General features: G+C 44.1%; 1 protein-coding gene across 1 annotated transcript; it reads left to right on the top strand.

Annotated features, from left to right (window-relative positions):
- Nucleotides 1-24790: 24790 nt before the first annotated feature.
- On the top strand, nucleotides 24791-57508 carry LOC122926459 (hepatitis A virus cellular receptor 1 homolog). The gene is made up of 5 exons (XM_044277840.1): nucleotides 24791-24902; nucleotides 26549-26887; nucleotides 35577-35726; nucleotides 36820-36909; nucleotides 56002-57508. Exons 1-5 carry the CDS (start codon nucleotides 24848-24850, stop codon nucleotides 56013-56015), a joined length of 648 nt encoding a protein of 215 aa, XP_044133775.1. The 5' UTR covers nucleotides 24791-24847; the 3' UTR covers nucleotides 56016-57508.
- The last annotated feature ends 270 nt before the right edge of the window (nucleotides 57509-57778 follow it).

Here is a 57778-nt window from a genome sequence, read left to right as displayed (position 1 = left end):
CACAGAAGTGCAAATAATAATCTGCAGGTGCTGATCAGGAAGGTATGCACCGAACAGCACTTGGCAGTCACAGCTCGCACACAGAAAAAGTGGTGCAGAGCTGAAAATTGTAAAAAAAAATTAAAAAGCTCACGGACCAAATGGCGTCCGTAAAAAAAGGATGGGGAAGGGACAGGGACGGAGGGTAGTTTAGCGATCTGGAACAGCTGCAAATGAAAAAAATATATAATCAGTGTAGCAATTCCAGATGTTCTTCTTTCAGGCAAGGGTTAAAATTGCAATGGAGGTGCACCATAAGTCCCAGCAAGCCAATAGCAGCACAGCAAGGCACATAACCTCTCTGCATGCAGTTACCAGTTAAAATGGCTGCATGCAGGGAAGTTCAGCCCTTTCCTGTGCAGCTGTAGCGCTGCTATTGGCTGGAGCGTTGTTCCAGCCAATCGCAGCACTGGCAGGGGACCCCAAACACCTCACCTCACCTCGGAGGAGACCGGTGTTGACCAGTTCAGCACTGGTCACCTCCCCCTGATGCCCACCCTCCCCTCCCCGCAGCTGGATTCAGCTTCCAGCGTCTTCATTGACCGGCTAATCGCAGCGCTTAGAGCTGCAGGGTGCAGCACCATGGTGCCCTTACCCAGCATGGCTGCCTGCCGGTAAGAGCAGCCATGGTGCCCCGATTTTACCTCGATTGTTCCCCAGAGCCCTGCGGTCCTTAAGTCACATCCGGCCTGGTCCTTATGGGATAAATGGCTGTGAGTTATTTTGAGGGCACACTAAATTTACAGTTATATAAGCTGTACACTGACTACTTTACATTGTATCAAAGTGTCAGATCTTCATTGTTGTGCTATGAAAAGATAAAATATTTTTACAAAAATGTGAGGGGTGTACTCATTTTTGTGACATACTGTATCTATACACACCTAATCCCACCCAGTCCACTTTGTGCCCCCACATAGTAGATGTGGCCCTTAGTACCCCATACACAGTAGTTATTCTGCCCTTCAGAGTAGAATGTTCTCTTTGTGCCCCCAAACAGTAGTCATGCCTCCTTAGGGCCCCCTCATAGTACTTATGTCCCCTTAGTTCGCCCTTTACTAAGATCCCTTAGAGCCCCCTCACAGTAAGAATGCCCTGTAAGTGCCCCACAGTTACGCTCCTTCAGTGTTCCCATACAGTAGAATGCCCCCCTTTTTTTTAATCCATTTTTTTATTATTGACAAAAATATCTTACACGTATACAATATGTATAATAAAACATATCACAGAAAAATAAAGCTTTTGATACCGTCTGTTTTGTATTGTCAAAATATTTTTATACGCTTGGATATATGTAAATTTATTTATCCCCAATAATCACCCCCTCCCAAATATAATCTACCCCTACTCCCTACTCAACCCGGCATGTTTCTCCACTCCTACCCTTTTAATGTGATGCAACTAGTAGACAACCAATCACTCAACAATTTATTAAACTTTTGTGGGCATCCTCTTTTAAGGAACATAGCTTTTTCACAAACCAGCATATTGTTAACTGTAACCCTGAATTCCTCCACTGTTGGAGGGCTTTCCAGTATCCAGTGTAGGGCTATCATTTTTCTGGCTACATACAAGAGCCTTCCCACCGCAACCTTTCTGTATTCATCTGTCCCAACCTTAGAGACATATCCTAATATACATATTTTGGGGTCTCCAGTAAACCTTTCCATTACCCGTCTAGACTCTGACACTGCCACATCATGTGAAACAAATCAGCTGGTTCGAAAGACCATCTTGGGCATTTTACGTCAGTTCTAATGCCTATGTGTTTCAAAAATATTGGTGTTCTGTATACTCTATGGATAATAAAAAGTTGAGACAATTTCCCCTGTTCACTCAATGAGGCCAGCGGGATCGCCTCTAAAATGTCTTACCATTGGTCTTGTCAGGGGCAGACAGCAGAGGGCCCCTGTGCAAATAATGTGCCTGGGCCCCCTCTCCTCCAAGCCAAGTTCTCAACGTAACCAATTCCGTCCTAACATTACTTATAGCAATACAAAACATACAGGTTAGGGTGGGTACACAAGCGTTATGGAGTCAGTTACGGCTTTCCGTTACAACAGGGTTATAACAGACCATAACGGAATCCATAAGACGGAAGGACAAATCTGTTTTGCTGCCCATAGACTTGCATTAAGACGGAATGCAAAACGGACGCCTTTAAAAGGCTCTCCGTCCTAATAGAAGTCTATAAGAATCAAAACGTATCCGTCTGGTTCCCGTTATGCAAGACTGAAAACAAAGTCCTATGGACAGGACTTTGTTTTCCGTCTTGCATAACGGGACCCAGACTGATCCGTTATGTTTTCCCATAGACTTCTATTAGGAATGAGCAAAACGAAATGCCTCTTAAAGGCTTCCGTTTTGTATTCCATCCTATGGATTCCGTTATGTTCTGTTATAACCCTGTTATAACGGAAATCCATAACGGACTCCATAACGCTAGTGTGAACCCACCCTTAAAGGGAACCTGTCACCTGGAAAACACATATTAAACCAACCACAGTAATGGCAATGTCAGTATACCCCAGTGTGTTGCTAATCATGATTTTCTTTCCTCATTCTTTCTCCTCATATTTGTTAAAATCGCAGTTTTAATGTCTGTTGGCGCCGTCTCCAAGTCAGGCTTGAAGTCAAGGGGGCAGCGGGCCACGAGCGCGATGGAACTGAACGGCTCATGCGCAGTCTGCAAAAAGAATGCAAGGAATTGCAGCAGTTTGTGTCCCGCTGATTCTCTGCATTTTTGCCAGATTCCGTCCAGATCTCTGCCAGACCCCATTATAGTTAATGGGGCCGGCGGACATTCTGTCTGCATTCAGCAGTGCTGGAGCATTCCGGCAGGCTGTACTGTGCTGGAAGAGCCTGCCAGAATCACTAACTCAGATGTGAAGGTAGCCTAATACAGGTCCACATACCTCTTACACCCAGTGACATCTTCTTTGATGTAGATGTTCTCTGTCCTCATCTTCTCCTTTCAGACCACACCACCATGATGATTTTTTTCAGCCATCTCTTCTCTCTGCAGGGTTTGACAGACAGACATCTTAGTTTCCTAGTTTTCCATCATCCTCCCACCTAATCAACACCCCTCTAATATTGTGCCTGCTGTGCTCCGTATACTAGTTACACACAGATAGTTCCCCTTCAATAATTATTGGCACACAGTGTGCTAAAAAATAACTGCTGCCAGAAAACAGTGTCCCTGACACTAATAGTGTAAACAATGTTCCTCAAAAATAATTGTGCTAAGCTGATACTGTGCCAGGGTGCCCCCACAGTAACAGTGCTCCCCAAAATCACACCAATATAAATAATTATCTAGTAATGGAAACCGGCGGCTCAACCTATAGACCGGATGGAAGTGGGTGCTCACCTCTCGGTCCACCCAGACCGCACGGTAGACAAAAATTGATAATAAAGAAATGAGGGGCACTCCTTATAAGGGAACAAAAAGCGGTAGTAGAGATAAAAATATTAATCCAAATTAAAATTTAATGTGGATAACACGCATCACATATAATTGTCATATAAAAACATGCATCAATAACACTAAAAATGAAATACCAAAGGTGGGGTCCTGAATAGACCTGTTAATTGAAAGTTTAGGGGTTCATGGGACACTGCCCACAGTAAGAATCAGTCCCAACAGGTCTAATGCACCTGGATACAGTTCTAAGGGCGTGTGGTTAGATTGTATCAAATAAAGGTATAGTTGCCACACAATGTCCAGCTTCAAACCTCCAGAGCAGGAGGATAGATGGTTAGATCAAGTCCTGGAGATGATCGCTTTTCAGATGTAATAGCGAAGTAATAGCAGTAAATGCTTCTTACCATAAGCCTTCAGTGAGCTCGCTGTAGTGGAGTGAAGTATCAGCCTAGCACAGCTGAACGCGGCGTCCCACGTGGTATGGAGTCAGAACGTGACGTCTCACGTGACTCATCAGCTGGAGCTGTGGTAGCGTAACTTGTTGCACTTGTAAACACCACCTCAATGCGAGACTGGCTCTGCAGATCACCCCGACCGACATAGTCACTGCTCGGTCCCTTGTGGTAATTGGGGGAAAAAAAGACTCACTGTCCCGACTTGCCCAAACGCGTTTCAGGGTATACACCCCTTCCTCAGTGGTGGAGACAGTGAGCTCTGGACAGCTTTTTATATCCTCCCAGGAGGCCAGCCACAGGTGAGACTGCCCTAATTGGGACCTCAGGAAAACCCGATGTGGGAATCAGTTATAGTTCATATAGACATCAGATCCTACAACATTCACAACATCAGTATAATTAACATCTTAAAATACAGTTATAAAATCATATGGGTAATATATCCGCATGAGGAGTCGCATATATCAGCCCCTGCGTCTTTCAGTACACCTTCATGTGTCCAATCACATACGCGACCATCTATATAGGGATCCAGTCATATGGAAAATACCCCACATTTAGTAACTATAAAAATATTTAATTATACATAAAATATCTTGTACATAGATAAAACTTAAAAATGACAATGCCAATGCGATCACAATACCAATTAAAATGAAAACGCATAAAAAACGCACATGCGGTCAAGTGCGTTTTCGGTTCGTTTCTGATGCGTTTTTTCCCAAAATAATAAAAACAATAAAATCTTCCTATAAATGGTTAAAATAGCATACTAGATAGTGAATAGCATTAAATGAAACTCTGAAAGGAGTATATATTCAAAGGGAAACAAATATATCCATCGAAGTCTTGTGAAGATCTATATGTGTCGGAAAGGGGAGGGGAGCAGGGCAGGGAGGATGGAACAGAGTGCTGGAAAACAGCCAAACTCTGAATCAACATCACCACCCGGCTCACCACCCATTCCTCAGAGGAATCCAAACAGTTCCCATTCGGCATTCAAACCCCTGGGGATCAGGGATTCAAATTCGAAAATCCGACGGGATTCTTGCCTGGACATAGCAGCCACATGGTTACCACCTCTCCGTGGTTTCTTGACTCTCTCTAATGCAAAGAATTGTAAGGACGAAGGGTCACAGTTGTGTATATCTTTAAAATGTTTAGAGAGGGAGTGTAATAAATACCCCTTTTTTATATTGGCCAGATGTTCTGCCACTCTCTTCTTTAGTGTCCTTTTTGTCCTTCCTATATATTGTTTGTGGCAACTGCACTGTAGCAGGTAGATGACATCCATCGAATCACAGGTTAGACATTCATCAATGTCAAATCTGAAGGAATTCTGAGTAGAGGTGACACTTGTAGTTTTCCTCGCAAAGTTTGTCACCTTACAGTTCCCACACCGCCCACATCTATGAAAGCCACCAGTTTTAAGCCAATTCCGGCCCTCATTTAGACCTATCTTACAATTTTTCAGTGTGGGTGCTACCTTTGCTGCCAGTGTAAGGGCTCTTGTATATGTTATTCTTGGATCCTTAGTAAGAGATGAGCCTATAGTCTTATCATCCAGGAGAAGGTGCCAATGTCTCCTGATGATTTTTTCCACATGTCGATGCTGTGAATGATAAGGTAAGATCATCCTCAGTATCTCATCTGTTGTGGATGTACATTTCGGGACAAAGAAATCCTGTCTATTCATGCTCCTGACTTTGTCTAGGGCTTTATTAACTGTCTGGTCTGGGTATTCTCTCTTCAGAAACTGTTGACCAAGAGCAGCAGCTTCTTCTTCAAATTGCCTCTGGTCTGTACAATTCCGCTTCAGTCGCCGAAATTGGCTGACTGGTATATTTAACAACCACTTGGGTAGGTGGCAGCTGGAAAAGCGAATAAAGCTATTCCTAGCTACTTCCTTGACAAAGGTGCTACACTTAATCAACGTTCCCTCAATTGCTACTTTAATATCTAAAAATTCAATTTCTTTATAGCTAATCTTTGGAGTAAAAATCTAATTTCTTTCATTCATATTGATTTCTACAAGAAAATCATCAAGGGTCTCCCTAGTACCTTCCCAAATGAACAGAATGTCGTCAATATACTTTCGCCAGAGCACCAGATTCCCCCCCAGCCTCTGCCCAATGGTCTCATGTTCCCACTGAGCCAGGAAGAGATTGGCATAGCTGGGGGCGAATCTGGTGCCCATGGCGGTACCCGTCAGCTGCAGATAGAAATCCTGCTCAAAAGCAAAATAATTATGCGACAGGATATATTCCACTCCTTCCAATATGAACATCATCTGTTCATTTTTCAAAGTATTGTCCCTTTGGAACTGTCTCATCAAAGCATCAATCCCCATTCTATGTTCAATTACAGTATAAAGGGAACTGACATCAAGTGTACCTAGCATCCACCCTTCTTTGCATTCAAGAGATTCAAGCAGTTTGACAATATCAGTCGTATCTCTAATATACAAGGCGGTAGTTTTGACCAATGGTTGAAGCCAACGGTCAATATATCGCGATAAATTGGATGAGATGGAATCGATTCCCGATACTATTGGTCTTCCTGGGGGACATTTCAGATCTTTATGGATCTTTGGAAGACAATAGAAGACGGGAATCCTTTTTTGTGTATCCATAATATATCTAGCCTCATGATCCTGCAAGAATCCCGCCGTTACTCCCTTATCACAAAAACTCTTCAGCTCCCTAAAAAATTCCTCTGTAGAATTTCCTTTCAATTTCTGATATGTGGTCCTATCTTCCAACTGTCTTAAACATTCACCTCTGTATGCTTCTGTATCTAAAATAACTACCGCTCCGCCCTTATCGGCAGGTCTAATAGTGATCTCTTTGGTATCCTGTAGTTCTTGAATCGCATCTCGTTCCATTCTTGTTAAGTTAGGATTCCGGGTGCGACCCTTCAATGCTCTTAGTTCTTTTTCTATGTTTGTCTTAAACGTAATCATTTCCCCACTCATTTCCTGCCTGGGGTATTTTTTGGATCTAACTTTTAGATCAGTATGGGAATATCTCCCGACACACGGAACATCCGGGGTCATACCAGTTGCTGGATTTTTAAGAAAGTACTTCTTCAAGCAGAGCCTACGTATAAACTTTTCAATACCAACATATGTGGAAAATTTATCGAGGGCCCTGGTCGGAGAGAACTTCAAACCTTTAATAATTATCTACCAGACAACACGTAATAGTAATAGTGCTCCTACAGTAATAATGCTTCTATAGTGCTCATACTAGTATTCAAGTTCCTCATATTCCCTCAACTGTACTAAAGCCCACCATAATGCCCCCGGTAGTAATAATTCTATTTATAACTCTTTGTGTAACAGTAGAAAAATGCCCCCCCTATAATGTGCGCCAGTACATAAAAGTGCCCTGTTGTGTGGCAGTATAAAAAATACCTCCTCTTAGTGCCCCCTGTTGAGACAATATCCTCATAGTACCCTCATAATGTGTGCCCTACTGCGTGCCTAAAAAACTCTTAGTGCCCCTAGTTGAGCCAAAGTCCCCATAGTGCCCTATAATTTGTGCCAGTATAAAATACTTGTATATCGTGCACCAAAAGTGCACCTCCCCTTGTCCCTATGGTGACTGACAATGTGCCAGTATAAAATGCCCCCATAATGTGTGCCAGTATAATGCCCCTATATAGTGCTCCTTTCCCCCATTCTCCATAGTGGCCCCATGTGTGCCAGTATATGAGATATGGTCCCCATAGTGCTCCTCCCCCTCCATAGTGCCCCCCATGTGTGCCAGTATATAAGATAGGGCTCTCCATAGTGCTCCTTCTCCTCCATAGTTCCCAGTAACTAAGATAGGGCCCCCCATAGTGCTCCTCCCCCTCCATAGTGCCCCCCACGTGTGCCAGTATATAAAATAGGGCCCTAATGGTACTCCCCCCTCCATGGTGCCCCCTATGTGTGTCAGTATTTAAGATAGGGCCCCCATAGTGCTCCTCCTCCATAGTGCCCCCCATGTGTGCCAGTACATAATATAGAGCCCCAGTAGATGCCCCCATGCCAGATAGGGCCCCTAGCAAAGTGTAAATAAAAAATTAATAAACATATATACTTTTTACTTACCTCCTTGCTGCTTTCAGCAATGCGATGCAGCCCTCTTCCGGCCTGTGTCCCGCGCTGTACGGTCCAAACAGCGCGATGATGTAATTGCGCCGCCTGCACCAGTCTCTGATAGACTATAGGCACTAGGCCTGCAACTTATGAGAGGACTGGGGAAGGTAAGAAGGGGCCCCCTCCTGCTCTGGGCCCCTGTGCAACCGAACCGGCTGCACATGTGGTATGTCCGCCCCTGGGTCTTGTGATATCTCCCCCAGATCTCTCTCACATTTTTTCATTCTAGTCAACGGATGAGAGTCCAGGAACTTATCCAGTAATAAAGTGTACAGCATAGATATCAGACCTCTCTTTTCACCCCCTGTAAGAATACATTTTTGGGCTGTTTCTAGTTTAACAATGTTAGTACCTTTTTTTTTATTTTTTTATGTGGTGCGGTATCATGCGCGTGGCGCAATTGGAGATATTGATAAAAACTTCTGCGAGGAATCCGGAATCTCTCCTGTATGTTCGTGAAGGTCCTAAACATTCCATTGTCTAAAAGATCTCCTATTCTAAGGACCCCTTTATTCTTCCATTCCTGACGACCTAACAGGGAAAGGAACTCAGGGAGTAGGGGAATGTTCAATATGGGGGATATTTCACTAATACCTTTAACCCCTCTCAGCCGCTTGACCTTATCCCACACTTTCTTCATAAGTTCTATTAAAGACAACTTTTCCTCCAAAATATACATTTCCGCACCCTCCAAAATCCATATTAAATCACTTCTACCTATTTTTTGCCGTAAGATCTGATTAGTCGTATTTTTTAGCGTATAATCCATCCACCCCTTAAGATGCTGACACTGCACTTCTAGGTAATAACCCAAGGGTTTGGTACCGCCAATCCCCCCGCCATTTTAGCATATTGCAATGTCTCTAATTTAATCCTAGGTTGACCTCCTCGCCATATTAGATCTCTAAATATCGCATTGATTTTATTAAATCTATCTAAAGGTAACCAGACCAGGGCATTGTGGAGTATATATAACAATTGCGGTATCATTATCATCTTGAGGAGGTTGACTATGCCCACCACTGAGAGACACAATTTGCACCATGCTTTAACCTTCTTTCTAGATCTCACCAACAGCTGAGGCAGGTTTAGCTCTTCAAAGTCCATATTCCTGGGTGAGATGTGGATTTCTAAATATTTTATATTTCCCACGCATTCAATATTATTAGCAATGGCCGTGGCAGACACTTCCTGACCATCAATAGGCATCAGCGCAGATTTTTTCCAATTAATAGTAAGTCCTGACAATCTACCAAACCGCATGGTGGTCGATAGGGAGGTTGACGTATCCCCCAAGAATAAGAGAGTATCATCAGCGTATAACGCAATTTTATTATGTAACTGTCCATACTGAATCCCCTTAATTTCTGTAGACTTTCTCACTTCTGCAGCCAACGGCTCAATAACTATACCCAAAAAGTAGGGGCGATAACGGGCAGCCTTGTCTAGTTCCCCTAGCCAGCTGAATGTAATTAGACACTCCTGCATTAGCCCTAATCGGAGCCTTTGGATTAGAGCAGGCATGTCTAAAGTGCGGCCCTCCAGCTGTTGAAAAACTACAACTTACAGCTATTAGGGCATGCTGGGAGATGTAGTTTTTCAACAGCTGGAGGGCTGCAGTTTGGACATTCCTGGATTAGAGTATAGTACCTGTACCCATTTAATAAGCCGCTGTCCAAATCCCATACATCTCAACGTACCCCAAAGATACCCGCACTCCACACTGTCAAAAGCCTTAGCAGCGTCAAGAGACAGAACAGCCCTATCTCCTCAGTTGTCCGCCGAGACCTGTATACTGGTATGTACTCTACGGATATTAATAGCCGTAGATTTCTGGGGCATAAAGCCTGTCTGATCTGGATGAATTATATTAAGAATCACCTTGGACAGATGTTTTGCCAAGACCTTTGCCAGTATTTTGACATCTGCCGTTAGAAGGGATATCTCGGATCCTTTCCTTGCTTTGGAATCACTACTATAACCCACCTCTAATGAGTAGTTGAAAACCTTTAACAATTCTGGCAACAGAACTTCCTGAAAATTCTTATATACTTCCACTGGGATCCGATCCCGGGGCTTTGTCATTAGACATATCTTTTAGGGCCTTCTCCAATTCCTCCAGATTAATTGGCTCTTCTAATTGTTCCCTCTCCTCTACTGACAGTGTAGGTAAGTCTGCCTCCCCAAGAAACTTTAAAAACTCCTCTTCCGAGTTAGAGGCTCTAGAGGTATAAAGAAAGAAATAAAATCTCTCAAGCACCCCTAGAATATCCCATGTATCTGTACATGATCTCACCTGGGTGTCCATCAATTCAGTTATACATGATGACCCTTGCTGGGCCCTAGAAATAACAGATGACATATATCCTACTTTTTCACCTTCAGCAAACAATCGTTGCTTATAAAATATACGTTTCCTGTCTGCGACCTGTAATAGATGACACCACAGTTGTTTCTGTGCCTCTCTCATTACCCTGCTATTGGACTGGAAGGGTGTAACCCCATAGGCCTCCTCCGCCTCCACTACCGCTTTGTGAGCCCTGACGTCCGCTTTCTTGGACCTGGTTTTATGTGCGCTGATAGACTTCATCAATAACCCCCTCAGATATGCTTTCATAGCATCCCAGATAGCATGTGGGGATGCCGTACCTGTATTAAATAAAATGAAAGTATTCTTTAATGGATTCAGTCATGTTTGAGAGATCAACCAGAATTTGTAGCCAAAGTGCGTTACACTTCCATAATTTCATCCCCGATCTGGTCCCCCCAATCTTTAGCTCCACCTTTATTATGGAATGATCCGACAACGCTCTAGACTGGTAGTCAGAGGAATGGATAAACTGAAACATAGCATCATTCACCAATGCTAGTTCTATACGGGATAAGGTACTGTATGTGGAAGAAGTACAGGAGTATCTGCGCTCTGCTGGGTGTCTCATCCTCCATATATCAATCAGACCTACCTCTTTCATAATATTACATAGCGCAGAACTACCTGGAGATCTCCCAAGCCCCTCCATCCTACATCTATCCAACTGGTCATCTTGTGTACAGTTAAAATCTCCAATAAGCATCCACGGAGTTCCCGGATATTGTGCCACAAAGTCAAGTATGAATCTCAAAGGGGTCAATGCAAACAGCAGGGAAATATATACTGTCACCAATATCATTTGAATACCCTCGATGTTGCATAGCACACATATAAATCTCCCCTCCTCGTCTACTCTTTAATACATTTAAATATAATATTCTTATGTACTAATATATTTACTCCCCTGGTATTGTGAGGAGAGAACCGCATGAGATGCATATCCCACCCATGACTTCTTTAGCCATTGTAGTGTATTGTTAGTTAGATGCATCTGTAAGCAACAGATAGTTGGCTGAAAGCGTAATAGATAGATGAAAATACTATGTCGCTTCTTGGTATCAGCCATTCCCCTCACATTCCAGCTGAGTATCCTAGTCATATGTGTCATATTCCCCATACAAAACATAGACATGACCCCCCCCCCCTTTAAGGACAGCCGATTCACTAGCACTAAGTGAAATTTTTTCCCCATTACCATCCCGGAGTGAGTACCTGGTGGGGTCTTCTGCTGTTGTAGCCCATCCGCCTCAAGGTTGTGCGTGTTGTGGCTTCACAAATGCTTTGCTGCATACCTCTGTTGTAACGAGTGGTTATTTCAGTCAACGTTGCTCTTCTATCAGCTTGAATCAGTCGGCCCATTCTCCTCTGACCTCTAGCATCAACAAGGCACAGGACTGCTGCATACTGGATGTTTTTCCCTTTTCACAACATTCTTTGTAAACCCTAGAAATGGTTGTGCGTGAAAATCCCAGTTACTGAGCAGATTGTGAAATACTCAGACCGGCCCGTCTGGCACCAACAACCATGCCACGCTCTAAATTGCTTAAATCACCTTTGTTTCCCATTCTGACATTAAGTTTGGAGTTCAGGAGATTGTCTTGACCAGGACCACAACCCTACATGCATTGAAGCAAATGCCATGTGATTGGTTGACTAGATAATCGCATTAATGAGAAATAGAACAGGTGTTCCTAATAATCCTTTAGGCGAGTGTATATTTAAAGACATATCTCCTGATCATTGTATATCTTAGGCACTTCCAAACAAACTTGCCCACCTTGTTATATAGCATACTTAACTCTGCAGTTCTCAACCGCATACTAAACAAAAGTAGAGAACTAAAACTTGTGAACCGCACTTCCTGTGCGCAACTCACGCTCCTTCATCAGAAGAACTGGGAATATATAGACCGTGTAGTCCTCTGGTGGTGAGACATCCTCCTGCACTTTATAAAATAGAAACAAGGAGGAAGAGAGTGATAAAGAAGGGGGAAAAATAAAGAAACATGCGTGCTCTTCAGGACTTCACGCAGAACAGCAAAGATGCTTCCTCCCGAATATCGTCTTCTCAGGTGAACTTGTTCTCTTCTTTCAGCTGATTTTCGTGACAGTCAAGCCATTGTGTCGCCTCTTCTGGATCCTCAAAGAACTTGGTAGAGCCCATAGCCACCACTCTTAGTTTAGCTGGAAACAACATGGAGTATTGGATCTGTAGGTTTCTAAGTCTCCTCTTGACATCCAGAAACCGTGTCCGTCTCTTCTGGACCTCTGTGGAGTAATCCGGGAAGATGGAAATTCTTGCTCCATTTTCTGACCAGATCTACATTATCACGTACCTGCCTCAATATGGTTTCTGTCTTTTAAAGTGCAGTATTTTAGCAAGGATAGGTCTCGGTGGTCTACCCGGTGGCAATAGTCTTATGGGCACCGAATGAGCTCTTTCTACAGCATATAGTGAGGACAGTCCTTTAGCCTGAAATTTCTGATGTAACCACTTTTATATATATTCTGTAGTGTTTACCCCTTCAGTTTTTTCGGGAACCTCCCCCTATTTTGATTATTACGGTGTGAGCTATTTTCTAAATCATCAGCCTTAGCAAATAAGGCTGCCATATCTCTTGTCGTTGACTTAGCTGCCATCTTGAGAGGCCTAACCTCATCCTCCAACTCTGACATCCTTTTTTCCAGTTCAGAAGCTTTTTCCGAAATTTTTTACATATAATGCCTTATCAGAGATACATCTTCCTGCAGGCTGCCTACTTGAAGATTGAGGGATTTTAGGGTTTTGTTAAAGCTAACCACTGCCCCCATAATCTCTATAAGGGTGGGTTCTTGCACATTTGGGTTCTGAGGGTTTTCTGCCCCATGTGTATTTCCCTTTAACACTGGGACCTGGCGTCCATTATTCCCATCTCCCTCTTCATCTGAGGAGCGATTCTCTTGATCTGAGGAGGACATGTTCTCTCTTTACATTGAGACCAGTCCCTGACCCCTCCGATACTATAGCAAATCTGCTGAGGCGTGCTGCTGTGCTCCGGCTCACCACCTGGTGCTGGCTCTCCTCCCCCTCCACTCCGGCACCATTTTGGCTGTTTTCCACTTTGTCCAGACAGGCGCTGCTCTTCCCCCATTTCGGCATTTTTATTCTTCTAGCAGCAAGGCAGGGGACTAACTTTTCTTCTACCCAGGCGTTGTTCAGGGTTCTCACCGTCTACCAGAGGACTGTAGGCAGTGGTACAAGTCAGGGTGATGGCAGGAGCGATATGCAATGCGACTCACTCCGTGGTACGGCAGGCCACACCCCCCTAGAATGCCCCTTTAGTGCCCCACACAATAGTTATACCTCCTTAGTGCACCAACACAGTAGTTATGCCTCTTTGGTGTTCCCACACACAGTAAAATGCCCCCCAGTGCCCCCTCACGGTAGTGCTGCTCTTCCCACTTTATGTCCCCCTTACAATTGCGTTGCCTCCATTGTGCCCACTCACAATAGTGCTTCACCCTTACAATAATGCTAACTCTGAGTGCCTCTTTACATTATGGAAGCCCCTGTAGCTTTCATAAAATGAAAAAGTAATGCTCTCCAAGCCCCACTCCCCAATAAATGGAGCACATCTCCTGACTTGTGTGCCGTTACCCAGTGGGCCATTGATAAATAGTCACAGATAGTGTCAGATATGTCCCTGATGTTTTGTGGCTTAAAATTAATTTTAAACTGTTCTATGCTCATAAGTATTTCTTTATTCCAGTCATCTATGTACCATGAAAACATGAATTTGGAACCTTTCAGTCTATCACATAAAAGCCCGTTCTCACGCTGCTCAGGTGCACTTGTCCGCTGTCCAGTTTCTTACATATTTGTTAGTGTCAAGGAACCATGAACCAGACGTACAACAAGAGATAAGTGGAAAATAAGAAGGTTTTATTGAAGAGCAAGCCGTAAGCAAAGTCCGAACGGATGGCTAAACCGAAGCAGGGTCTTGCGGAGACAGAGGTCAGGAACCAGAAGGGTAGTCAGACGAAGCCAGGAACAGGAACCAACGGGGTAGTCAGACGAAGCCGGAATCAGGAACCAACGGGGTAGTCAGACGAAGCCGGAATCAGGAACCAACGGGGTAGTCAGACGAGGCCAGGATCAGGAACCAGAAGCAGCAGCAGTCTTGGAAGCATGTGAACACAGGAGGACCAAGCAAGGAACTGAAGCCACAGACCTCCTATATATATGAGCTAGGCACCCAGCTCCTCCCAGTGGGAAGGAGGAGCCGCAGGGTGGGAGGCTACAAGAAAACCCAGAAACCAAGATGGCCGCCAGCACATGTCAAACGAAGGGAACAGCAAGGAGGTAAGACCATGACAGTACCTCCCCCTCAAGGGCCCCTCCTCCGCGGAGTAAGGAACGGTTTCTGAGGGAAGCGTGCGTGGAAGGCTCGGAGCAAGACAGGAGCATGGACATCTGCGGAGGGAACCCAGGAACGCTCCTCTGGACCATAACCACGCCAATGGACCAAAAACTGCACCCGGCCGCGGACCAGGCGTGAGTCCAGGATATTGCTCACCTCATACTCCTCACGATTGCCCACTTGGACCGGACGAGGCCGAGGAATCGAGGAAGTGAAACGATTACACACCAGTGGCTTCAACAGGGAGACATGAAACACGTTGGAGATCCGCATGCCAGGAGGAAGCGCAAGGGCATAGGCTACCGGGTTTACCCTGCGAAGCACTCGGAAGGGACCAACAAAGCGAGGCGCCAGCTTGGGAGTGGGCACTCGAAGGTTGAGGTTGCGGGTGGACAACCATACGCGGTCTCCGACCTGGTAGGAAGGAGCGGGCGCTCGTCTGCGATCAGCCTGGAGTTTCTGGCGCTGCGCAGAGACCTCAAGGGACCTCTGGATCTGTACCCAAGAAGCACGTAGGACGGAAAGGTGATCCTCCACAGCCGGAATATCCTGAGGAGAGAATACCTCCGGTAACACGGCAGGTTGGAACCCATAATTGGCCATGAAGGGAGACGTCCCAGAGGAAGAGTTCACCGCCGTGTTCCTGGCAAACTCAGCCCAAGGCAGGAGGTCAACCCAATTGTCTTGGTGATCGGAGACATAGCAACGAAGGAATTGCTCCAAGGCCTGATTGGATCGTTCTGCGGCCCCATTGGACTGAGGGTGGTAGGCCGAGGAGAAAGAGAGATGAATCCCCAACTGGGAGCAAAAGGCGCGCCAGAACCTGGACACAAACTGACTCCCCCGATCCGACACAATCTCCTTGGGCAAACCGTGCAACCGGAAGACCTCCCTGGCAAAAATCGAGGCCAACTCTTGTGCAGAGGGTAACTTCTTGAGAGGAACACAGTGGCACATTTTGGAAAACCGATCCACAATCATGAGAATGACCGTATGGCCTCGGGATGCAGGGAGGTCCACAATGAAATCCATCCCCAGGTGTGACCATGGACGCTCCCCGGTGGCTATGGGTTGCAAAAGGCCCAACGGAAGGTGCCGAGGGGACTTACTCTGGGCACAAACGGAGCATGCCGCTACATATGCGGCGATGTCGGAACGTAGAGAAGGCCACCAGAACAGACGTGAAACCGCCCAGGACAGCTGATTCTTTCCAGGGTGCCCCGCGGCCTTGGAGTTATGGTAGGTTCGCAACAACCGAGTGCGCAACTCCTCAGGCACAAAACATCTGCCGTTGGGTCTCCCAGAGGGAGCACCAGATTGAGCCGCCAAAATCTGCACACCCAGAGGAGAAGTCAGGCTGGTGCGAATAGCGGCCAGGATCTGATTCGGGGGTATGACCGTAGTCGGAATCGACTCCTCCCCGGACAGCTCGGAGTACTGCCGTGATAAGGCATCCGCTCTGATGTTCTTGGAGCCGGGTAGGTAGGAGACCACGTAATTAAAACGTGACAAGAACAGAGCCCATCTGGCCTGACGTGGTGTCAATCTCTTGGCCTCAGAGAGGTAGGTCAGATTCTTGTGGTCCGTCAGGATGAGAACCGGAACCACCGAGCCCTCGAGCAAGTGCCTCCATTCTTTAAGGGCCTGCACGATGGCCAATAACTCCCTGTCACCAATCTGATAGTTGCACTCCGCGGAAGACAGTTTCCGGGAGTAAAACCCACAAGGAAGCAGAGGACCCTCTGGTGTTCTACGCTGAGACAGGAGGGCGCCTACTCCCGTCTCAGACGCGTCCACCTCGAGGACAAAAGGCAACCCAGGGTTGGGATGCGACAGAATCGGAGCCGACACAAAGGCGGACTTTAGAGCCTCAAAAGCTCGGATGGCCTCGAGCGGCCAGACCTGAGGATTACTGCCCTTCCTGGTCAGATCCGTGAGAGGCTTGGCTAGCATGGAAAAGTCCCTGATGAACTTCCGATAATAATTGGCGAAGCCCAAAAAGCGCTGCAGGGCACGAAGCCCACTGGGCTGGGGCCACTGTAAGACAGCCGAAACCTTCTCAGGATCCATGGAGAACCCCTCAGCGGAAATGATGTAACCTAAGAAGGTTACCTGGGATCGGTGAAATTCGCATTTCTCAAGCTTACCGAACAGCTTGTTCTCTCGTAAGCGTTGCAACACTCGTCTGACATCCAGAATGTGGGCCTCCATGGATGCAGAATATACCAAGATGTCATCCAAATAGACCACCACGCACTGCTGCAACAGGTCACGGAAAACATCGTTGATGAATTCCTGGAAGACTGCGGGCGCATTGCACAACCCAAAGGGCATAACCAAGGATTCATAATGACCGGTCCTGGTGTTAAACGCGGTCTTCCACTCATCGCCCGCCTTGATCCTTACCAGGTTATATGCCGCCCTCAGGTCGAGTTTGGTAAAGACCGTGGCCCCTTTGAGGCGATCGAACAGCTCGGAAATCAAGGGTATCGGGTAAGCGTTCTTGATCGTGATGCGATTGAGACCCCTGTAATCGATGCAAGGCCTCAACTCGCCGCCCTTCTTTTTCACAAAGAAAAATCCAGCCCCTGCCGGGGACGAGGATTTGCGAATGTGTCCGCGTGAAAGCGCCTCCCTCACGTACTCCTCCATGGCCTCATTCTCCGCTACCGACAGTGGATAGACTTTGCCACGAGGAGGAACGGCACCGGATTGTAACTCTATGGCACAATCGTATGGGCGGTGCGGAGGTAGGGCAACCGCGCGCACCTTATCGAATACATCCCGGTACTCTTCGTATTCAGGAGGCAACAGAGAGTCCGAGGAAGTACACAGCAACTTGACAGGCCCATGGATGCAACTAGCCCCACACTGCGGTGACCACGAGAGGATCTCGACCGATCTCCAATCGAAAGTCGGATTATGCTTCTGGAGCCAGGGGTACCCCAAGACCACCGAGTAGTGTGGAGACGAAATAACCTGGAGACAGACCGACTCTCTGTGAACGGCACCAATGGCTATCCCCACTGGAAGGGTCTCATGAGTCACGTGTGGCGGCAGAAGGGGTCTGCCGTCTATCGCCTCAAGAGCCAGTGGGGAACCTCGAGGCTGCAGAGGAATGGAATTGGCGGCAACGAACCCTCTATCAATGAACAAACCACCAGCACCAGAGTCCACCAACGCCTGGGTCGTCACCGAGCCCCCGACCCAGGAGAGGACAACCGTGATCAGTGGTTTGTCAACACGGGAAACCGGGGACGAGGAGACTCCACCCAAGATCTGCCCCCGACAGGACCTCAGGTGCGAGCGTTCTCCCGGACGGTTCGGACATGCCAACCGAAAATGCCCACCGAGACCACAGTACATGCATCGGCCCTCGCGTCTCCGGAGTACCCTCTCCCCCTCAGACAGGCGAGCAAACCCCCGCTGCATGGGTTCACCCCCAGACAAGTCATCCCCAGGAGGCGTGGGAGGAGAGGGAGGCACGGGTGGGACAGCAAACGTAGGCGCCAATCTGTTAGGAGACCTCCGCAGGCTCTCCTTAAAGGAAGGTCTCTCCCTGAGTCTGGTGTCAATCAAAATCAGGAAAGAAATAAGAGACTCGAGCTCCACTGGTAGGTCCTTAGCTGCAACCTCATCCTTCAAGGCATCCGAGAGACCATGAGAGAAAGCAGCGACCAGAGCCTCATTATTCCAGCCCACCTCTGCTGCCAGGGTACGAAACTCAATGGCGTATTCAGCTACGGATCGTGAACCCTGTCTGATGGACATAAGGAGCTTCGCAGCAGAGGCAGCACGAGCCGGCACATCGAATACCTTCCGAAGAGAAGCAACAAAACCGGAAAACTCGGCAACCACCGGATTGTTGTTCTCCCATAAAGGGCTGGCCCAGGCTAAGGCCTTGTCCGAGAGCAGCGAGATCAAGAAGCCCACCCTTGATCTCTCAGTAGGAAAGGCATGTGGCAGCAACTCGAAGTAAATGCCCACCTGGTTAAGGAAACCTCGGCACTGAGTTGGCTCTCCCCCAAAGCGCTGTGGAAGGGGGGCAGAACCGGTCATACCCTGAAACACCACAGGCGCAGCAACAGGTGTTAGGGTAGACTCTGGCGCAACAACCGGAGCGGCAGTAGGAGCGGGCCCAGGAGCGACAACCGACCCATCGGCAACGGAAGCTAAATGAGCCGTGCGTTCAAGCAGGGTTTGCAACGCCACAGCGAACCGACCCAACAGGTGATCCTGCTGATCAAGTCTGGCAACCAGCGTAGGTAGCGAGGGTGGCCCTGTACCGTCAGAATTCATGGCTTGGTCCTAATGTCAAGGAACCATGAACCAGACGTACAACAAGAGATAAGTGGAAAATAAGAAGGTTTTATTGAAGAGCAAGCCGTAAGCAAAGTCCGAACGGATGGCTAAACCGAAGCAGGGTCTTGCGGAGACAGAGGTCAGGAACCAGAAGGGTAGTCAGACGAAGCCAGGAACAGGAACCAACGGGGTAGTCAGACGAAGCCGGAATCAGGAACCAACGGGGTAGTCAGACGAAGCCGGAATCAGGAACCAACGGGGTAGTCAGACGAGGCCAGGATCAGGAACCAGAAGCAGCAGCAGTCTTGGAAGCATGTGAACACAGGAGGACCAAGCAAGGAACTCAAGCCACAGACCTCCTATATATATGAGCTAGGCACCCAGCTCCTCCCAGTGGGAAGGAGGAGCCGCAGGGTGGGAGGCTACAAGAAAACCCAGAAACCAAGATGGCCGCCAGCACATGTCAAACGAAGGGAACAGCAAGGAGGTAAGACCATGACAGTTAGTAGCACAGGAAGGATACACTATTATAAGCTGCAGATGCTACATAACCACAGCTCAGATAAAACTTATACCGATATATGGTCAACATTTTGTGTAACTCTATATTGCAGGAAACTTAAAAACAACTAACTAAAAATAAATTAAAATATAAGTAAAAATAAAAAATGCTAATAAAATAATGTAAACAAAATAAAAATAAAAATGCTATATATTTATATATATATATATATATATATATATATATATAATACCGGCGCTGGCATACAGAGAGGGTAGGGGAGGGTGAGGATTATTATATTTATATGCACAGGACGCTAATTGCAAGATCTCTACCTGTTATCTGGTGAATAGTCGTTCTGTGATGTGGTGTGATCCCGTTGTTCCAGGAAGTGCTGTATAGATCTGATGGAACGCTTCTTGCTCTAACTCTCACCTAGTGCGCTAGCTTCCGGCCGGGCAGCACGCTAGGTGAGAGTTAGAGCAAGAAGCGTCCCATCAGATCTATACAGCGCTTCCTGGAACAACGGGATCACACCACATCACGGAACGACTATTCACCAGATAACAGGTAGAGATTTTGCAAATAGCATCCTGTGCATATAAATATAATAATCCTCACCCTCCCCTCTCTGTATGCCAGCGCCAGTAACATATATATATATATATATATATATATATATCTATTAGCCACCTATTAAAGGTGAGAGCAGGTTGGACACTCACCCCAATACTAGGCAGCGGCAAACAAGGTGATAACACCAGCCTCAGAGATATATCTAACGGCAGCGCAAGTGTCTCTGTTCATCATAAAAATAAAAATGCAGTCGCTAACAGAAACCATCACCATAGTCGCCCCGTTCGCTCATACCTATACATATGAAAACGATTGTCATAAAATAGGGAACCCACTGCAATAATTAATTTTTGTGTCAGTTTTAATATTTAAGAAATAAAAAGCTATAATAATAAAAAACTTACCGTACTTTTTAATAATTGGCAGTTTTCCTCCAAATTAAACCTAAAAAAGTAAAAAACAAAACAAAAAACATTCTAATAAAAAGTCCGAAGTGTCAAGTAAAATAAATAAATAAATAAAAAAAATCGCAAAAATTATTTTGGTAGTCAAACTAGTACAAAAGTTGCGTCACTAAACCGCCACTTGAACAAAATCACAAAAAGTTGCCTGGACATTCAGGCCTTTTTTGGACCCAGTCATAAAAGGGTTAAGAGGAAAACAGTATTCTGATTCTGTTATAAATACTGATTCTAGAATAGAACATGTGGACAAGAGGTTATCTGAACCTTATCGGGTTGGAACCAAACCAGAGTTCGGTAAAAGTTTTTTTTACAGTAGAAATTAATGTCTGAAGTTATTACCTGAAGTCTCGCGAGACTTCGCAAAGTAATAACTTCAGCTCATTGGAGCCAATACATTCTATTACTGTACGGAGCTCTCACTCCATGCAGTATTCAAACAAAGTTTTATGCAAATTGACTTTGGATGTTTCAGCCGAAGTCGATTCGCTCATCCCTAATGGGATTACTACTTTAAGTAAAGATTACTGAGAAAAAGATTTTCAGGTATCTGCTTCATATATACTCAGGGGAATGAGCCTAAGGGCTCATGCACACGAACGTATTTTCTTTCTGTGTCCGTTCCGTTTTTTTTGCAGACCATATACGGAACCATTAATCCGCAAAAAAACCGGAAGTTACTCCGTGTGTATTCCGTTTCCGTATTTCCGTTCCGCCAAAAAATAGAACATGTCCTATTTTTTCCGCATTACAGACAAGGATAGTACTGTTCTATTAGGGGAAAGCTGTTTTGTTCCGCAAAATATGGAATGCACACAGATGTCATCCGTATTTTTTGCGGATCTGTTTTTTGCGGACCGCAAAATACATACAGTCGTGTGCATGAGGCCTAAAACTAGGCTATACACATTAGATCTAGGTTCGTGGACCCAGACCATATTACATAAATATTACTCCTCCAAACTGCTGCCTGACAGCAACATATTATAGTGTGGTACATGGGTAGTATGTTTCTACCAGTCTGTCTGTACAACTCTTCCTCAATCTATACAGTACACCTGTTATGGCAATTGGTGGAGGTGCCCATAGTAGTGGTCACACTACACTTTTGGCATTGAATACCCTTTTAAGGAAGAAATGTTTTGATACAAATGGTAGCTGGCAACAAAGTAAGTACACCCCTAAGTAAAAATGGCCAAGTTGTGCCCCAAGTGTCAATATTTTGAGTGGCCACCATTATTTTCCAGCACTGCCTTAACTCTCTTGGGCATGGAGTTTACTAGAGCATCCCAGGGTGCGACTGGAATCCTCTTCCACTCCTCCATGACAACATCACCGAGCTGGTGAATGTTAGAGACTTTAAGCTCCTCCACCTTCCGTTTGAGGATGCCCCTAAGATGCTCAATAGGGTTTAGGTCTTGAGACTTGCTTGGCCAGTCCAGCCCCTTTACCCTCAGTTTCTTTAGCAAGGCAGTGGTCGTCTTGCAGGTGTGTTTGGGGTTGTGATCATGTTGAAATATTGCCCTGTGCCCCCATTTCCGAAGGGAGGGGATCATGCTCTGCTTCAATATGTCACAGTGCATGTTAGCCTTCATGGTTCCCTCAATGAACTAGCTCCCCACAGCTGGCAGCACTCATGCAGCCCCAAACCATGACACTCCCACCACCATGCTTGACTGTAGGCAAGACACTTGTCTTAGGGCTCTTTCACACTTGTGTTCTTTTCTTCCGGCATAGAGTTCCGTCGTCGGGGCTCTATGCCGGAAGAATCCTGATCAGTTTTATCCACATGCATTCTGAATGGAGAGAAATCCGTTCAGGATGCATCAGGATGTCTTCAGTTCAGGACCGGAACGTTTTTTGGCCGGAGACAATACCGCAGCATGCTGCGCTTTTTGCTCTGGCCAAAAATCCTAAACACTTGCCGCAAGGCTGGATCCGGAATGAATGCCTATTGAAAGGCATTGATCCGGATCCGGCCTTAAGCTAAACGTTGTTTCGGCGCATTGCCGGATCCGACGTTTAGCTTTTTCTGAATGGTTACCATGGCTGCCGGGGCGCTAAAGTCCTGGCAGCCATGGTAAAGTGTAGTGGGGAGCGGGGGAGCAGTATACGTCATCCATGCACATGGAGCGCTCTAACGTCATTCTGGAGCGCCCCGGGAGCCGCGCGGACTGTAAGTATACCGCTCCCCCGCTCCCCACTACTACTATGGCAACCAGGACTTTAATAGCGTCCTGGCTGCCATAGTAACACTGAACGTCTTCAAATGCTTTCAGTTCACTTGCGTTTTTCCGGATCCGGCGTGTAATTCCGGCATGTGGAGTACACGCCGGATCTGAACAACGGAAGTGTGAAAGAGCCCTTAGTACTCATCACCTATTTGCCGCCACACGTTCTTGACATCATCTGAGCCAAATAAGTTTATCTTGGTCTTATCAGACCACAGTAATCCATTTCTTTAGTCCGCTTGTCTTCAACAAACTGCAGGCTTTCTTGTGCATCATCTTTAGAAGAGGCTTCCTTCTGGGATGACAGCCTTGCAGACCAATTTGGTGCAATGTGCTGTGTATGGTCTGGGCACTGACAGGCTGACCCCCCACCCCTCTAACCTCTGCAGCAATGCTGGCAGCACTCATACGTCTATTTTGAAAAGACAACCTCTGGATATGACACTGAGCACTCAACTACTTTGGTCGACCATGGCGAGACCTGTTCTGAGTGGAACCTGTCTTGTTAAACCGCTGTATGGTCTTGGCCACCATGCTGCAGCTCAGTTTCAGGGTGTTAACAATCTTCTTATAGCCTAGTCCATCTTTAAGTAGAGCAACAGTTTTTTTTTTCTTCAGATCCTCCGAGAGTTCTTTGCCATGAGGTGCCGTGTTGAACTTCCAGTATGACCAGTATGAGAGAGTGTGAGAGCGATGACACCAAATTTAATACACCTACTTCCCATTCACACCTGAGATACTAATGAGTCACATGACACGGGGAGGGAAAATGACTAATTGGGCACAATTTGGCCATTTTCACTTAGGGGTGTACTTATTTTTGTTGCCAGTGGTTTAGACATTAATGGCTGTGTGTTAAGTTATTTTGAGGGCACAGCAATTTTACACTGTTATACAAGCTGTACACTGACTACTTTACATTGTATCAAAGTGTCATATCTTCATTGTTGGCCCATGAAAAGATAATAAAATATTTACAAAAATGTGAGGGGTGTACTCATTTTTTTTGTGAGATACTGTATATACACCTAATCCCACCCAGTCCTCTTTGTGCCCCCACATAGAAGATATGGCCCTTAGTACCCCATACACAGTAGTTATTCTCCTCTTCAGAGTAGAATGTTCTCTTGTTCCCCTTTTACTAAGATCCCTTAGAACCCCCTCACAGTAATAATGCCCTGTTAGTACCCCCACAGTTATGCTCCTTCAGTGTTCCGACACGGTAGAATGCCCCTTTAGTGCCCCACACAATAGTTATGCCTCCTTAGTGCACCAACAGAGTAGTTATACCCCTTTGGTGTTCCTACACACAGTAAAATGCCCCCTTATTTCCCCCTTATGATAGTGCTACTCACAATAGTGCTTCACCCTTACAATAATGCTCACTCTGAGTGCCTCTTTACAATATAGCCCCTGTAGCTTTCATAAAATGAAAAAGTAATGCTCTCCAGGCCCCACTCCCTAATGAATGGAGCACATCTCCTGACTTGTGTGCCGTTACCCAGTTGGCCATTGATAAATAATCACAGATAGTGTCAGATATGTCCCTGATGTTTTGTGGCTTAATTTCATTTTAAACTGTTCTATGCTCATAAGTATTTGTTTATTCCAGTCGTCATTAAAACATAAATTTGGAACCTTTCAGGCTATCACATAAAAGCCTGTTATCACGCTGCTCAGGTGCACTTGTCCGCTGTCCAGTTTCGCACATATTTGTTAGCACAGGAAGGATCCACTATTACAAGCTGCAGATGCTACATAACCACAGCTCAGTATTCTTCATAAAACGTACACAGATATATGGTCAACATTTCGTGTAACTCTATATTGCAGGAAACTAAAAATAAAAAACTGACCCAACCAACTTCGAAACAGACAGTGAAGAGAAGTAGGTGATGCTATCTTTCATATAGAAAAACAGCTATACATCTGTAAGGAGCATGAAGACAATGAAGAACCCTGCAGCCAGTTGTCTCTATTTCTTGCATCTCTTTGGTGAGTAACTTAGCCTAAAAGTATGGATTTGCATCCATCTGGTAGAGAGTGCCTGAGCCCATGCTTCTAAGGACATCATTGCTTAAAATATTGCTGCACTCCATTGCCAAAGGCGTAGCTATAGAGGTAGCAATCATATCCAGTCCTAGAGTCTAAGGGGACCTAAAGGCCCCTTCTACCACATAAGAAGACACCAGTATTATAAAAGGCAAAATGCTGAGACAGGGGCTTTTAACCTGATGCAAAAAACATTCATCACGGTTGGCAAGGGAGGGTTTTTGGGTGCAGCAAGCTCAGCATTTGCCTAAAGTCACAATTTCTTACATGGGTCTTACAGACTGGAACTCCAGGAAAGATCTTCTGCTCCACTTTGAGCTCCAGTAGTGATGGACAGTGCTCAATATATTACAAGCAGCTATCAGCACCAGGGAGCTTGTATCTAAAGGGCCAATGACTCCTTTGCCACATAAGAATACGCCAGTATTATAAATGGGGCGTAGTAGGTAGATTTTGAATTGCCCTTCAAGTTACGCCTCTAAGGTGAATAGAGACCTCAATGTGGAAAATCAATGTGACTTCACCTGAATTATTGCTCTCACTGTAGGGTCTGGGGTGCTCTTAGTTGGAACCTTCTTCAAGAGAACTGCTTTAACCATTCCTATGCCTGCTGAACTGACTGCACAGAAATAACACCAATGGTTTTCAATTCAGTCACTTCTCTGTACTAACAATTATTCTGTTTTTAAATCTGCTCTCAAGCTTTCACAGTAATATAATTAAAGGAACACTCCATGCAATACTCACATGATGTTATGCAAATAGTCTTCATAAAAATCTCGTTTTGTGTCTACAGCTCATATGCAGACCTATGCGTCTCATCTGTCTACTGCTTCTTGCTAACCTACTGAATGTATTTAAGAAAGTAAGACACCAAAAAATAAATATCATAAATATCTCGCGTGGAGTTATTCGTATATCACCTACAACGCTCAAAAAGCTACCACACAAGCAATTATAATCAATAAGTTCATTTATTAAACATCCATTTACAATACATTAGTAAAAAATTACAAAAAAGCAGCAGTCATGGGAACACAGCAGTGTTACAGAAAATATAAAAACAGACCATAAGGGACTAGTATCCCCACAGTTTAAGCAGTATCAGATGAGTGGGGCTCATATGCAAAGTGCACACAGGGTATCAATAACAATACACCGCAAGCATGGTCCATGCATAGCGGTGTGGGCCTACGTGCACCCCTACAAAAAAGGAACTGCTGAGGGGAAAGAAAGTACTTTTTGTACTTGTAATTTTTTTACTAATGTATTGTAAATGGATGTTTAATAAATTAACTTATTGATTATAATTGCTTGTGTGGTAGCTTTTTGAGCGTTGTAGGTGATATATGTATTTAAGAAAGTAAAGAGTGTAATGAAAGGTCAGACTACAGGGTTTGTTTGTAGTTTGTAACCATGGAGACACATAGATCTGCATAACAGATATTTATGCAATACAGAAGGATATTTTTAATGAAGATTGTCTGTCTTGCTTCATTTTTAAATTAGCTGCACTGGTTGTGAAGGTGGATGTAGCCATTTGCTATCATCCTGTGTGTCCTGTGTTGACGTGGTCTTTGTCCACACAGTTATGGCAGTATCAGGAGGAGAGGTCACAGGATCAGTGAATGACACATTGACTTTACCCTGCACTTACATTATTCACAAATCTCAACACCCCTTCTGCTGGGGACGAGGTGGCTGTTCACTGACAGAGTGCAACAATAATATCATCCGGACTGATGGCCAAAAAGTGACCTGGAGGAAATCTGACAGATACCAGTTACTGGGGAACATAAGTCAGGGGGACGTGTCCCTGACCATCACTGGGGCCACTAATGAAGATGAAGGAACTTACTGCTGTCTTGTCCATATCCCTGGACTTTTCAATGACATGAAAGAAGAGGTGAACGTGAAGATACAAGAAGGTGAGACGTTTATACTTTTGAAAACCTGTAGCTCAGTGCATGATCTATATCATGATATTATGGATGGGAAAACCACAACTGACGGCCTATGTGTAAGACAGAAGAGGAGGTCATGTGGCTGCTATGTGGAGAAAGGGTTGAAGTCCAGGTTGGTCTCATCCCTTATTTAAATGGCTAATAGACAACAAGGAAATAGAAAACAACTCCTGTTTTGTAGAATATGAGCAACTCACTAGCACATTGCAGCATAAAGTATAAAAAGTATAAAATGACTGATTTTCACAAATAATAGAACAATCATGGCATTGTGTTTCTGTCCCAGACTGGATAGTGAGAATTTGTGCAGGACCCTACAATGTCAGAAAGGGGGGATTAGTTCCAGGATCATGAAAATAAGGGGGAGGACAACAAGCACTATGTTCTCCTGTAACGGGTGGATATGGTAGTGGTAATCAGAACCAGGAGACCCAAGTAAATGGGCCATACTATCGAATCGCCAGCCATTTAAAATGTCTCAAGTATGAGGTGTGGCTCACTGGCTGGTGGGGCGCAGATCCCTGCCAATGCTGACTGCTGGCAAAAAGCACAAGCAGAAACTGCACAGATAAATGCCAACCCTGCAGCCACCCAGCCTCCAGCATCATTCAGTGTTACTACAAGTGTGGAAGGTTGGAGTGTATGTGTGGGGGGGAATTACTACTGCCAATGGGGTGAGGTGAGAAGTGGAGCAGTGTTTCTGCCATTGGTGACGTGGACACTTCTGCTGCCAGTCAGTGAGGGAGGGGTGAAAAGGGAGACAATGCTGCTGCCAGTGTTTGAGAGGTGGGGGAGGGAGCCAGTGTTGGTGCCAGTGATGCTTCACTGTGGTATTTGGCACTTCTGGAGATGTATTTTGTACTACACTGCATTATTTCATATACTGCATATATTTTATTTCATGTTGCAAGAGAGGTATTTTGTGCTGCACTGTGATATTTATTTGCTACTTTTAGGGAGAAACAATTCCTATTTAATACCAGTGCTTAAATAATATCAAAATAAAGTGACCAAGTAACAGCTAAATAGTACTTTAATAACAGTGCTATAAAATGTCTTAATAAAACTGCTAAACAATTGTATTTGCAGTGGTTGAAACCCACGGGTGCCATATCTTCTGTGGCACTAGCCTGTTCAGCAGGGGTTTCTTATGAGCTCTGTGCAACAACATATGTACATAACATACATACCTCTGAAGCCAGCCTAGTATGTAAGGGAATACTGATGTTTTTATTATACAAGGTGGTCCAAAAGTATGGAGACACCTTAATAAATGAAAAACTGTGGTTGGGAATGCCATCCTGTGTGTGGCATGTTGCTAAGAGGAAGGGGGGCAAAAAGGTGAGGGGTGGTGTCCAACATGTTGGTCATTTTAAAAGCCTCTTGTTGTGGAAATTTTATTATGCGGACATTTTATCTTAGGATGTGTGTGTGTTTTATAGATTGTCATCATGTCTCTCAGTGGTAATGGTAGATTATTGTATACATGTGTTTGTATGGGGTGTGTCTGCACAGCCACATTGTTGCCCCTCCCTGTCCTTTGATATGTCATCACTTCCTGTATCCTTGTCTTGGGCCAGCCCCTTTTACACCTTTTGTTTTAGTCAATAAAAGACGGATACTGGGCAAGGAGGAGGAAGAAGTTGCTCAGAACTGAATCAAGATGGTAGCATTTGTGTGGTTCTCTGGCTGCGGCTGAGGGAAGATGGAGCTGCCTTTTCCTTACACTAACTATGATGCGGGCTGATTACAACTATTAATATTTTTACCACAACACTCTATCTTGGAACCAAGTCGATATTTTAAAATGGGAAGGGGTGCATGTGACATATGAATCTGAGAATTTGAGGAGGAACCCAAATCAGTGCTTAAATGTGGAACTTTTACTCCTGCCAAAGTTATCAACAATGTTCTCTTTATTACAGACACAGATATGGCTGTGAGATTAACATACAAGGAGAGGACAGAGATTGTGCTGATCTCTGAGGACTGCAGTACCCGAATCATAGTAGTGGATTTAAATGCTCAACACCCTAACAGACCACCATTCGCCATGGCACTGTTGGCAAATTGCTTGCAAAATTTCACCAAATGGGTTCTGGGTTGGACCTGCCAAATGTGGATCCCGTTGCAATTGCTATAACACCCGTTCCACAATATTCAGCATGGCGATTGGGATCGTCCTCATTGAGATGATGCAGCAACTGGATCTTGTATGGGTACCTTTGGTGTATCTGCCCTATGGTGGTTCAATTCACCCCCTTCTCCTTTAACAGACACAGGGTTCTACAATGTATGCTCTTGCTGATGGGTGGCCTGTTACGGTACTGTGCTCTCCAGAGATCAGCAGAATCTCTGTCCTCTCCTAGACGAAGGTACGCCGAAACGCGCGTTGGGGTTAGCGCCATCCTGGAGGAGACACAGTATGGGTAATTGTCCTATTTTCCTGTCTTTGATGAATTTCCATATATGCATTTCTGTGAATAATCATGTTGAAGGCATAGGGACTATGTCCACTGTATGTCTCCTCCAGCGATGTTGCTTTTTATCTCCTGCACTGTTTCTCTTTTAATCATGTATGTCATTAAATTATAATGTTTTTTGTAATAAAGAATTAATGAATACCAGCGGTCTGGCATTTGTCTATGTAGGTTATGTCTGTCCTCTCCTAGCGTGTCAATCATCCATATCTGTATCTGTGTCAGATTTGGATTCCTCATCAACTTCTCTGTCAGATCCATTTGTCTCATGCACCCCTTCCGCTTCCCTCCCAAAATGCGTAGGTGTGTACTGTATACTGTTTGGATTGTTTTTACTGGGTGAAATAAAGACTGCATTTATCTTTCATGTCATTGGTCTTGGTCCACAGACATTTCGTGCATCCCAGTGAAGCTGGCAGGTGAGCTAGATTTTTTGATAGTATTGAACTGTATTGCCACCCTGAGGACAAAGGTGAATTTAGAAGGGTGACTGTACATGGGCATTCGGGTGACCTGTAGGCACCGGCCCATTGGGAATCCTCCTTGAAGTTTTTAGAACCAGATATAAAATATTTAAGGGCTCATCCACATATAACTAAATTTCTGTGTTTTTCTGCCTGGATTTGTGGACAGAAAAGCCTACAGTGGATTAGATTACCAGCAGAGTGAATGGGATTTGTACAAATCTTATCCACATATACTGTACATTTTCCACGTGGAAAATGACCTGCTACGTATATATTAAGATCTACACAACAAGAAATGTCAGAGGTTTGTGACACACTTTTCTCATTGGGTACAATGGGGAAGTCAAAATCTGCAACAAACCCTAATTGTATAATGGATTATCTGTGGATCTGCAGCAAAATCTTCATGTTTGAAATAAAAAAAAATAAAAAAATCACATCCTCAACTATCCTGACACTTTCCTGACTTCATTACTCGGTCCCATGCCAGACTTTACAACCTCCTGCGATTGTGCCTCCTAATGTGACTGTTGAAACCACTCAAATGGGATGAAACTAGGGATGAGCGAACCTGTGGAAGTTTGGGTTCGCCGGGTTTGGCCAAACTTCAGGTCAAAGTTTGGTTTTGGGAACTTTGAAGTCAATGGGGACCCAAACTTCACTTTATTATTTTCCGTAGCGGAAAATAATAGCATTCCTAAGACAGAATGCAAAAGAGTATGGCAATTTAGGGGTAAAACAAACTCACCTCATCCACTTGATCGCAGTGCCGCAGTGTCTTCTATCTTCTTTCAGCAGGACCTGCGATGGCGTCACCACGTGGCGAGCACAGTGACATAATCGCAGATCCTTCTATCTTCATTCAGCAGGACCTGCTAAAGGACCTGTGATGACATCACCACATGGTGAGCGCGGTGACGTCATCGCAGGTCCTTTTGCAGGTCCTGCTGAAAGAAGATTGAAGACACTGCGTCAGCGCGATTAAGTGGACGAGGTGAGTTTTTTTTTTTACCCCTAAATTGCCATACTTTTTTGCATTCTGCCTTAAGAATGATATTATTTTCCGCTATAACCATGTTATAACGGAAAATAATAAAATGACCTGAACACCGAACCCGGACTTCAGCGAAAAAGTCCGGGTTCAGGTACGGGTACCTGAACTTGCAAAGTTCGGTGTGAACCCAAACTTTGCAGTTATAGTTCGCTCATCCCTAGATGAAACATCATTGCAGGAGGATGGGTTGTGCAGAGACTGGCATGGGAATAGGCAAGAGAGACACAGATGCTCCAAGGGAGGTGAGTTCTCTGGGTTTTTTTTTCACCTCTTGGCTGTTTTCCACAATTAAAATCTGCAACCTAATATGTGCCATAGTCTACAGTCTGGATTTGCTTCTGCAGAGTTCCCTATGGATTTTTGCTGAATTTTCTACAGCAAGTCTGCTATTTGTGAATGTACACTAACTGGTCCTCCAAAGTAGAGAGAGATATAATTCAAAGTGATGTCTTCATACAAGAGTTGGGAACACCGTGGTGTCACAGTACATGGATAATAAACACTTTCGCAGTTAAGTGTTATAGTGCACAGTGATGATTAATTAAGTGATGTAATAGAAAATGGACAAAGGTGATCTCACTGCATTACCACAGAAAAGGGTTACTGAAGAGTTACTTTTTATACCATTATTTGGTTCATTACATTTTCATATTTGTTTTATTTGCCTACTGAATAGTATTGTATGTATAGGTCAGGGTTGACAGCGCCTTTAGGCTGCTAGAAGATGATCCTGAGTCTGCCCCTAGTCACAAGATAGTCTAGTGCTAACTGAAGAAGAGAGAGGATCTACATGGGCCTGAGTCCCAAAGAACCATCATCTTTGAGACAGTTACAGCTAAGAAAGCAGCCTTATCTAAAGTGCTTCAGAGAGAGAAAGAGAAGGAAGATTGTAAGATCCAGAATCTGCAAGGCCGTGCACTGGAGTCAGTCAGGTATTGTGCATGTTTATAGCTGAAAGAGACTTTGCCGCTGTGAGAAAAAAATATTTCCGTCGGCCCTATCGGCTATTTCTGTCGGCCCCATAGAAATGAATGGGAGTGGGGGACGAGCATGCGCAGTATGCTCCCATTCACTTCTATAGGGAGCCGGCTTGGTGGTGGCCAGACCGGAGTCCTCCAGCCACCACCTTGCGGGGCTCCGTTCTCGATATAGGTGCGGATCCCAGCGGTGGGACCCGCACCTATAAGACAATGGGGGCATATCCTAGATATATGCCCCCATTGTCTATGATGAGACAACCTCTTTAACACCAAGGGCACCTCCATTAGCCAACATCAGGGTGTGCACTGAGGGAAGAAAGGGTGCACCCTCTTGTCACTGCATGGCCCTAGGGGTTATAAGTACACATTGGGGGAGATTTATCAGATTCCACCTTTCATTTTCTAAAGGAACTTTCCAAAATGAAAGGTGGAATCTGATTGGTTGCTATAGGCAACTAAGCCAGTTCTACTTTACACCAGTTTGATACATTTCCCCCATTGTGTCGCAGTACAGGTATATAGCGATAGCATAGCACAAAGAAGGTTCTAGCTGCAATCCTATACCCCCTAACGCTACATCTCTGTAGGGATGATATATACAATTATATAAATATATTTGTGCACAGTTATTTATTTATGTTGCTTATATACCGCCAACACTCTGCACATAGTATATCTTATAAATAAATAGTAATGGGACAGCTCACTCTCTATATACACGGATAGGTGCCAATGTCCAAAATGAATCACCCCTTCAAAAACAGTAAAATAGAATAGTGTTGGACCGACACTCAAACATGAGGGTTCACGCGAAGAACCAATAAAGTAAAAATGGTGCAATTTATTAAAACATAAAAACATACATACACGTAATAGTGGGATGGATGAGATAATAGATCAATAGATACAATATATTGCACATAATATTAGGTAATATAGCTAAAATCGATAAATGCACATATACTATACTGGTTGACGAATCCTTCTATGTAAAATAAGATATCATAACATTTCGTAAAATTTCATAAAATTTCAAATTAGTTCTAAGCTGGAGTGTATGGGGGTGCCCATGGTTATGGAAACCCCCATACACTCCATCTTAGAAATTATTTAATTTTTTTTTAAATTTTACAAAATTTTATATCTTATTTTACATAGAAGGATTCGTAAACCAGTATAGTATATGTGCATTTATCGATTTTAGCTATATTACCTAATATTATGTGCAATATAATAAATTGCACCATTTTTACTTTATTGGTTCTTCGCGTGAAACCTTATGTTTGAGTGCCAGTCCAACACTATTCCATAGTATATCTTAGGCTGGGTTAACATCACGTTTTTGCCCTACGTTTAACAAATGTTTGAAAAAAATAAAAGGATACAAAAGCATAGAACAATATGTTTTTTCATCCTGCAGAGTCCAGTAAAAAAAAAAGGTATATACGTTAATGTTTACGTTTTTTTTGTTTTATTTTTACAGTGGACCTATATACTGTTAGATGCCACTGAATGGCATCCGTCAGAGGCATCCATTCAACATATACTGTACATTTTTTTTACAAGTTAGATGTAAGACAAAAACGTGATATGAACCCAGCCTTAAATTTGCTTTCTGGTTTTTTAAATGATTTGGAGATGGGCTGCGTTAACCCGGCATGGCCAATACACTTTGAACTAAGCTGTGCTTCTGACTCGATTCAAAGTGATAGATGGGTGATAGTGAGGGTTTGGGGTGTTCAAACCCCATCGATTGGATATTCCTTAATATATTAGTTCTGATCAGTATTGGAATGAGCAACCAGAGTACGCTATATAACAGGTCCCCAAGGGTCTAGCAGAAGACTACCCCATTTTGAGGTGACTTTGGAAACAATCACTTGTCACTAGGGTCTGTTTCCTCTGGGTTGATCACAAATAACATACTAGAGGTTCATGATGATATGTCATATTTGTATAATAATAGCAACAAGGCTTAAAATGTAATTAATGGGTCACAAAACTTGTGATATGTCATAGTGACATATCAAAGAGTTTGATCAGTCGAGCTTGAGTGCTGAGGCCCCGACCAATCGCTAGAGTGAGGAGACATAAGCTCTTACATATACGCTCTCTCTCCTCGTTCCAGGGGTTGGAATCTAGTTGGGCTCAAAATGCTCTATTGAGCCTGTCTCTCACAACAAGGAGAGAGCTCTATGTGAGCGTTTCAGTCTTTCTTGTGATCTCTCTCTTCTTTCTAGTAATCATGGGGGTCTTAGCACTCAGACATCCAGTAATAAAAATACTTTGATATGTCAGTATGACATATCAATAGTTTTGTGAACGTTCGGTGACCCTTTAAAAGTGTACACAAACATATTCTGTATAGATTGATGATGCTTATGGCCAAATTAAATGGAACCTGTCACCGGGATTTTGTGTATAGAGCTGAGGACATGGGTTTTTTGAGGGCCGCTAGCACCTCCGCAATACCCAGTCCCCATAGCGCTGTGTGCTTTTATTGTGTAAAAAAATCTATTTGATACATATGCAAATTAACCTGAGATGAGTCCTGTCCCTGACTCATCTCATGGACAGGACTCATCTCAGGTTCATTTGCATATGTATCAAATCGTTTTTTTTACACAATAAAAGCACACAGAGCTATGGGGACTGGGTATTGCGGATGTGCTAGCGGCCATCTAGCAACCCATGTCATCAGCTCTATACACAAAATCCCAGTGACAGGTTCCCTTTATCTCTCAGGCTCCTGTAGGCACAGATTGTTTGGCACCTAAGACTCCGTCCCATCAAGTAGGCCACAACTGTAGTTATGTATGGCTTTTGGAATGCTTGTCTTACATAATACAGCTCATTTAAAAAGGTGATCGCGCTGCCTTCCACGGACTCCAGCCTCTAATACAGCACACCATTTGCAGTGTACTACTAGGCTGCTGGAAAAAAGGAGGTTTTGCTCTGTTTGGTAATGTTTTACACTCTTTAATACCACCTGTGTAGACTGTAGGCTTAATCTTGCCATTGAGAAGCTGTTTCTAGAAGGAAGGCAGAGTGGAAATTCTTGGGTTTGGCCTTTCCTCTTGTCACTTTAGCTGGTTCTAAGTTAGAGTCAGGAGTGTGTTGAACCAAGGCTGCTGAAGGAACCTCTAGTCCTGTCAGTCAGCATCAGCCCGTTTTATGCCTAGCAAATTCCAGTGGGGGAACCCCTGAGATTGTGTGCAGATGATGAACCCCTAAGATTGTGTGCAGATGATGAACCCCTGAGATTGTTGAGCATCTGAAGAGGGAGTACAAGGTTTTCATCTGTGAGGGTACCACACATCTATGGCTATTAGACCTCATGGTTCTGGTCAGGGTATTTCTGGTTTACTTTCCTACAAGTTGGCATCTTGCATTGGAGGTTACATCTAGCAGTTAGGAATTTCAGCCATTAAAAAAAGAAAGTGGATTTGTGTGCACCCAGCTGGACTGTTATGTAAGGAATTGCTATCTAAGAGCTTGTATCTCAAAGAGAACCCTTGTGGTAACCCATGATTCAGCAGTTCAGGTGTTGGAACTGTTTTAGTAAGATTTGTGCCTCCATCCTGTGTTGAAGTGTCTGTTGCTCTGCACTTTAGTAAAGACTCTTTGCTACCTTGTTCAACCACACTTCTTTGATTTCCTATTTTTCATCAGGACCACCACATCAAGGCCACCCTACCTTCTATGAGACACATGATTCCAACCAAGGTGTGCCCCGGGGGAAAACTACAACTCGTAGCAATCAGATCTTCTCCACTCTTCACTCTGCTAGCCCTGGGAGTGAGGAAGAAGGACCCAGCCACTGTGAGTACCACGACTAATACCACCACTACCACTCCCAGCCTCCTGACTGTGCCTGTTGGGTTGATGTTTATTTTGTGCCTGTTCTCACATAATCTAGCAGCCTCATTTTCCAAAGGAGCTGTCAAAAATGAAAAGTGGAATCTGATTAGTTGCTATGGGCAACTGAGCCAGTTCTATTTTACTCCAGTTTGATAAATGACCCCATATGTGCTTGCAATATGGCATATTCTCAAATTAAGACATGTTGGAACGACTTGAAGATGGACTGGGGTTCCATGAGCAGAGGTATGAGTTGTATTTTTAGGATTTTGTTTATGGTTTCCTCAAATAATAAAATAGTACATTTTTAATGCTAATTCAAAGTATGGAAAGATCAAAGAAAAAACAATACCTTGATGGGGTCAAAGGTATGCTTCCTAGTGTCCCGACAGGTTGGTTAAAACTCCCTGGTGCACAATGAGGAAGAAGGGGAGGGGGAAACATTTTCCTGAACGGGGAGTTACATCATGTGTGAACCATTCAAGCCAATCAGATTATGTTGTCTCTGATCAGGTGATTGCGATCACTAGTATATGCTTTGCAGTGCAATCAAATCAGTCAAGGGCTAGATAGTCTTTAGGTTTTGGGGAACGAGATTCAAAACCAAAAAAAAGTTTGCAGAAAACGAATGCACTTCAACATATAGGCCAAGGTTAAAACGTGTTATTATAGTCAGGAAATATTCTGGAATGCAAACGTTAGGATGAAAGACAATGTGATAATGAATACACCGTAGTGCAACTTAGTACCACCCTGCCTAATAGCAACACCCATCCAAAGAAACCTTAAAAATGAGCCTAGATGCCCCAGGGAGACTCAATAAGACCTGGGACCTGCAGAGCCTTTGGGCTAGCAATGTAGATGAAACCCAGCGTTCGGAGATCAGGAAAGTATAATTACTGCTGCGGGTCCAGTCACGCTGTGGAGTCTGTAGAAAATATACACAAAGGTGAACAAACTCTTTAAGGCAGTTTCTCTATAATAGGTGTAAAGTAAAGCTGTACATTGGCAAACCTCTGTAGATCTTTTCATATATTTAATTGATTAATTGTAGATCACGAGAGGTTTAACTGGAACAGACTTGCAAATCTGAGATGGATTATCATCCTTTTACTACCCGCAATGTTCCTTCTCATCTATAAATGTAAGTCTGATTTGCTATACACAGTGATTGTGAGCTACAACTGTGAACAGCGTACATTCACCTTTCAACACCATTTCCTAGTTTATATATAAATGTTATACAAATATGTAATTGCTATGGGTACGCTCACCGGATACTAACTAACCGGAGCACTGCCTGCCTACTACCATCGGACACTGAGATAAATACAAATAGATATATACGGCTGGCTCACAGTGATATTAATACATTTATTGATTATATAAAAACATACACTATTAAAAACATAATGTGATCACATAAAATCATGCACTGATAGTCATACAGTCTGGGTCCCTTTTATCTTAATATTAATATCTTCACATGCGGGGCTCACACATGTATAATTAAAAATGACGGCTTTTATGACTGTTACCGTAATCCCCTTTCATATAGTGAATCTCCTCCTATATTTTGTACCAGTTCACACCTATATTGGTGCGCTTTATATAGGGATCTTCAGTATATTACAAGAGTTCACACTTGGATTTCTGCAAGTTACGCAAGGCTCCTTTGCCGCGTTTTCTCATTTCCGTTAAGCGTTATATTGCAGCATTAACATAATCATGATATATACTGTGTCCCTTAATAGATCGTATTATACGATATATAATTAATGTCCAATATTCCAGACTGTACTGATCTTGTGTTGGTTCAGATATAAGCTGGATATGTCTTACCGGACTCCACGGTCTTCATGCTCTATTGCGCTATCTTCAATGTACCGGCTAGGATATCTTCACGTATGCACTATGTAATCTTACCCACGCCAGAGTTCGAAAAGTGTTTCTAAATCTGGTATTGTACTCGGAGTGTCCTGGGGAGATTTTATCAAATACAACCAGTCACTGTCACTACCTCGCCAGACGCGTTTCGGAAATCTGTGTTCCTTTCTCAGTGGCATAAAAAGTTGTGGTTTAATTGGGACATGGCATTATTTATGGCTGCATTCAGTTACTACAAAAACCTGGACCGGACTGTAAGACTGTTCTAATTGTATCATACACACCTTGCGGTTTTCTATCTACTGTTCATTGTATTATAACAATATAATTTTTCATAATTTTATAAAATATGTATTATAATGTAATAACACTTGAAATCACGTTTAACATAGATAAGAATATTTAGGTAATAACTATATATACCAATCTGAATATCCCATACATATATTAGACCTATCTATCTATAATCTCTTTTTATCTGATCAATGAAATAGACCAAATAACAAATAACAATACAAATACAGATATAAAAATAGAAAAATTACAGTATACAATAAAAATAGCACTAAAAATAAAAACAGACATAATGAAAAATGAAAAATAAAAATAAAATAAAAAACATATGGATGCAAATCCATGGACTATATGCTTCTTTACAGATTGCTTCTAATTGGATATTTTAAGCATGGTGCAGCAAATATGGCGGAAGAGGGAAAGGAGCTCATAGGGTAATAGTTTTTGGGTGAATAATTTTTATTTAAGAAAAAAGATTAGTTATGCTCACCTTTTTGTGTTGTGCAAGCACAGGCACAACACCAGTACAGGCATGTCTTTAGAATGGTCGGTGCTGCCGGTATCGTTCGCTCCTCACTTGTAGGGTTGCCAGTCCACCAGAGGAGCGATGAGAGACAATACAAAAGTATGGAGTAATTGTGGTCCACCGTTTTTGATACTTCTTGGTGCAATGACACGACCCTCAAGTGGTTGTAGGTAGTTCTTTTATTATTTATATATAGGTGAGAACGCGTTTCGGAGTTGGAAACACTCCTTTTTCAAGTCTGGGGTTAAAAAACTATGCCTTCTGTGTAGACAGCACATTTTTATCAGCGTCCTGGGGAGGATGCAGGACTTGATATACAGCCTGGCATCGACATGCTATGCACACCCCCCCCCCCCCCCACCATCCCTCTAAATGAATCCAAAGACCTCCATTTCTGAATTGAAGCCAAAAGGCATCAAAGATCCAAATTTGAAAATCTTCCTAGATTCACATGTTGACATTTTAGACACAAAATCACCTCCTCTCCAGTCTTTAATAGACTGCAAGGCCATACATTTCATCCCCACTGGATTGCTAGCATGATGTGTTTTGAAGTGATACGATAAATGTTTTTCGTATCCTTTTTTTATATTATTTATATGTTCAGCAATTCTAATTTGAGAGCTCTTCCTGTACATCCAATGTATTGTTTGGAACATGGACATTCAATTATATAAATCACTGCCTTTGTGTTACACGTCAATATTTCTTTGATCTCCCAACTAAATTTACTGTTGATCTAATTACTCTTGTTTTTTTTTTAGTTTTTTTTAATCAAATCCTGTTATTCTACAGTTTTGGCACATCCCACATCTATAAAACCCCTTCAGGATCATCCATGGGGTGCTGATTGAGTTTATTTATTTTTTCAGAATTGTTAGGGCAACTTGGAGTGCTAGATTTGGTTCTCTGGTAAACACTCTTGGGGTAGACTTGGTAAGATAGGGCCCAAAATAATATCCATTAATTACATTTTTGACACTTCTGTACTCTGTGTTAAATGGTAGTACCAATTTTGACGTTTCTGCAATATTATTCGGTGAATATGGTTTTTCCAGGAAAAAGGAGGCTCTGTCCATCTCTCTGACTTTTTCTAGTGATTTTTCTAACAGTTCTGAGGAATATTTTTTTCTAGATGCTGTAGTTTCATCTGTTGTGCCTCTAATTCAAACTGTGTATTCTGGGTACAATTCCTTTTTTAGGCATATAAATTGACTTCCTGGTACTCCCAGAAGCCATCTTGGTAGGTGGCAACTGTTGTGTAATATAAAACTATTCCTGGAAACCTCTTTATGATCAGAACTGCAGATGAAGGAGCGCTCACATAGTTCAATCTTTAGATCCAGAAATTCTACCTACTTGTGGTATATCTGTGGTATAAACTTGAGATTTAGTTCATTACAATTTACTTCCTCAATGTACAAGTTCAGAATGTGACTTGCCCCAAATTAACAATACGTAATCTATTTAACAACACCAGAGCACCAGGCCTGCCCCCAAACTGGGTATGATGACATCTTGTTCCCATGATGCTATAAATAGATTGGCATAGCTGGGGGAAAACCTGGTGCCCATGGTGGTCCTGGTCGTCTGCAAATAAAATTTGGAATCAAATGAAAAATAATTATGAGATAATACAAAATGAATACCCTCTAAAAGGAACTGTATCTGATCTATTTTTAATCTATTGTGATTTATATTGGTGTATAATGAACTAACCTCCATTGTTGCTATAATCCAGTAGGGATGACATGTTAGCCCTTCTAATATTTTTTATAATGGATGTGGTATCTTTTAAATGAGAAGGGGTTTCACCAACATAACGTTGGAGAAATCACTCTAGATATTGAGACAAATTAAAAGTTAGAGATCATATTCCGGAGGTCTCCCTGGTGGATTAATGGTATCCTTGTGTATGTTCGGGATACAATAAAAAACTGGAAGTCTTCTTGGACTTCCTAAAATAAAGTCATGTTCAGCCTTATTTAGTATCCCTTTTTCAAAGGCTGCTTTACATAAGTTTGATATTTCATTGTAATATACAGTACAGACCAAAAGTTTGGACACACCTTCTCATTCAAAGAGTTTTCTTTATTTTCATGACTATGAAAATTGTAGATTCACACTGAAGGCATCAAAACTATGAATTAACACATGTGGAATTATATACATAACAAAAAAGTGTGAAACAATTGAAAATATGTCATATTCTAGGTTCTTCAAAGTAGCCACCTTGATTTGATTACTGCTTTGCACACTCTTGGCATTCTCTTGATGAGCTTCAAGAGGTAGTCACCTGAAATGGTCTTCCAACAGTCTTGAAGGAGTTCCCAGAGATGCTTAGCACTTGTTGGCCCTTTTGCCTTCACTCTGCGGTCCAGCTCACCCCAAACCATCTCGATTGGGTTCAGGTCCGGTGACTGTGGAGGCCAGGTCATCTGGCGCAGCACCCCATCACTCTCCTTCATGCTCAAATAGGCCTTACACAGCCTGGAGGTGTGTTTGGGGTCATTGGTAGAGTTGAGCGAACACCTGGATGTTCGGGTTCGAGAAGTTCGGCCGAACATCCCGGAAATGTTCGGGTTCGGGATCCGAACCCGATCCGAACTTCGTCCCGAACCCGAACCCCATTGAAGTCAATGGGGACCCGAACTTTTCGGCACTAAAACGGCTGTAAAACAGCCCAGGAAAGGGCTAGAGGGCTGCAAAAGGCAGCAACATGTAGGTAAATCCCCTGCAAACAAATGTGGATAGGGAAATTAATTAAAATAAAAATTAAATAAATAAAAATTAACCAAAATCAATTGGAGAGAGGTTCCATAGCAGAGAATCTGGCTTCCCGTCACCCACCACTGGAACAGTCCATTCTCAGATATTTAGGCCCCGGCACCCAGGCAGAGGAGAGAGGTCCCGTAACAGACAATCTGGCTTCATGTCAGCAGAGAATCAGTCTTCATGTCATAGCAGAGAATCAGGCTTCACGTCACCCACCACTGTAATAGTCCATTTTCATAAATTTAGGCCCAGCACCCAGGCAGAGGAGAGAGGTCCCGTAACAGACAATCTGGCTTCATGTCAGCAGAGAATCAGTCTTCATATCATAGCAGAGAATCTGGCTTCCCGTTACCCACCACTGGAACAGTCCATTCTCAGATATTTAGGCCCCGGCACCCAGGCAGAGGAGAGAGGTCCCGTAACAGACAATCTGGCTTCATGTCAGCAGAGAATCAGTCTTCATATCATAGCAGAGAATCAGGCTTCACGTCAGCCACCACTGCAACAGTCCATTGTCATAAATTCAGGCCCAGCACCCAGGCAGAGGAGAGAGGTCCCGTAACAGACAATCTGGCTTCATGTCAGCAGAGAATCAGTCTGCATGTCATAGCAGAGAATGAGGCTTCACGTCACCCACCACTGCAACAGTCCATTTTCATAAATTTAGGCCCAGCACCCAGGCAGAGGAGAGAGGTCCCGTAACAGAGGATCTGGCTTCATGTCACCAGAGAATCAGTCTGCATGTCATAGCAGAGAATCAGGCTTCACGTCACCCACCACTGCAACAGTCCATTTTCATAAATTTAGGCCCAGCACCCAGGCAGAGGAGAGAGGTCCCGTAACAGAGGATCTGGCTTCATGTCACCAGAGAATCAGTCTGCATGTCATAGCAGAGAATCAGGCTTCACGTCAGCCACCACTGCAACAATCCATTGGCATATATTTAGGCCTAGCACACAGGCAGAGGAGAGAGGTCCCGTAACAGACAATCTGGCTTCATGTCAGCAGAGAATCAGTCTTCATATCATAGCAGAGAATCAGGCTTCACGTCAGCCACCAATGCAACAGTCCATTGTCAGATATTTAGGCCCAGCACCCAGGCAGAGGAGAGAGGTCCCGTAACAGAGGATCTGGCTTCATGTCACCAGAGAATCAGTCTGCATGTCATAGCAGAGAATCAGGCTTCACGTCAGCCACCACTGCAACAATCCATTGGCATATATTTAGGCCTAGCACACAGGCAGAGGAGAGAGGTCCCGTAACAGACAATCTGGCTTCATGTCAGCAGAGAATCAGTCTGCATGTCATAGCAGAGAATGAGGCTTCACGTCACCCACCACTGCAACAGTCCATTTTCATAAATTTAGGCCCAGCACCCAGGCAGAGGAGAGAGGTCCCGTAACAGAGGATCTGGCTTCATGTCACCAGAGAATCAGTCTGCATGTCATAGCAGAGAATCAGGCTTCACGTCACCCACCACTGCAACAGTCCATTTTCATATATTTAGGCCCAGCACCCAGGCAGAGGAGAGAGGTCCCGTAACAGAGGATCTGGCTTCATGTCACCAGAGAATCAGTCTGCATGTCATAGCAGAGAATCAGGCTTCACGTCAGCCACCACTGCAACAATCCATTGGCATATATTTAGGCCTAGCACACAGGCAGAGGAGAGAGGTCCCGTAACAGACAATCTGGCTTCATGTCAGCAGAGAATCAGTCTTCATATCATAGCAGAGAATCAGGCTTCACGTCAGCCACCAATGCAACAGTCCATTGTCAGATATTTAGGCCCAGCACCCAGGCAGAGGAGAGAGGTCCCGTAACAGAGGATCTGGCTTCATGTCAGCAGAGAATCAGTCTTCATGTCATAGCAGAGAATCAGGCTTCACGTCACCCACCACTGCAACAGTCCATTTTCATAAATTTAGGCCCAGCACCCAGGCAGAGGAGAGAGGTCCCGTAACAGAGGATCTGGCTTCATGTCAGCAGAGAATCAGTCTTCATGTCATAGCAGAGAATCAGGCTTCACGTCACCCACCACTGTAAGAGTCCATTTTCATAAATTTAGGCCCAGCACCCAGGCAGAGGAGAGAGGTCCCGTAACAGACAATCTGGCTTCATGTCAGCAGAGAATCAGTCTTCATATCATAGCAGAGAATCAGGCTTCACGTCAGCCACCAATGCAACAGTCCATTGTCAGATATTTAGGCCCAGCACCCAGGCAGAGGAGAGAGGTCCCGTAACAGAGGATCTGGCTTCATGTCAGCAGAGAATCAGTCTTCATGTCATAGCAGAGAATCAGGCTTCACGTCACCCACCACTGTAAGAGTCCATTTTCATAAATTTAGGCCCAGCACCCAGGCAGAGGAGAGAGGTCCCGTAACAGACAATCTGGCTTCATGTCAGCAGAGAATCAGTCTTCATATCATAGCAGAGAATCAGGCTTCACGTCACCCACCACTGTAACAGTCCATTTTCATAAATTTAGGCCCAGCACCCAGGCAGAGGAGAGAGGTCCCGTAACAGACAATCTGGCTTCATGTCAGGAGAGAATCAGTCTTCATGTCATAGCAGAGAATCAGGCTTCACGTCACCCACCACTGCAACAGTCCATTTTCATAAATTTAGGCCCAGCACCCAGGCAGAGGAGAGAGGTCCCGTAACAGACAATCTGGCTTCATGTCAGCAGAGAATTAGTCTGCATGTCATAGCAGAGAATCAGGCTTCACGTCAGCCACCAATGCAACAGTCCATTGTCAGATATTTAGGCCCAGCACCCAGGCAGAGGAGAGAGGTCCCGTAACAGAGGATCTGGCTTCATGTCACCAGAGAATCAGTCTGCATGTCATAGCAGAGAATCAGGCTTCACGTCACCCACCACTGCAACAGTCCATTTTCATAAATTCAGGCCCAGCACCCAGGCAGAGGAGAGAGGTCCCGTAACAGACAATCTGGCTTCATGTCACCAGAGAATCAGTCTGCATGTCATAGCAGAGAATGAGGCTTCACGTCAGCCACCACTGCAACAATCCATTGGCATATATTTAGGCCTAGCACACAGGCAGAGGAGAGGTTCATTCAACTTTGGGTAGCCTTGCAATATAATGGTAAAATGAAAATAAAAATAGGATTGAATGAGGAAGTGCCCTGGAGTCCAATAATATATGGTTATGGGGAGGTAGTTAATGTCTAATCTGGACAAGGGACGGACAGGTCCTGTGGGATCCATGCCTGGTTCATTTTTATGAACGTCAGCTTGTCCACATTGGCTGTAGACAGGCGGCTGCGTTTGTCTGTAATGACGCCCCCTGCCGTGCTGAATACACGTTCAGACAAAACGCTGGCTGCCGGGCAGGCCAGCACCTCCAAGGCATAAAAGGCTAGCTCTGGCCACGTGGACAATTTAGAGACCCAGAAGTTGAATGGGGCCGAACCATCAGTCAGTACGTGGAGGGGTGTGCACACGTACTGTTCCACCATGTTAGTGAAATGTTGCCTCCTGCTAACACGTTGCGTATCAGGTGGTGGTGCAGTTAGCTGTGGCATATTGACAAAACTTTTCCACATCTCTGCCATGCTAACCCTGCCCTCAGAGGAGCTGGCCGTGACACAGCTGCCTTGGCGACCTCTTGCTCCTCCTCTGCCTTGGCCTTGGGCTTCCACTTGTTCCCCTGTGACATTTGGGAATGCTCTCAGTAGCGCGTCTACCAACGTGCGCTTGTACTCGCGCATCTTCCTATCACGCTCCAGTGCAGGAAGTAAGGTGGGCACATTGTCTTTGTAGCGTGGATCCAGCAGGGTGGCAACCCAGTAGTCCGCACAGGTTAAAATGTGGGCAACTCTGCTGTCGTTGCGCAGGCACTGCAGCATGTAGTCGCTCATGTGTGCCAGGCTGCCCAGGGGTAAGGACAAGCTGTCCTCTGTGGGAGGCGTATCGTCATCGTCCTGCCTTTCCCCCCAGCCACGCACCAGTGATGGACCCGAGCTGCGTTGGGTGCCACCCCGCTGTGACCATGCTTCATCCTCATCCTCCTCCACCTCCTCCTCGTCCTCCTCGTCCTCCAGTAGTGGGCCCTGGCTGGCCACATTTGTACCTGGCCTCTGCTGTTGCCAAAAACCTCCCTCTGAGTCACTTCGAAGAGACTGGCCTGAAAGTGCTAAAAATGACCCCTCTTCCTCCTCCTCCTCCTCCTCCTCCTGGGCCACCTCCTCTTCCATCATCGCCCTAAGTGTTTTCTCAAGGAGACATAGAAGTGGTATTGTAACGCTGATAACGGTGTCATCGCCACTGGCCATGTTGGTGGAGTACTCGAAACAGCGCAACAGGGCACACAGGTCTCGCATGGAGGCCCAGTCATTGGTGGTGAAGTGGTGCTGTTCTGTAGTGCGACTGACCCGTGCGTGCTGCAGCTGAAACTCCACTATGGCCTGCTGCTGCTCGCACAGTCTGTCCAGCATGTGCAAGGTGGAGTTCCACCTGGTGGGCACGTCGCATATGAGGCGGTGAGCGGGAAGGCCGAAGTTACGCTGTAGCGCAGACAGGCGAGCAGCAGCAGGATGTGAACGCCGGAAGCGCGAACAGACGGCCCGCACTTTATGCAGCAGCTCTGACATGTCGGGGTAGTTGTGAATGAACTTCTGCACCACCAAATTCAGCACATGCGCCAAGCAAGGGATGTGCGTCAAATTGGCTAGTCCCAGAGCTGCAACGAGATTTCGCCCATTATCACACACCACCAGGCCGGGCTTGAGGCTCACCGGCAGCAACCACTCGTCGGTCTGTTGTTCTATACCCCGCCACAACTCCTGTGCGGTGTGGGGCCTGTCCCCCAAACATATGAGTTTCAGAATGGCCTGCTGACGTTTACCCCGGGCTGTGCTGAAGTTGGTGGTGAAGGTGTGTGGCTGACTGGATGAGCAGGTGGAAGAAGAGGAGGAGGAAGCCGAGAAGGAGGAGGTGGCAACAGGAGGCAAAGAATGTTGCCCTGCGATCCTTGGCGGCGGAAGGACGTGCGCCAAACAGCTCTCCGCCTGGGGCCCAGCTGCCACTACATTTACCCAGTGTGCAGTTAGGGAGATATAGCGTCCCTGGCCGTGCTTACTGGTCCACGTATCTGTGGTTAGGTGGACCTTGCCACAGATGGCGTTGCGCAGTGCACACTTGATTTTATCGGATACTTGGTTGTGCAGGGAAGGCACGGCTCTCTTGGAGAAGTAGTGCCGGCTGGGAACAACATACTGTGGGACAGCAAGCGACATGAGCTGTTTGAAGCTGTCTGTGTCCACCAGCCTAAATGACAGCATTTCATAGGCCAGTAGTTTAGAAATGCTGGCATTCAGGGCCAGGGATCGAGGGTGGCTAGGTGGGAATTTACGCTTTCTATCAAATGTTTGTGAGATGGAGAGCTGAACGCTGGCGTGTGACATGGTTGAGACGCTTGGTGACGGAGGTGGTGGTGGTGGTGTTGGTGGTACATCCCCTGTTTGCTGGGCGGCAGGTGCCAACGTTCCTCCAGAGGCGGAGGAAGAGGCCGAGGCGGCAGCAGCAGAATAGGCCGAGGCGGCAGCAGCAGAAGAGGTAGCAGGGGGAGCCTGAGTGACTTCCTTGGTTTTAAGGTGTTTACTCCACTGCAGTTCATGCTTTGCATGCAGGTGCCTGGTCATGCAGGTTGTGCTCAGGTTCAGAACGTTAATGCCTCGCTTCAGGCTCTGATGGCACAGCGTGCAAACCACTCGGGTCTTGTCGTCAGCACATTGTTTGAAGAAGTGCCATGCCAGGGAACTCCTTGAAGCTGCCTTTGGGGTGCTCGGTCCCAGATGGCGGCGGTCAGTAGCAGGCGGAGTCTCTTGGCGGCGGGTGTTCTGCTTTTGCCCACTGCTCCCTCTTTTGCTACGCTGTTGGCTCGGTCTCACCACTGCCTCTTCCTCCGAACTGTGAAAGTCAGTGGCACGACCTTCATTCCATGTGGGGTCTAGGACCTCATCGTCCCCTGCATCGTCTTCCACCCAGTCTTGATCCCTGACCTCCTGTTCAGTCTGCACACTGCAGAAAGACGCAGCAGTTGGCACCTGTGTTTCGTCATCATCAGAGACATGCTGAGGTGGTATTCCCATGTCCTCATCATCAGGAAACATAAGTGGTTGTGCGTCAGTGCATTCTATGTCTTTCACCGCTGGGGAAGGGCTAGGTGGATGCCCTTGGGAAACCCTGCCAGCGGAGTCTTCAAACAGCATAAGAGACTGCTGCATAACTTGAGGCTGAGACAGTTTCCCTGGTATGCATGGGGGTGATGTGACAGACTGATGGGGTTGGTTTTCAGGCGCCATCTGTGCGCTTTCTGCAGAAGACTGGGTGGGAGATAATGTGAACGTGCTGGATCCACTGTCGGCCACCCAATTGACTAATGCCTGTACCTGCTCAGGCCTTACCATCCTTAGAACGGCATTGGGCCCCACCATATATCGCTGTAAATTCTGGCGGCTACTGGGACCTGAGGTAGTTGGTACACTAGGACGTGTGGATGTGGCAGAACGGCCACGTCCTCTCCCAGCACCAGAGGGTCCACTAACACCACCACGACCATGTCCACGTCCGCGTCCCTTACTAGATGTTTTTCTCATTGTTATGGTTCACCACAACAACAAATATATTATTTGGCCCAATGTATTGTATTCAAATTCAGCGGGATATAAATTTGAGGCCTAGTATTTAGGCGCTGGGTGACCGGTATGGATTTAGTGACAGAATTAGACTTGGAAATGCACAGAAGCGTGTGTGTGAAGTTATTCTGAATGACCCTATGTGCACCTTCAATATGATCTACCCTTTTAGGGATAGATTTCAAATAGCTCTGATATAGCAGAAACGACTAAATTATGAAATTGCTAAATTGGGAATTGTATTTCAACCCAGAACAAAAAATGTGCTTTGACGGACACTAAATAACTTTCCCAGCCACAACAGGACAGCGGTAACGAGAGATTTAGCGGGATATAAATTTGAGGCCTAGTATTTAGGCGCTGGGTGACAGGTATGGGTTTAGTGACAGAATTAGATTTGGAAATGCACAGTAGCGGGTGTGTGAAGTTATTCTGAATGACCCTATGTGCACCTTGAATATTATATACCCTTTTAGGGATAGATTTCAAATAGCTCTGATATAGCAGAAACCACTAAATTATGAAATTGCTAAATTGGGAATTGTATTTCAACCCAGAACAAGAAATGTGCTTGAACGGACACTAAATAACTCGCCCAGCTACAGCACTAGGGACAGATTTAGCGGGATATAAATTTGAGGCCTAGTATTTAGGCGCTGGGTGACAGGTATGGGTTTAGTGACAGAATTAGACTTGGAAATACACAGTAGCGGGTGTGTGTGAAGTTATTCTGAATGACCCAATGTGCACCTTGAATATTATATACCCTTTTAGGGATAGATTTCAAATAGCTCTGATATAGCAGAAACCACTAAATTATGAAATTGCTAAATTGGGAATTGTATTTCAACCCAGAACAAAAAATGTGCTTTGACGGACACTAAATATCTTGCCCAGCAACAACAGTACAGCGGTAACGAGAGATTTAGCAGGATATAAATTTGAGGCCTAGTATTTAGGCGCTGGGTGACAGGTATGGGTTTAGTGACAGAATTAGACTTGAAAATACACAGTAGCGGGTGTGTGTGAAGTTATTCTGAATGACCCAATGTGCACCTTGAATATTATATACCCTTTTAGGGATAGATTTCAAATAGCTCTGATATAGCAGAAACCACTAAATTATGAAATTGCTAAATTGGGAATTGTACTTCAACCCAGAACAAAAAATGTGCTTTGACGGACACTAAATATCTTTCCAAGCAACAACAGTACAGCTGTAACGAGAGATTTAGCAGGATATAAATTTGAGGCCTAGTATTTAGGCGCTGGGTGACAGGTATGGGTTTAGTGACAGAATTAGACTTGGAAATACACAGTAGCGGGTGTGTGTGAAGTTATTCTGAATGACCCAATGTGCACCTTGAATATTATATACCCTTTTAGGGATAGATTTCAAATAGCTCTGATATAGCAGAAACCACTAAATTATGAAATTGCTAAATTGGGAATTGTACTTCAACCCAGAACAAAAAATGTGCTTTGACGGACACTAAATAACTTTCCCAGCTACAACAGGACAGCGGTAACGAGAGATTTAGCGGGATATAAATTTGAGGCCTAGTATTTAGGCGCTGGGTGACAGGTATGGGTTTAGTGACAGAATTAGACTTGGAAATACACAGTAGCGGGTGTGTGTGAAGTTATTCTGAATGACCCTATGTGCACCTTCAATATGATCTACCCTTTTAGGGATAGATTTCAAATAGCTCTGATATAGCAGAAACCACTAAATTATGAAATTGCTAAATTGGGAATTGTATTTCAACCCAGAAGAAAAAATGTGCTTTGACGGACACTAAATAACTTTCCCAGCTACAACAGGACAGCGGTAACGAGAGATTTAGCAGGATATAAATTTGAGGCCTAGTATTTAGGCGCTGGGTGACAGGTATGGGTTTAGTGACAGAATTAGACTTGAAAATACACAGTAGCGGGTGTGTGTGAAGTTATTCTGAATGACCCAATGTGCACCTTGAATATTATATACCCTTTTAGGGATAGATTTCAAATAGCTCTGATATAGCAGAAACCACTAAATTATGAAATTGCTAAATTGGGAATTGTACTTCAACCCAGAACAAAAAATGTGCTTTGACGGACACTAAATATCTTTCCAAGCAACAACAGTACAGCGGTAACGAGAGATTTAGCAGGATATAAATTTGAGGCCTAGTATTTAGGCGCTGGGTGACAGGTATGGGTTTAGTGACAGAATTAGACTTGGAAATACACAGTAGCGGGTGTGTGTGAAGTTATTCTGAATGACCCAATGTGCACCTTGAATATTATATACCCTTTTAGGGATAGATTTCAAATAGCTCTGATATAGCAGAAACCACTAAATTATGAAATTGCTAAATTGGGAATTGTACTTCAACCCAGAACAAAAAATGTGCTTTGACGGACACTAAATAACTTTCCCAGCTACAACAGGACAGCGGTAACGAGAGATTTAGCGGGATATAAATTTGAGGCCTAGTATTTAGGCGCTGGGTGACAGGTATGGGTTTAGTGACAGAATTAGACTTGGAAATACACAGTAGCGGGTGTGTGTGAAGTTATTCTGAATGACCCTATGTGCACCTTCAATATGATCTACCCTTTTAGGGATAGATTTCAAATAGCTCTGATATAGCAGAAACCACTAAATTATGAAATTGCTAAATTGGGAATTGTATTTCAACCCAGAACAAAAAATGTGCTTTGACGGACACTAAATAACTTTCCCAGCTACAACAGGACAGCGGTAACGAGAGATTTAGCAGGATATAAATTTGAGGCCTAGTATTTAGGCGCTGGGTGACAGGTATGGGTTTAGTGACAGAATTAGACTTGAAAATACACAGTAGCGGGTGTGTGTGAAGTTATTCTGAATGACCCAATGTGCACCTTGAATATTATATACCCTTTTAGGGATAGATTTCAAATAGCTCTGATATAGCAGAAACCACTAAATTATGAAATTGCTAAATTGGGAATTGTACTTCAACCCAGAACAAAAAATGTGCTTTGACGGACACTAAATAACTTTCCCAGCTACAACAGGACAGCGGTAACGAGAGATTTAGCAGGATATAAATTTGAGGCCTAGTATTTAGGCGCTGGGTGACAGGTATGGGTTTAGTGACAGAATTAGACTTGAAAATACACAGTAGCGGGTGTGTGTGAAGTTATTCTGAATGACCCAATGTGCACCTTGAATATTATATACCCTTTTAGGGATAGATTTCAAATAGCTCTGATATAGCAGAAACCACTAAATTATGAAATTGCTAAATTGGGAATTGTACTTCAACCCAGAACAAAAAATGTGCTTTGACGGACACTAAATAACTTTCCCAGCTACAACAGGACAGCGGTAACGAGAGATTTAGCGGGATATAAATTTGAGGCCTAGTATTTAGGCGCTGGGTGACCGGTATGGATTTAGTGACAGAATTAGACTGGGATATGGCCAAAAAATAACCACACTATTGCTGGTTAAATGCACTTGGTGACGGGCGCAGCTTGCCCCTGATGTAGTATATGGCCAAAAAATGAACAGACTATTGCTGGTTAAATGCACTTGGTGTCACAGCTTGACCAACCACACTACTGAGGGTTAAATGCACTTGGTGACGGGCGCAGCTTGCCCCTGATGTAGTATATGGCCAAAAAATAAACAGACTATTGCTGGTTAAATGCACTTGGTGTGACAGCTTCACCCTGATGTAGGCTTTAGCCAGAAAACAACCACACCATTGAGGGTTAAATGCACTTGGTGACAGGCGCAGCTTGCCCCTGATTTTGTATATGGCCAAAAAATGAACAGACTATTGCTGGTTAAATGCACTTGGTGTGACAGCTTCACCCTGATGTAGGCTTTAGCCAAAAAACAACCACACCATTGAGGGTTAAATGCACTTGGTGACAGGCGCAGCTTGCCCCTGATTTTGTATATGGCCAAAAAATGAACAGACTATTGCTGGTTAAATGCACTTGGTGTGACAGCTTCACCCTGATGTAGGCTTTAGCCAAAAAACAACCACACCATTGAGGGTTAAATGCACTTGGTGACAGGCGCAGCTTGCCCCTGATTTTGTATATGGCCAAAAAATGAACAGACTATTGCTGGTTAAATGCACTTGGTGTGACAGCTTCACCCTGATGTAGGCTTTAGCCAAAAAACAACCACACCATTGAGGGTTAAATGCACTTGGTGACAGGCGCAGCTTGCCCCTGATTTTGTATATGGCCAAAAAATGAACAGACTATTGCTGGTTAAATGCACTTGGTGTGACAGCTTCACCCTGATGTAGGCTTTAGCCAAAAAACAACCACACCATTGAGGGTTAAATGCACTTGGTCGCAGCTTGTGCTGGCGCACCACAAGACACAAAATGGCCGCCGATCACCCCAGAAAAATGTGACTGACAAACGGTCTGGGCAGCCTAAAAACAGTGAGCAATTGAGGATCAGCAGCTCAATGATCCACAGCTGCAGATCGATCAGTTAATCAAGTCCTTTGGAGGAGTTAATCTGCCTAATCTCGCCCTACTGTCGCAGCCGCAACCTCTCCCTACGCTAATCAGAGCAGAGTGACGGGCGGCGCTATGTGACTCCAGCTTAAATAGAGGCTGGGTCACATGGTGCTCTGGCCAATCACAGCCATGCCAATAGTAGGCATGGCTGTGATGGCCTCTTGGGGCAAGTAGTATGACGCTTGTTGATTGGCTGCTTTGCAGCCTTTCAAAAAGCGCCAAGAAAGCGTCACAAAAGCGCCAAGAAAGCGACGAACACCGAACCCGAACCCGGACTTTTACGAAAATGTCCGGGTTCGGGTCCGTGTCACGGACACCCCAAAATTCGGTACGAACCCGAACTATACAGTTCGAGTTCGCTCATCCCTAGTCATTGGTCATAAATGATGGTCCAACTAAACGCAAACCGGATCGAATAGCATGCCGCTGCAAGAAGCTGTGGTAGCCATGCTGGTTCAGTGCCATCCGTTCACCTTTTCTGCGTCGCACAAAGACACGGTGGTTGGAACCAAAGATCTCAAATTTGGACTCATCAGACCAAAGCACAGATTTCCACTGGTCTAATGTCCATTCCTTGTGTTCCTTAGCCCAAAAAAGTCTCTTCTGCTTGTTGCCTGTCCTTAGCAGTGGTTTCCTAGCAGATATTCTACCATGAAGGCCTGATTCACACAGTCTCCTCTTAACAGTTGTTCTAGAGATGTGTCTGCTGCTAGAACTCTGTGTGGCATTGACCTGGTCTCTAATCTGAGCTGCTGTTAACCTGTGATTTCTGAGGCTGGTGACTCGGATGAACTTATCCTCCGCAGCAGAGGTGACTCTTGGTCTTCCTTTCCTTGGGGGGAAGAACATGTGAGCAGTTTCTTTGTAGCGCTTGATGGTTTTTGTGACTGCACTTGGGGACACTTTCAAAGTTTTCCCAATTTTTCGGACTGACTGACCTTCATTTCTTAAAGTAATGATGGGCACTTGTTTTTCTTTACTTAGCTGCTTTTTTCTTGCCATAATACAAATTCTAACAGTCTATTCAGTAGGACTATCAGCTGTGTATCTCCACAATGCAACTGATGGTCCCAACCCCACTTATAAGGCAAGAAATCCCACTTATTTAACCTGACAGGGCACACCTGTGAAGTGAAAACCATTTCAGGTGACTACCTCTTGAAGCTCATCAAGAGAATGCCAAGAGTGTGCAAAGCAGTAATCAAAGCAAAAGTTGTTTCACACTTTTTTGTTATGTATATAATTCCACATGTGTTAATTCATAGTTTTGATGCCTTCAGTGTGAATCTACAATTTTCATAGTCATGAAAATAAAGAAAACTCTTTGAATGAGAAGGTGTGTCCAAACTTTTGGTCTGTACTGTACATCTGTTGGATCTTTCTGTAATAGCTTATATGTATTTGTATCAGACAATTGTCTATTACATTCCTCCATATAGTTCTTTGTATTTAAAATCACGATTATTTTTATTTTGTTCTAGTTGTTAAATTGCTCAAATTTCGTCACTACTTACGTTTTTTCCCTATATTTGTTATTTTTAAGTTTTCTATTATCTGCTTCTCCACCATCCTTAAAATATCCAATGAGACCACCATCCTTAAAATATCAAATGAGAAGCAATCTGTAAAGAACCATATAGTCCATGTATTTGCATGTATATGTTTTGTTTTATTTTTTATCTTTCATTTTTCATTATGTCTGTTTTTATTAGTGCTATTTTTATTGTATATTGTCATTTTTCTATTTTTGATATCTGTATTTGTATTGTTATTTGGTCTATTTCATTGATCAGATAAAAAGATTATAGAACCATAGGTCTAATATATGTATGGCATATTCAGATTGGTGTATATATAGTCATTACTACAGAGTATATTTTATAAAATGATGAACAATTATATTAAAGGGCTTTTGTCACCCCCAAAACACTATTTTTTTTTTTGGTCTTGTTAAAATCCTTATTTAACGACTATTCCCTATAAAGGGCTCTTACCTTTTGTCTGTGGCTTCGTTTCCTTAAAAATCGATCTTTTAAAATGTGCAAATCACTTCACTAGCAGCAAGTAGGGCGTCAAGTAGACGCCCTACTTGCTGGTAGTGAAGTGATTTGCATATTTTAAAAGATTGATTTTTAAGGAAACGAAGCCACAGACAAAGGTAAGAGCCCTATATAGGGAATAGTCTTTAAATAGGGATTTTAACAAGCCCCCCAAAAAATTGTGTTTTGGGGGTGACAGAAGCCCTTTAATGTTATAATACAATGAAGAGCAGATAGAAAACTGCAAGGTGTGTATGATTCAATTAGAACAGTCCAGCGTGGGTAAGATTACATAGCGCATGCATGAAGATATCCCGGCCGGTACATTGAAGCAATCGCGATAGCCTATGAAGACCGTGGAGTCCGGTAAGACATATCCAGCATATATCTGAACCAACGCAAGATCAGTACAGTCTGGAATATTGGACATAAATTCTATATCGTAAAATACAATCTATTAAGGGTATTTTCACACTTGCGGCAGAGTGATCCGGCAATCTGCATGCAAACGGAAAGCATTTGTAGATGGATCCGGATGCGGATCCGTCTTACAAATGCATTGCAAGAATGGATCCGTCTGTCCGTTTGTCATATGGACAAATGGATCCGTTTCTATTTTTTTTCACATTTTTACTGGTCTGCGCAGACCGGCATTGCGGTATTTTTAATGCCGGATCCGGCACTAATACATTCCTATGGAAAAAAATGCTGGATCCGGCATTCAGGCAAATGTTCAGTTTTTTGGGCCGGAGATAAAACCGCAGCATGCTGTGGTATTATCTCCGTCCTGAACAGTCAAGAAGACTGAACTGAAGACATTCTGATGCATCCTAAACAGATTGCTGTCCATTCAGAATGCATTAGGATAAAACTGATCAGTTCTTTTCCGGTATTGAGCTCCTAGGACAGAACTCTATACCGGAAAAGAAAACTGCTAGTGTGAAAGTACCTTAAGGGACACAGTATATAACATGTAACATGATTATGTTACCGCTGCAATATAACGCTTAACGGAAATGAGAACAATGCGGCAAAGGAGCCTTGAGTAACTTGCATAAATACAAGTGTGAACTCTTGTAATATACTGAAGATCCCTATATAAAGCGCACCAATATAGGTGTGAACTGGTACAAAATATAGCAGGCGATTCACTATATGAAAGTGGATTAACAGTCACAAAAGCCGCCAGTTTTCTAGTTTATATATACAGTAGTTTACATACAAATGTGGATGTCTGCAGCCACCACAAGGGGGAGCTTAGGAGCATGTTGAACATTGTTATTCATTTAACTCAATGGCACAACATGACAACAGTGGTGACTGTGGGTAGCTGACATGTTATCTTTTGAATCTATGGCTTTGTAGGCGGATATGGAGCTCAGTTTCACAATAATGGAGCTCTGACTATTATAAAGATCAGCGCAACATGTTTATACATATTTGGTATTATTTCTGCCTGTATTATTGAAGCACACACTGTCACTATTTTCACTTATGAGGTTGAAAACTTCTCTTTTATTCTGTATCCTGCAGGTTGCTCCTTGTAGTTCTGCAGACCGTATGAAGCTGGAGAACATGGGGAATCCAGTAATATATTGGAGGGACTTTATCATGAGAAGAATTTTAGCTTTGAATCTGCGTTGGTGTAGTTTGCACCCAATTTATCAAATGGTGCACATTAGTTGACCATTTTGACCAGATTGTAACTAATTTTGACACATTTCAAAAAGTCACATTAATAAATCTGAAATACACTTACGGTAATTGACACAGCTATCTACTCCATCTTTTCCTCCTACTTTTCAAAAAAAGCCAAAACGGCATAAAATCACAAAAGGTGTCAACATTTGTTTGTGACAATAGCAGGCTACAAATTTGTGACTTTTCCCCCAGAATTATAACTCCCCCATCGGCTCATGAATGCAACTGGTGCCTATATCCCCTATAGTAGTTCTCCTCTCCCCTGTCCTTATCGCCTATAGCAATAGTGCCCCTGGACCTCTCACTATCATATACTATATGAGGTTTTTTTGCAGACTGTATGCGTAACCATTCATTTCAATGGGTCCGCAAAAAATAACGGAAGTTATTCTGTGTGCATTTTGTTTCTGTATGTTAATATGTCCATTCCGCAAAAAAATAGAGCATATCCTATTATTGTCTGCATTACAGACAAGGATAGTCCTGTTCTATTAGGGGCCAGCTGTTCCGTTCCTCAAAATACGGAATGCACACGGATGTCATCAGTATTTTTTGCGGATCCATTTTTTGCGGAATGCAAAATACACATGGTTGTGTGCCTGAGCCCTAATGAAGGACATTTACCACCTTGTCAGACTTGTCCATACATACAGGGACTGTCATGTTAACTGCCACGCAATAAAATGTTAAAGATAAACAAAAGTGCTTGAAATTGGCGTCACACAGTGGCTATGTTCTCTTTTGCACACATTTTTGTTTGCTTTAATATATCTAAAATAAAATAAAAAATCTGACCGTTTTGAGTATAAAGCTCTTATCCAAGAACTATGTCTTTCTATGGTAACATTTAAAAAAAATATATAAACCGTGTATATCTGAGGTACTCTTCCTCTACTTCTACTCCTGATAATGGTACAAGCATCTATGGTAAGAGAAAGTCATTATTCACATATAACATGTATTTTTTCTAAGGAGACCTCAGATCTGCTGTTCTCACATTTCACGATTTTCCATATCAGGGATACGGAGAGACATGGGGAACACCCACTGAACTCTGTACTTGCAGCTGCACAAGCAGGCATATCATGGAAAGCAGGTATTATACATGTCAGGGGCATTTGAGAGGTTGGTATTAGTTAGGTACATTTCTGAACACAAATCCCCAACAGGGGGCAGTATACTGATAAAACACATGTGCTGTCTCAACTATTGCAATGAGAATAATGGTGGAAAAAAACTGGAGCAAAGTAAAACAGGCTTAGTTGCCCAAAGCAACCAATCAGATTCCACCTTTCATTTTTCACCATGGGCAAGTGCCCCCCCCCCTGGAAATCGGGGCACAGGGAGATGAACGCTTCCATTGTGGAAGCGTTCATCTCCAGATGGCTGTGCTGAGGCAGGGGAGGGAGAGGCGTGTCCCTTTCCCTTCCTCTGACAGGCTGCAGGCACTAGGCCGGCAGCCTATCAGAGGCCGGCGCAGGCGGCATGATGACGTCATTGCGCCACCTGAGCCATACAGCAAGGGGCACAGGCCGGAAGAGGCCTGCATCGCATCGCTGCCAAGGGGGTAAGTATAAGTGTTTAATTTTTTTGTGTACTGGTGGCTACT

This window comes from Bufo gargarizans, chromosome 2 (genome assembly GCF_014858855.1).
Source record: "Bufo gargarizans isolate SCDJY-AF-19 chromosome 2, ASM1485885v1, whole genome shotgun sequence".
NCBI classification, from domain to species: Eukaryota; Metazoa; Chordata; class Amphibia; order Anura; family Bufonidae; genus Bufo; species Bufo gargarizans.
The sequence above is the reverse complement of the archived record's forward strand: the minus strand, read 5'-3'. Positions and strand labels throughout refer to the sequence as shown.

Excerpts from the sequence above, each read along its gene's own strand:
- LOC122926459 (XM_044277840.1), top strand. The coding sequence starts at position 24,848 with ATGAAGACAATGAAGAACCCTGCAGCCAGTTGTCTCTATTTCTTGCAT. Across the intron at positions 26,888-35,576 it reads GAACGTGAAGATACAAGAAG|GACCACCACATCAAGGCCAC; the intron begins GTGAGACGTTTA and ends ATTTTTCATCAG. Across the intron at positions 35,727-36,819 it reads GGAAGAAGGACCCAGCCACT|ATCACGAGAGGTTTAACTGG; the intron begins GTGAGTACCACG and ends GATTAATTGTAG.